The 72,089-nt window shown below is 42.5% G+C and overlaps 2 protein-coding genes across 8 annotated transcripts in view; one reads left to right on the forward strand and one right to left on the reverse strand.

The window, feature by feature from the left end:
- The first annotated feature begins 1,211 nt into the window (after window positions 1–1,211).
- On the forward strand, window positions 1,212–33,947 carry ZNF217 (zinc finger protein 217). Of its 4 annotated transcripts, XM_083446789.1 has the most exons (7): window positions 1,559–2,179; window positions 19,325–19,436; window positions 20,361–22,126; window positions 24,877–25,002; window positions 25,788–27,329; window positions 29,964–30,090; window positions 31,286–33,947. In XM_083446789.1, exons 3-6 carry the CDS (start codon window positions 20,725–20,727, stop codon window positions 30,071–30,073), a joined length of 3,180 nt encoding a protein of 1,059 aa, XP_083302915.1. In that variant the 5' UTR covers window positions 1,559–2,179; window positions 19,325–19,436; window positions 20,361–20,724; the 3' UTR covers window positions 30,074–30,090; window positions 31,286–33,947. The 4 variants fall into 4 exon arrangements, with proteins under 4 accessions (XP_083302917.1, XP_083302915.1, XP_083302914.1 ...); XM_083446791.1 differs by lacking the exon at window positions 19,325–19,436 and having other exon boundaries at window positions 1,212–2,179; XM_083446788.1 differs by lacking the exons at window positions 1,559–2,179; window positions 19,325–19,436 and adding an exon at window positions 3,190–3,287.
- A 27,458-nt stretch (window positions 33,948–61,405) lies between these two features.
- TSHZ2 (teashirt zinc finger homeobox 2) overlaps window positions 61,406–72,089 on the reverse strand; it is a 330,558-nt gene continuing 319,874 nt past the window's right edge. For all 4 annotated transcript variants that reach the window (XR_014512718.1, XM_083446792.1, XM_083446794.1 and 1 more), the window contains one exon: window positions 61,406–63,068. The gene's annotated coding sequence lies outside the window, so the exon portion shown is untranslated. The remainder of the gene's footprint in view (window positions 63,069–72,089) is intronic.

Consider the following 72,089-nt stretch of genomic DNA (forward strand, 5'->3'; position numbering starts at 1 on the left):
TGTGTTGCAGTCTAGAGTTCAAATCTCACCCCAGTCATGGTTGCCATCCATCTGACTTGGGAGACAATGGAAGAGTGCGCCATCCGGGGTAAAGTCAAACCACTGGCAAATTACAGCATTGTAGAGGCTATAGAGACCAACATGGGAGAGATATTATATTGCAGCTCAGGTAAATGAAGCCATGCTATTAGACAAATCTCTATCACTCAACCTGAGGACCTCATCTGCCATTTGGAAATAATAATACTAGCCTGCCTTACCGAGATAATGCAAGGCATTTCAAACGCTTAAATAGAGTTTTATAACTATTAAATAATATATCAGAGAGCCAGAGGGTTGCAGGTAATGCTGGGGAGATCCACCCCCATGACCTGGATAAGTGCCTAATAAGACACTAGTTTTTGGCCTCACAGACGAATAGGGAATATTCCCCCCCCCTCGCCTGCAATATCTGGGGGGCAACAGTTCCCCACAGCAGGCCTAATTTATGTCACAAGGGTGTGAGCCTGTGAGGGTGCGGCCCCATGCACAACTCAATGTGCCAGATTCAGGGGTGAGTGGGTGACTGCATATAGTGGGGAGTGTGACAACACTGACCAGTAAATCAATACTGTATAAAACAAATGTATCTGCCTCCCAAAGCTAAACCGAAAGCATTTTTTCTTGGCCTCATAACTTCCTCACTTCCCTTGTTCTTCATTCCACGTCTGAAATCTTTGGCCCGCCCCCCAAAACAAACCCACACATTTTCTCTCCAAAACCCTCCTCAAATTTATGGAGGGGGGGGGAAGATAAATCGCATTTTTCTTTGTTTCAGGGTTCCTAATAACGCTTTTTTCTTTATCGCCACGACTAGTCTTGCCTGAGAGACTCGCCGCATCCCCACAGCAGAAGCGAAGCGACCTGCAGCCTGCGGAAGCCGACGCCACGTAAATTTTGCTAAATTTTTAAGGTGCCCCCCGCCACCCACCCAAGGCCCCCTCGTTGTCTTTTGCTGTCACAGACTAAGGAGGGGGGTCTCTCTCTCTGGAAACTTTATTAAAATGCCCCCCTCTCCGCCCTAGATGAAAGAGCCCCATCGCCAACAACCCCTTTTTCTCCTTCCCGCCCTCAGGCCCAACCGCCTTCCTTGGCGCGCGCGCGTGTGTGCCTTCATCTCCTCAGGCCGCGGCGGCCTTATCTCTCGTTTCCCTCCTCCGAGCTGTTGGGGCTGAGGCGCCACGAGGGCAAGGGAAGAGCGGAGGAGGCCCCGAGGCGAGGGCTGCGGGGAGGCCGAAGCGCCCTGCCCGCTGCGGGGCAGACGACGAGGCTGGGCCTAGCCGAGTAGGCCGCCATGGCGACACGCCAGCTCCTTAGCTTGGGCGAGTCACTGTGAAGGGAACCTGCAAGGCCACTGAAATAGCCCCTTTCCCTGTGGGATTTTGTGTGCGCGACTATGGGGGGGAAATGGGATTATGGCTCGAGGGTCATTTTTCCTCTCGAAGGTGACTAGGCTGCCCCCCTTCTCCAGAGGATGTGCCCATGGGCAAACCACTAAACGTTAGGCCGCGCTTTTTGTAACCACTGCCCCGGGAGTAAATGCCATTGAACTCAATGGGGTTTGTATCTGAGTAGTCGGGGATAGGACTGCGCTTTAAGGATTCCCGCTTCCATCCAGAGGGATTAAAATAACAGAATTACTGCCTTCAGAGCTGGCACTTTGCGTTGGGGAATTGTTATCATCATCATCATCATCATTTATTAAATTTGTATTCCGCCCCTTCATCCAAAGATCACAGGGCAGGTTACAACTTCAAAATACAAAAGGAGAACACAAAATGTGTAACGAACCAACACCCCCCCTACCTCCCACAAACACCTTTAAAAGTCTTTAGAATATTCCTTTCAGCCAAAGGCCCAGGTTATACAGAAACTTTTTTTGCCTGGTGCATCAATATATGTTATAATTCCACTATTTTGTTGTTGCTCAAGTGTGTTTGATGAGGAACGAGGCATCTCTGGAAGGAGGTGTTGAGTTATGGGATTAGGGGTTTAGGCCGCAACCTTTGGGCGCATGCGCCCACAAATCCCATTGTATTCTGTAGGTTTGTTTTATTAAACGTCTTAGTAGTTGTGCCAAGGACTGTTCGCTACACAGGGCCTCAGTGGATCTCAGCAAAGCCTTGCGACATGGCAGTGGGTATGGCGCTTAACAGCATCCTAGATAAGTTTTGAAACGGCTTAGTATTTGATTGTTATGGTAATGATGCATTGATTCTCATTTTAGTTGTTCTGTCGTAAGCATATTTACATGGAAAAGTGGCTTACTAATTTTAATAATAATATTCCTTGCTTCAAGGAATATTCTTAGTTTTAGATTTTATGATTTATGTGTTTTCCATTTGGTTGTGTACTTTTTGATGTGTTTTATTTATTGCTTAAGACTTTTGTTATGTTGGTAACTATGTAAATCTTGTCAGGTTGTAAGCCGCCTTGAGCATTGCTTTAACCATGGAAAGATGGCATACAAATAAAATGATGATGATGATGATGTTTACAATTTAAAATAATTGGGGAGTGCATGTAGACACTTTTAAAAGCATTTTATATGGGAGGGGTAATAATCCTGAAATTTTGTAGGGAATTATGGAGAAAACTATGGCAACGGGATGATCATGTGTATGTACTCTTTAATCAATATTTTAGTGTGTGATTGTTTATGTTTTCATGTTCCTCTTTCATTCCTTTTGGAACTAAGGCAGTGTATACATGTTTAATGTAAAGTAAGCAAATGAAATGTCCTTTCACAAGCATCCTTGCTAAACCCTAGGACATAAAAGGTGGCACATTAATTCATCTCCGCTGTTGAATTGGGGAGGAATCACCCCCTCCCCAGTAAAAGTGGACAGGTGTGTGCTTGTATACACCTAACTCTTCTCCCACCCATCTCTTTTCAAGACTGGTGGTTTCCAGCAGTGCCCTCATTGCAGCATCTCTCCTCCTCCAATGACTTTTGTTGGGAAATGCCCTCCCTTAACCTTTCTCCCAAATCCTCCTTTTCCCCAAATGGTATCAGGAAGCGAAAAGCCAAAAGGATCAGGTGTGTGTGTGTGTGGCTGTAGCTCACGCAACCAGCCTTAAAAAAAAAAAAAAAGCTAACTCCGAATAGCCCTCCTTCCTCCTCCCACAAGAATCCCTCCTCCCTCTCTTCTTTCTCATTCAAACGCAGCAACTCCTGTTGTGTCAGTTTTTATCTTCTTCCTACCACCACCAACAGCCACCACTAGGCAGAGGAAGATCAGCAGCAGGTAAAAGAAACCTCCCTCCCCCCTCCAAAAAAAGCACCCCATTTTAAAGGTCTCGTCGTTATGCTATATTTCTTCTTCTTTCTTTCCACCCCTCCCACCCACCAAAAGGGAGGAAGATAAATAGATGAGGAAGGGGAAGATTAGCCTCGCTTCCTCTAAACTTCTTGCTGTGTGTGATTTCTGCCTCGTCTCTTCTGGCTTGCAGCCTCTCTCTCTCTCCCTTCCTTCTTTCTCTGCCATCCAAGTAGAGGTTTGAAACTTCCATTAGAGACATAGGTATTTGTTTTCAATACTCGATATGTCGATCTTAAGGAGGAGGAGGTGGGGGGAAGAGGAAGGATCTTCTTTGTGAGTCAGGGATGTTCCTGGAGGAAAGGTTTGCAATGTGTTTTGCTCATGGTTTGGGGAGGGGGTGCGCGGGTGGAGGGGGGGGGCTTCAGATTTGCTAATGAAAAGTTTATTGATCCGTTTTTGTCAGTTTCATTTTGAATGCTGCTTCTGCGGAATCTAATCTGCCCCGGGGCGTTGCAGAGTTATTTCTCCCCCACCTCAAATTGTGTATGTGTATACAGTATATATATATATGTGTGTGTGTGTGTGTGTGTGTACACAATTTTTTTTAAAAAAGGGGGAGTGGAAAAGGAAGAGCTGTGGCTCTTCAACAACAATAGACTTTGCTAGGAGAGGAGGAGAATACAAATTCATTAAAGTGTGTTTGGTGATGTGAACTGACTTCCGTATACTGATACCTTACCTATATATGGGGAGACATTAATTATTGGCTAATCGGCTTCACTTTGGGTGTGTTTGGATTTCTGCAGTTGAAATAAACAAAAACCTATTCGCCAAAAGCAGTCATTCGACACGCAGTCCCGTGTGCCCACCCCTCCCCTCCCCTCCCCCATTCTAATGTATGCTGTGTGTGAATCGCCTTGTGAGTATCAGAATCGAAGTGTTAAAAAGAGTTTCTGAAGTGGTGGCCAGCAAAATTTCTGTCTTGGGTTTCTAGCTTGAAGGGCTTTTGGATGTTCGAATAACTTCGGCATTGTGGGTCAGATGGAGTGTTTGCAAAGGAAAACAAAACGAAAAGGTTCCTTGTGGTTATTTTTTTGTCCTTCCTAAAATGACCTTGAAAGCTAAAATATACACATCGCTTCTGATGGGTGGAAAGGGTGGGGGGGCTGAGGGGCGAGTAGAAGAAAGAATCTAGCATATAGCCAAAAGCAGAAATAGGAACTTAATCATGTAGATGAAGTGAAATCTTTTACAGAAGAATGTGAAAAGGGAAGTTTCTGCATGTGAAGGGAACAGAAGGAAATAACACACTTACAAATATGTCGTGGGGGGGGGGGAGGAGAGAAGAGTCATATCATTCTTCACAATGTATTAGGCCTTGAGAAGCTTGCCTGATATGATCAGGAAGGCAGAGAAATAAAACGCCTAACTACACACTGAATAGCAGGCATTGACTTGCTGACCACTTCTGTTGGCAGCTAGGGGCTGGTTTTTGTGTCTGCAAAGGTATCTGAGCACAGTGCTCTTATAACAATGGCTTGCAAATGTTTTCTCTCGCCATGTTTTGTTACACTTCAGGGGGTCTTCTGTAGATTTGGGACTTGAGATGCCTTTTTTTTAAAAAAAAAATGTTATGACTTCATGATTAGTTGTTTTCTGGATCATCATGAAAGGATTGGCTCACATAAGTAGGTTAAACTGCTTTCTTTGGAAGTGGGGGAGGGAAAGTAGGTGGAGTTTGATCCTCTCTTGTCTCTCTCCCCCCCCCCACTAGTTTTATGTGAATTGATGAGTCAGTATTTAAGATGTGCAATAGGCATGCCAGCTTGTGATGGGACATCAGTTACTTCTTTTTATTAAGAACTCCCACTTGAGAGAATACTAAAATGTATATGTTGCATGGTTAATAAATCTGGGGGTGGGGGAAAGAGAGAGAGGAGAATTCCCTTGGTTTTCTTGAAGTGATGCTACTGTTGAGGCTTTATTCAGATAATCATCATGCATAACAAACAGCTGTAGCTGAGAAAATATTTCAGTGGACTATTGATTGATCTGACATACCAAGTTATATTCCCTTCTGCAAAGTTTGAGTCGTTGATTTCAGTTTCATTGTGGTTGTGTGTGCATGCATTGGATTTCTTTTTGTTTTTTGGAGAGAAAGAAGAGTGTTAGCCTGTTTGGAAAAACTTAGCATGTACATATAGCTATTTGATAATAGTGGGTTTTTTAAAATATAAAATAAAAATGTATAAGGTTGATTCAATTATGTCTTCATCGCTTTGGAGCTGCTTGAATGACTTGACATGAGATTAGGTGCAACAAAAGAGAAGGCAGGGGAACAACAGCTGCCTTCCAGTTCTGAGGCACTATTGCTCTTAGCAGGAAGGCATTTTATCTTTTAGTGCTGTGTTGTCAGGTTTAAATGTTAAATATTTATATTCCTGTGAAAGGTTGTTAGACTACACTTGTGTGTTAAAAAAAAAGCACACACAAACCATGCATTTACTAGAGCCTTTTAAAAAAAAGATGGCTTATATTTCTGCCTTTACCACAGCCTGTTTAAGATCTGATGTTAAAATACCAAATCATCCCAACTTTTAGCTCAGCTTATTTTTTGGCTCTGAAAAGAGCCACCACTAGTTTGTACTTGCTTGGCTGCTGTGTGGTAAGAACTTTTTAAGGTGTGGCTTTAATGGCAGCTGACGATTCTTGCTGAGAAACAAGTCTTATTTTTGGTACGTGTCTCTATGGAAATTCTATGTGAGGCAAAATTGCAACATTGAATGTCCCCTTTAAAGGGGGAAAAAAGATTTTATATTGTCTACTGAATAGCTCTTCCTTAAAGGAAATAAAGACCAGTGCTGAAAACTTCCTCCCAAGTTACATATACAGCATACATATTTTAAAGTATGGGTGTCTTTTCTATAAAGTTTCAACATAAATAACTTTTTCATAACCTATAGATGTTGGGGTTTTCTGGCTGATGTTGTTGTTCCAAACCACAGCATATCTTATAATGGTAACCCATTTTAGAGTAGATGGGAAGCCATTTCCTGGATTTGTTTTAATTAAGCAGTGTTATTTATAAATTTGTGGTTCTTAAAAAGTGCCATAGCGAAGGGAGGCTATATTTATAGGGGTTTTAAGAGGATTGCTACTGACTCCTTCAACAGAAATTGCATTAGATTCCAGATGGAGAGCTATTGGGTAGCTTGGAATATCTCCTTTGTTTTGGTGGAGACTGGCAAGGCGAGGGGGTGGCGATATGACTGGAAAAAAGGTACTCTGCACTATTCTTTCACATTTGTTTCATTTAGGGCTTCTTTGAAAAACTCTCTGCCTCTCAAACACTTAGCTGCATTACTTAAGAGTGTTGCTATACTTTGCATCAATGAAATTGCACGGTTGAAGATTTTATTTGCCTCCTATATGTACAAGATCAAAGTGAAAAGCACGTCCCTGATCCTAATTGTGTTGCTTGAAAGTAAGTCCTACTGCTATTAGTGTGGTATAATTCCAAGCAGTATGTTCAGCATCAAGGTGCAAATTATTGCATGTTTGCTTGGAAAAATAGTTGAAAATGAAATTACAGATCTCATTTGACTTTCAGTATGGTAGCAGCTGTGTAAAACTGAGACTTTGTAATTAGGCTTTTATAGGCCAGGGAAGTACTGTAGTGATAAATATGGCCTAGTTTTAAAAATATCTAAAAGAGAAAATTCTCACTACTTCTATGCCAGGTATGGCGAAATGTTATTCATACCACACACAAAAAAACACACTCTATTGGCGAATGAAGGACTTCTTTCAGCTCTTTACCTATAGTTAAAATGACTAAGCTTTCCTATCTTTAGGCAAATTTGAAAGAGAAGCTTGACCTTTGAGTTTACTTGCTTCCACAGAGATTCAGATGATTAAATAAGTAAGGCTATTGGACTGTCATTTACTTATTTATCTCATGTCATCCTTTCCAGTTCAACCTACTATTTAAATGTAGAAAATCAGCAAAATTTCTGCCACAGCAGGGCTGCCATTACTAAGCTTACAAGCCCTCCTTTATTCTCATTCTCTTGATTAGAACATCAGGAGTCCAATACAATTGCCCCCCTTCACATAATTACATTTGCTACGCCTTTGGCATAAAAGATATTCATTCATTATGAACACTTTTTGAGCATTTTTAATGACACTCAAATCTGTGTAAGGCTCCAGCAAATAAAAATTAGCAGATGAATAATACAGAAAAGTATAAAAAGGTTGGATCCTATCACTGGAGATTTGTAACCACTTACAGTATTTGAATTGGGGAAAACATGTTTGTATAATGTCTTGTGTAATCAAGTTTTTGGACCTTAGAAATTGGGTGAGTAATCTGTGCAGCTTGTGTGTGTAAATGTGGATTAACAATTGTAAATTTAAGTTTACTAGCCCAAAGTTAGTGAGCTGGTAGCATTTATATTCTTGTTCCCAATCTGGGGCAAACATGTGGTGGTTCTTTAAAAGTATGTTTTGTAGTTTATCAGTAGTTAGCTGAATTCTTGGTTTAACCTTTTTAAAATTGGTTCATAATAAAGTTAAATAACGTTTTGCTCTAAGCAAGGAATCCTTGGGTCTGTTCAAGAATTAGAAGAATTCCACAAGTAGGAATTTTCTCCTTTTCTCAACCTCCTGAACTGTTCACATCAACTATATCAGCAGCTTTAATTAGCATCCTTGAATGACATAGAAAAAGAGGTTAGTAAATAGCATTTTGGGTTGCCTGTTTGTGTATGTTAGAAAAGTAGGGGGGTAGCACATAATTTGGCTCATGAGGGCATTCCACTTTTGGGGAAATAATTTCTGGCACTTTGGATAATATGACAAATTCCTTTTTGCCAGATGAGTCTCTTAGTCAGATGGGTTGATCAAAAGGACCTCACATTCTCCACTTTAAATATTGAAAATAACAGTCCAGGTTTAGAAAGCATAGATCAGGGTCAGCAACCTTTTTTCAGCCGTGGGCCGATCCACCGTCCCTCAGACCATGTGGTGGGCCGAACTATATTTTGGAAAAAAGAAAATAAAAAGAACGAATTCCTATGCCCCACAAATAACCCAGAGATGCATATTAAATAAAAGCACACATTCTACTCATGTAAAAACACCAGGCAGGCCCCACAAATAACCCACAGATGCATTTTAAATAAAAGGGCACATTCTACTCATGTAAAAACACGCTGATTCCCGGACTGTCCGCGGGCCGGATTGAGAAGGCGATTGGGCCAGATCCGGCCCCCGGGCCTTAGGTTGCCTACCCCTGGCACAGATCTTGCATCTGATATATATTTAGGTTGCAATGCTATGCACACTTACATAGGAACAACACTTACATACCTGTGAATTCCATTTAATACAGTGGAGTACACATGCATAGGATTGTGCTGTTAGGAGTCTTCTGGTTTTGCTTCAGACGCATTGGCTTGGTGTCCAGTAAACATTAAATGTAGGATTGTCTTCCTAAAAAGAAACCGAGATCTCCAGAGTAGGTAAAGGGACCCCTAACAATTAAGTCCAGTCACGAACAACTCGGGGGTTGTGGCGCTCATCTCGCTTTACAGGCCAAGGGAGACGGCATTTGTCCGCTTCCGCAGACAGTTTTTCCGGGTCATGTGGCCAGCATGACTAAGCTGCTTCTGGTGAAACCAGATCAGTGCACGGAAATGCCGTTTACCTTCCCGCCGGAGTGGTACCTATTTATCTACTTGCACTTTGACGTGCTTTTGAACTGCTAGGTTGGCAGGAGCTGGGACCGGGGGTTTGAACCACCGACCTTTCGATCGGCAAGCCCAAGCGGCACAGTGGTTTAACCCACAGAGCCACTAAATCTAGGGCAGGGACAATGACTTGTTTCCTCCCCACTACTAGATATCAGAGAAGACAACATTTAGTTCTTTGATACAGTTTTATTATGTAAACATCTACTCTGAAAGCAAATTAGCATGTGATTTTTCCTTACTGGTGAATACATTTTGCTTGTAGGTGTCACAATTAAACTGTAGGAAAGGTACTTGGAATAAAACAAAACTTGTTGCAACATATTTTCACATGATCCTCAAATGCATTTGAATGGAGTAAATAATGTTACCCACTGGGAAATCTTTGGCCTATACTTTCAAGGATTATTGGGCTCCTGAGCTGCACAGATGCCGTGAAGTGATCATATTCTTGCTTGTTTAACTAAATATAATTTTTGTTCTTATTAAGGCCGAGTGATTGTAATTATATAACTTGAAATCATGCTGCTTGATAAGTTGATTATAGCATATGCTGGGTAAGTCAGGGTTGGTGACTATTTTAACAAATGTTGGTTGTTTGGTGAAAAAACACAAATACCAACCATTGCCTTCTTAAAGGTAAAGGGACCCCTGACCATTAGGTCCAGTCGTGGACGACTCAAGGGTTGTGGCACTCATCTTGCTTTACTGGCCGAGGGAGCAGGTGTACAGCTTCCGGGGCATGTGGCCAGCATGACTAAGCTGCTTCTGGTGAACTAGAGCAGCGCACAGAAATGCTGTTTACCTTCCCGCCAGAGCGGTACCTATTTATCTATTTGCACTGTGTGCTTTCGAACTGCTAGGTTGGCAGGAGCAGGGACCGAACAACGGGAGCTCACCCCATTGCGGGGATTCAAACTGCCAACCTTCCAATCGGCAAGCTCTAGGCTCTGTGGTTTAAACCACAGCACCAAGCTCAATTATGTCTCGTGTATTGTTAAATTGGTCATAGTGATCTTTACAAAGAAGAAACCAGCTGTATTGCTAAATATTAGTTGTACTGCAATGATGTTTAGGTTGTGAATTATAAACACCTGGGAGTTACTTCCATGTACCTTCCTTTTTTATTTTTATTTTTTCTTTAGTAAAACCTTGGCAATAGGTTTAGTTTTTATTTGAAGAGTTGCAGCTAATCAGAATAGCAATAATCTTTCAGAGCTGTGGTTAATCATAGAAATTGTTCTATATTAGTCCATGATTTCTATAGAACTGGTTAATTTGGGTTATATGTCGGCCATGAACAAGTAAGACTCTGTGCTTGCTAGGGTGAGATAGAAGAAACTTGAGAGTATAAATATTCAGAAGGAAGAGTTCGGTGTGTCTTGATTTTATAGCTACAATATTTCTGTGCCTACTGCATTCTGCAGTCAGCACAAAATGGTAGAAATTCCTAGGTGTCATATAATGTGCGAATGTTTGAAGTGGCACACTCAAAGACACACTCTTATCAGCTAGAGGCCCGCATGATGAATGTTCTGCTGGAGTGTATCTCTTCAGACTGCAGGTGGGGGAATCAAATGGTTGAATCTTTTCTCCATGTATAAAAAGTTTGCTAGCTTTTGTAGCTGTAGGGAGCTACATTCTCTTACATTAAAGTTGCAGGCGAAGTGTTCAAACTACAGGTGGAGTATTCAAACATTTTATTTTCCCACCTGCAGTGTGATGTAGTATAATTTAGCAGCAGATTATTGGGGGGGGGGCCTTCTGATCAGTTGACTCTTAATGAAAACTCATTTATTGGCTACAGTCTATCAGGCCCACTGAAGCATTGACTCTGAGACAGTTCACACATTCAGATGAATAAAGTGGAATGAAACTCTGGGAATTAACCAGTTCTTCCTGCAGGTGTTGCATCATGTGTTTATATGCTGCCCATATTAAACAAAATTAAACACATCCCAGTATATGGAAAGCAGCAAGAAGTTGGTGTTTCATTCCTTTTCAGTTCATTCTGAGGAACATTTGAATGTACAATACCATCCACAGTTTAAAATGGTACAGTCCGAGTAACTTTGTGCCATGCAATTTATTTTGACTATGTTGTAAACTGGTTTGGCAAAACACAGATAAGGCCAAACAGAAATTCTTACAGCTTTTCTACCTTAAGTGATGTAGGGCTGGTAGCAATATCAAAATCTGGTATTTTATACATGGTAGGCCTTAAATAGTAATGGCAGTAGTAGTAGGATTTCTTGCTGCAATATTACACACAGCATCAGAAAGAAATTAGATACTATTTGCCAGTTTGGGGGTTTCTTTAAAATCCTTTTCACTGTTGAGAGCCTTAAATACTGGGCTGAATCATCTAAAAGTTGATACCCTGCAATAAATCAATACAAATAATTTTTAGTACTTAATCCAATACTTACGAGACATAGGATAGCTGCACATTATCACAATGGAGGTATTTGATTATACTGTAGAATTATTCTTGGTAGGCTAAAGCTTGATCTTAATATTATTAAAATAAAATTGCTTTATAAAGTGAGGTGTTGGAATTAGATTAACCTTTTATAAGCAGTATTTTAAGGAAATTCAGAAAGTCTGTGAACTTTTTTGAGGACATAGAAATGTTTAAGTGCTGCCTGCTCCTATATAAGAATGAGAACCCCTAACATAAGGAAACTAAAGAACACTGGGCATTTACCAGGACCCATGCTAGTAAGTCTTCAAATGGGAGCCAGCCTGCATTCCACCCTGCCTCTGCCAACCCTGTAGCATTTACATATAAAGGATTACCAAATACTAAACATTCCCCGTCACTTCAGTAGATATTGTTTTTCCTAGACTAAGGTACTTTTAAGAAGCACCCCTTTCAAAGCTGAAGTATTTTAATGGTAGGTCTTAATGTTTTCACACATAATGTATCTTATCCAAATGCAGAACTCTTTAGCCTAGGCTTCAATTCTCTCAAATATGCTAATCCATACGCCTAACAAAAGGCAGATACAAAAAGACAGAAGGAGTGTTTCAGCTGTTTTGTTTCTGCTCTGGGTCAGGCTGACAGAACTAATTGGTCCCTACTCTGTATGTGCTGGAACTTCCAGTACTAATTAGAATGTGTTTAGTGTCTTGTTGGACACAGGTATCTCCATCCCAAAGATACTCCAGTGCGATAGTGTTCTTCTGTCTCAAACTTCAGATGGGAACATAGAAAGGGATTAATAAAGGATATGGGGGATAAGATAATTTTTTTAGAGATGTCTGGCAATTCTTAGGCACATTACATGCCATGAATATTTTTCCATTGTTAACTGGAAGCTACTGCATGTTTGCTGGTTTTAGTGAGATGTGTTGGTGATTCTTTGGATTGCAACCTCTTTCTTTCAATTGGGCTAGTCCTAGTGGGATTTTGGTTCCCTCTCTCTCAAATAACAGGCCCTTGAGATATATCTCAAATTAATTTCTGTAATTTTGCATCAGCATTAAAAGTAGTTTGCCAAGCGGCCCAGAGGCTGCCCTTCTAGAAACATCAATCCCCAAACCTCTTGGGCATGTGAAGCAAACTGAGTGACTTCTTTGAATCCTGACCACTACGCTAAAAAGCATGAATGTGCCAGACTAAGACAGCTGTGATACTGTGTAGATTGAATTGGCTCAAGTGGTGGTAATACTTGTAGAAATAATTCATTTAAAATGTTTGCATTTAGCCAAATGGTGTGTGTAGTAGAGGGAGCAACAGCAGTGCTCCTTTCTGTGGCTACTGGGAGGGTTGACTGCCTGGGGAGAGATTCTCAAAATCCTACTTTACGACACCTTCCCATGGACCATATGATTGTGCCCTCAATATGTTACAGCAAAAAAAAATAAAAAAGGCCCTTTCCAGTTCTGATACCCTTATGGAACTTGTGTATGGAGATGTACATTGGCAACCTATTAACATGTAAAATGTTCTTGTGGCAAAACCTGAAAATGTCCTTAAGTACCAGCATTTACTCTTTTATGGACATGCTTAGTAAAGAAAAGGAATGTAGCTTTTTCTAATGAAGGCAGTCAACAATTGATACAAAATATGTGATTCTCAACTGGCTGTAGCTGCTCATGGCTGTAAAATCTGTGCCTGCAATGATACATGACTATTCTAGCTTACTTGTAAGATCAGTGCATTTTAAAATAATGTTGATGCTAAAACTATGCAGCTGTTGGAAACATTTACATGGGAGTTAGGGTCAAATGCCCAAACTTCTAGATTATTTTATTTTGATCTCTTCTGCAGCTGAAACAATACGTAGGAAGTTCTTTTTCTCACAAAATAGTTATGCTTTGTGTCCTACTGATTTTAATCTTTTGAATCAAGTATACTTTGTTTCCTATGCATACACAGGAGTTAAATAGTTCCAAAATTGGGCAGCATATATTCCATAAATAAAGCGTGGGCTGTAATACACAAAGTCCAATTTAAATGTTTCTCCCTTTTATGTGTGTGTATTTAAAGATACCTTCTCTGAATCATGGATCCTACCTACAATCTAGGTATGTTATTATATAAAATACTAGGTTGATAAAATGGAAGGAAAACTTTCAGTTGGTTTATAAACTTCTACTTCAAGTGGTTTTTCAAATGTTCTCTGATACCATTACCCAGAAATAGATCTTACAAAATTATATAATGATATGAAGATTCTTAGTTTCTCTTCTATAAGAAGAAACTCAATCTGATTACTAATCAGGTCTTTAAAAATTGTAGCATCTCAAATTTAAACAGGAATTTGAATAGATGATCGTCTGTGCTCATCCAATGCAGAGTGCAAAATAGATTATCAGTTTGCATTTGTTGTCTCATTTTTGTCTGGAACACCAAGAATTTTGAATGAGCTGTGTGAAGTTGTTGTGCTGTGCCTTGCAATTTGGCTACCTTTTTACAAATGCCCCTTAATTGGTCTTGGAGTTTGTTTAATAAGAGCCTTAATACACAGCAGAGTTGAGTGTTGGACTAATGTGATGAGTTTTCCCAACTGACATTCTTTATCTACACAGTTGAACTTTTAATTAAACATCTGAATTCGTACAGATACCTGCTCTGTTCACACATGGCATCTCAGTGAGTCAGCACCTGTACAGAAGCCACCCAGAACTTGGGAGTGTTGGCTGCTGCCTACTCACTCCAAAGTAGCCTCATCTTTTCTTACTGAGAAGCACAAGGGAGTTGTGTTCCAGCTATTTTGCTTTCTGAAGCCAGCTGCTTTGCTTGCTGTTCATTCAGGAGCCAACAGGGAAGGAAAATGGTCAGGAGGCAACTTCCTTGTTTCTTTTTTATGAAAAAGTGAAGCCCTACAAGAATGCCATTGTTCTTCCTCCACTGTTGCAGGTAGTATGCAACTAAACACCTGTTGCTAGGAATCACAAGTGGGAGAATTCAGATTCTGCTTGCAGGTTTCCCATTGTCATCTGGTTGGCCTTTATAAGAACAGGATGTTGCACTAAATGGCCTTGGTCTGGAAGGCTGAAACAGAGTGTTTGGCTTAAAGGCTGTCGTGTGAAGAGAGTATAGAGAGGTAAAGCATATTTCCTCATTAAACTGAAGCAACAGTAAAATGTAAAACTGCTGTTAAAGCTTATTATTCTTATTATTCTTGCAAGATGCATTGTGGTGTAAAGGCCCCTTAAACAGGGAAATTGGAAGTGTTGCAATGCCAGGTCAGAATTAAGCTACACTATAGAAATGCAGTCTGGTCTGTAGAACTCTCTCAAACAGAAGTGGTCTGTAATAACATACATTGGTTATGTTTTATGAACAGATTCACTTCTGTTTTCACAAAATACCCTATATTAAAAGCCTTCTAGCAATTGGACAATTATGTTAATAAAAGGTATATCTTCATATACTGTATGCATAATTTTTAACAACCAGAGAATGAGAAAATAGATTTGAATACTGTCAAGTAGAATTTAAAATTCGTAAGGTATTTTTGATCTTTCTGTCCTTCCCCCTGCCCTACAAATGGTAGACATGAGATTACACAGAGGACCTTCAGGCTTATGTTATTCAACAAAAAGAAGCACACAGAGGCCTGTTCAGCTATCGGAGAAATATGAGCAATGTAGTTTTGCATCTAGCTTAAGATTTAAGGGCCTACTGACATGAATGGTTTCTAAGGTAATGCCTGTAAACACAATTATATTGTTCACAAAGAAAAGTCAGTTGACTGGTGTACAGAGAGAAAATATAGCACACATCTGCCAATGTTTGTTGGACTTAAGTAACAAAAAGCAAAACAAAAAACAGCCATTATCCTTGTTGGATGAAGTAATTAAGAAAATATTGATATTTTTCATTACTAGGATTTGCTGGTAGCTTTTTAAATACATGATGAATTTAATATGCAGTTATCACAGGACAGACATAAATTCAATATATGAAAGTGTTTCTGTTAGTTATGAAGTCAAGGGAAATCTATACAAAACAAGAATTAGCTGTTGGACAGGATTGCTGTAGCTACATGTCTGAAAACCACTAGGAATGATTGGTTCCCTGTGAGGAAAAGAGAGCAGTTCAAACTGCTTTTTTTTAAAGCTGCATGTGATACATACTACATTTTATGTATGAGCACAAATGTGTATTACACAGGAGTTTAATTGACAGGAATAGGCATGATCCTGTGCCTTGTGTGCACACAGGAAAATTGTATGATGAAAATGGGGTAGTGAAACTTATTGCAAAACTATATCCATTCTAGCTAGTTGAATAGCACCTTTAAAAAAACACACACACATTTATGGGCATCATACAGTAAGTTGGGCATGGAAACTTTTCAGTTTGGGCTATGATCCCAAGGCTGACCCTGTAATGTAGAAAAAGCTCACATAGGTAGGTTAAGTGGGTCCAGAAATCCAGATGTCATGTCTGCATGGGCAACTCATCATACCCCCATCATTCCTTTCCATCTGCTCACCCACCCTCTCTTGTGTATTTCCTAGAACGCATTAGTTTCTATTGTTCTCCAAAGCATGGTGTAAAGTGAAAGGAAAGACCCTTCCCCTCCCCTATACGTGCCAAAGGCCTTTGTTGTGGGGGTTGGAGGCTCCTGCAGTACTGGAATTTAGGTTATAGAGAGGAAGATGCAGTGCTGATCTCTCTTGCTGCTTCTGCCACTTCCCATCTTGAAGTGATGTGAACTTCAGTGGGCCTTGATTCCCAGTGATAGGCAAACTCTTTCCTAACTTGAAAGACATACAGTATACTGTAGTTTTAAATACATTAACTCAAATTCTCTAGTTTTTAAAAAGGAACAGTTTAACCTATCTGCATGGTGATGGTGGTTTGGCACTGTTGCCTTTAGAGAAATAAAGTTCTGTAACTTTTCATGGGTGAATTTTCAACAAAATGAGGAAAGAAGATGATCCAAATTTGTCCTAATTGTGGTTTTCTGGACACAGATTTTTTTTTAAAAAAAAAGTTACAGTCTTGTGCCTTATTTTGTATAAAGTCTGCATTGTAGACTGTTCTGTTTCCAAATATAGATTTGACATCTCCCATTGGTTTCTGTCATTCTCCAAAGCCTGTTTACTGTGCTTAAAGTGAACACTGGATCTTGAAGCTACAAGAAATTCTCATGTTGATTTATTTTCTATGGTCAGTTTTCAGTACAGTCCGTGGTATGCTTGGGTGTCATTTCCGCATAAAAAGCTCAGTTCCTGCTCCTAAAAGCTTCCTGTCTGATCATTTCATTTGTCATATCTTTCCTTATGACTTGTCATCTGCTTGGTGTTAAAATGAAGTGGTTTACACCAGAAGCGGTTTAGTCCTTGCTGGCCACATGACCTGGAAAGCTGTCTATGGACAAACACCGGTTCCCTCGGCCTGAAAGCGAGATGATCCGCAAACCCATAGTCACCTTTGACTGGACCTAACCACCCAGGGGTCCTCTACCTTTAACTTTACTAAATGTAGTGTGTGTACATGTGCCAATTTTGGAAGTGGCAATTTGGTGTTAAAGGGCTTTGGCTTGTCATGCTGACTTCTTTGTTTGCAAGAATGGAGCTTCTGAACCCTAGAGTTACATCCAGTACCCCATGTGGAAAATCTGATCAAGGATTTATGAGTTGTGGGTTCAGAAGACACTGAAATGAGTTGTGAAACTCCAGGTGCCTAGGGTGTTGCTTCTGTATTAACTAGAACATTTGGATTTCAAACCACAAGGAATTTGTGGTGTGCCTGCATGTTTGGCAAGGTCATTTTAGATTTGGAAATGGTTGCAGTGTCTACCATTTTTTAATACAGTACTGACAAATAAATTCTAGCTGCAGTGGGATCCATGGAGCTGAAAGCGAAGAGACATTACATCTAGAATAGGCATCAAGCATGTAATGGAAGGATGGAGAACCTAGGTTCTTCAAGGGGTTACAGGACTACAACTTCATTCCTCAATCCATGTCAATCTTGGTAGACATAATGCTATTGACAAGTGACATCTCTTGGTTTAATCAAAAGAACCGATGTGGTGGTGTGCTTAGAAATGTTCGACTAGGACTTGGGAGTCATGGGTTCAGATCCCCTGTCAAGTCATGAAACTCACCCTTGACTTGGGTCAAATCTCCTATCCTAACAGGGTTGTTGTGAGGATGAAGTGAGGGTGGAAGAACTAAGTGCCTTGAGCTCCTTGGAGGAAATGTGTTATATAAATGTAGCATTTCTTATTAATATGTTTTGGATTGTGAGTGAAGGCATAAGCCTGGTACGCTTGAAGGGTATGCATTGTGTAGTGTAGTTGCACATTGTGGTGTCTACGCCAGTCCTGGGTCCGCATTGCACTTCATTTAACAAAGTTTTTATACTGCTTAACTGTAAATAACATCTTTAAGTGGTTTACAAGGAATATGAAACACAGAATTAGAAGGGACCATGGGTGTCATCTAGTCCAACCCCTGTCAATTGGGGAGTGCGGGTGCTTTTTAAAGTAACACAAAACTCTCCTCCCCCCATCTTGGAGAGGAATAGAAAGCTGAACCGTGTATAAATACTAGTAAATAGGATAAAATTGTCCCTGTTAAACGGCATATGCTGGTGTATTGTGGTGACTGACTTGGGGAAAAGCTGGTAGTCTTCTGTTCAATCATTATGAACTCATTAGGTGGACTCCAGGAAGACACTCTTTCCAACCTCTGCCCCCCCACTCTCACCATTTTATTTGCTTTTATAGTTGCAACCTTTGTGTGGTATAAAAAGGTAAAGGTAAAGGTACCCCTGCCCGTACGGGCCAGTCTTGACAGACTCTAGGGTTGTGCGCCCATCTCACTCAAAGAGGCCAAGGGCCAGCGCTGTCCAAAGACACTTCCGGGTCATGTGGCCAGCGTGACATCGCTGCTCTGGCGAGCCAGAGCCGCACATGGAAACGCCGTTTACCTTCCCGCTAGTAAGCGGTCCCTATTTATCTACTTGCACCCAGGGGTGCTTTCGAACTGCTGGGTTGGCAGGCGCTGGGACCGAACAGCGGGAGCGCACCCCGCCGCGGGGATTAGAACCGCCGACCTTTCGATCGGCAAGCCCTAGGCACTGAGGCTTTAACCCACAGCGCCACCCGCGTCCCTTTTGTGTGGTATACACCCCCTTTTTTATACAAAAGTAGTTTATAAATATTTAAAAACATTATTAAATGGCGGTAATAATACTGACCCATCTTATAGGGTTATTTAGACAAGAATTAAGCCGAAGTACTTTGAAATGCCGTTTTATTTCTGCCAAAATGCAGCCCTGTACAACTTGTTGAGCTTTCTTTTCTTTTCTTTTTTTAAATCAGAAATAAGTGTGCCTTGAAAGCTGGATTACCAGGTCTACTGGACCAGTGAAATTAGAATAATTTTTTATTCTACTTGCTTCTCAATTGAGATTTAAACATGTTATTGCTTAGAATGGATCACCAAAATGCAGCTGCTCAGAAGAGTTTTATTTTAGGGCTAACATAGTCTTAATCTCTTATCTGGTAGGTCTGCTGCTGATGGTGCTGTTAAGTAATCCAAAGGGTAGGAACTCCATTTGCTGAGTTGGCTGCCTGGTGAAGTAGCAGCAGACAGTGTAGCTTCAAAATGGCTGCCAGATGGGCACTATCCACAGCAGATGTTGTATATAGTCATGAATAAGAGCTTTACTCACACTTTAAATTAATATTAAAAGTTCAACCATTTTTGCAAGGTGAGGGCTCGTATAAAACAATCCAAATTGTTTGGATGCAATACAGTAGAATGTAATTCTGCTTCACCTGACTTTTTCAGCCAGAATGGAAATGTAGATTTAGGATTTTGGAGGCGAAAGAACTTTAGTAACAATCCTGACCAGATTTCTTTCACTGAAGCAGCTTCCTCCATATGAATATAAAAGCATGATGTGAGTATTAACAGTAACTCCCTAGGGCAGGTTCCTCGCAGAAATTAGTAACTTCCTTTGACAGTTGCATCATTTTAAAGATAACTATGTATTGAAATCTGAATTCAATAGCTGTGTTATACTTACTTAATTGTGGAATACACAGAATTGTTTTTTAGACTTGCCTGGGCAAACTGTTAGCTGTAGTTGCAGTTTTTAAATGAATTCTAGGAAGAATAATGTTGTTTGGACTAAATGTGTGTGTTTTGCAATAATTTTAAAAGGGAGAAGTCACTTTTTATAAGACAGCCTTAAATATTAGCCATAAAAAGCCACTAGCATGCCAAAAAATAAGACAAAAGAAATACCTGCCCACTTTGAACTCCGCAAGAGGAGCTTGGTAGGATAGATAGATGGTCAACCTCTCTTATGAATAAAAATCAGGCTAGTAAAAAGCCGTGAAATGCAACAGTCTGGCTGAGGAGGCATTAAGTGTTTCCTGCTCCTCTGCCTTCCTGCTTGATTTCTGTGCTAGTCGCAGAGAAAGGGCTTTGCCTCCTTTTTTGCCAGCTCATAAATGCAGTAGACTGGACAAGGAGAAATGCTTCACTCTGTCCCTTTTCCGTAAGCCCTGCTGCATTTCTATGCTGCATGGAGAGAAATGACTGTCACTTTCTCCAGCATAGAAGCCTAGTAATACACATATTTTCCTCTAAGCTGTAATTTTTTTTATCGAATTCCATACATTTTCCTCCCTGACATTCCTGGTTATCTATGGTGACTTAAGGGAGTAGTTTATTACTTAATCTGAATATTGGTAGCAGTATAAAACATGAATAAATCATATAAAATATACTAGTTTAATCTCTTGTTTTTAAACAAAAGTATTTTATTATATCCATGTTTCCTTAGTTAATGTTTGTGTGTTAAATCTTCTCTCCATAGGTGGTGAATTTCTTGGTGCTGCTAAACCATTTCCATATTTCTTTGGGCTTAAGAAGACCTGAATTTTTTACATGTGGAGATATATGCAGGCTAGTTTCTTTGAAGTTTAAATGAACTGAAAAGGCTTCACAGAGAGCATAAACAATCCAATACCTTCATTGGAGAACTGATGGGGCACTTTTATAAATAGTTTGTATTGCGTGAGGATCTCTACCCCTACCGATGAGCAAAAACATTCAACAAACTTCTCTCGATGGTCCTCTGGGCTTGGACATTTGTGAGTAAACAGGTGGGAAGCCACTGAAGTGGCCTTAATCTCCAACGCAAAAAAGCCTAGAATCCATGTTAACATCTTCAAAGGAATATGCCTACTCAACCTCTTTTAGCATATATGGATGGACCAGATGGCATAGCAAGTACTGTTGGTTCACGTATGGAGAACAATGATGCCACTATGCCAATAAAAGGGGCCAACACAATCTCGTACAAGAACTTGCAAGACAAGTTCTTAATGCAAGGGGAAGGATGCATGCCTTTGGATTGCATGTTTTGTGATCAGACTTTCAAGCATCCAGAAGATCTTGGTAAGCATGTCTTAATGCAGCACAGGCCAACACTCTGCGAACCAGCAGTTCTGCGTGTAGAAGCGGAATACCTTAGCCATCTTGATAAAGGACAAGTGAAAACAGACTTGCCACCCTCAGATGCCAATGAAAAGGATAGCCAAGATTTCAGTTGCGTGGTTTGTGGACAAACATTTGAGGAGGCATATGATGTTGAGGCCCACATGAGAAAGCACAAGGACTCTTTCACTTACTGGTGCAGTGTTTGTGGGAGGAGATTTAAGGAGCCATGGTTCCTCAAAAATCACATGAGAACACATACCGGTAAGCCTGGTTCTAGAAGCAAGACACCTCAAGGATCAGAGAGTCCTATAACCATAAATGAGGTTGTACAGGACCAAGTAACTGAAAGTATTACATCACCTTACAAAATCTGCATGGTTTGTGGCTTCCTATTTCAGAATAAGGAAAGTTTAATTGAGCACAGTAAAGTACATACCAAAGATTCAGTAGCCAGTGATGATGGCTCACAAGCTGATCCAGATGACAAAGGAAATGGATCGCCCAGGGAAGAATTTTTGCAGTTTTTAAACTTAAAACCACGTATGCCTCTTAGCAATAAAAAGCAAGAAAAGCCTGTGAAATGGATAGCAGAGTTGGATCCGTTCAGTACGTATCAGGCATGGCAACTGGCTACCAAAGGGAAAATTGCTACTGGCCATGGGCAAGTGAAAGAGCCAGGGCATGAAGGAAGTACAGACAATGATGACTCCTCTTCTGATAAAGAAGAGCTTGGGGAAATTTGGAATGCAAACAAAGCAAGCCAAATTGAAAGCACGGGGAAGATCAAGGCAAGCAAAAGTGGAAGTTTCACAGCGATTGGTAATATACCACAAGACAAATTCAAATATCCTGGCCGTGAAGTGCCTTCTATGGAGATGGATTCAAAATTGTCCCAGAACAAAGACAAGCCCACACATTGTTCAGAGTGTGGCAAAGCCTTTCGAACTTACCACCAGCTTGTCCTTCACTCAAGAGTACATAAGAGAGACCGAAAGAATGATTTAGAAGCCAGCTCTGTTGAAGGAAAGCAGCCAAGAGCATGCCTTACAGATGTCGGGACTGGGGATGAGAATGGAGTAGGAGAACGAGGGGAAGGAGGCTCTGAAGATGGATCAGAGGATGGACTAATAGAGACCTTAGGTAAGAGCTACTAAGAAGTTGTGATTCCCTTTTAGCTCACTTGTTCACGTATCCATTATCTAAACCACATTGGTTTATTTTTTTAAAGTTACTGACAGAGATTTTTGCTAGTAATGCTATATTAACACCCTTCTTCCTAGGTGCAGGTATTCAGCATTTTGCTGCTTAAAAGTCATGGCATAATTCCTTTCTTGTAAGTGCACTTAAGGGAAGGATGCTTGCGTAATCCTTTGTACAGCATGTTCCATGTACACATGACTGCATCTTGCCCTTTCTAGCAATGTGCAGACCTGTAGTTCAGGTTAGTATAATGGAGCACTAGCCATTCTGTTGATGGCTGAATAACTTTTGTTTCTTTGCCATAAAACCTGGAGAAACTTCGTTGTTTCTCAATTCTTTGCCAACTGGTACTGAGCTCCAAATGATTCATGATCATTTAGGTTGTGGTGTCATTAGTGCATAGTTGCTAGTGCATTAATTGTTAAAATATGAAAATTTTGAGAAGATAAAAATTACTCTTATTTTATGAGATGACTAGGTGCATTTCCTGTCCATGTTTTCTGTGTGCACCACCATTCTGCAGCCGTAAATGAAATTGCACCTCCAAGCAATGGCATTAGAAAGAACCTGAAACGCCCTTTGTTGATTATAATACTGTGCTTGCTGCCCTCTAGTGTTATTTCTTGGGAGTTGCATGTAGGAGCTAGAAGGACGGAGAGAAAAAACTGTTTATATGACTATCAAATGAAGAACTGGAACCTGCTGTGATGAACAGATAACAAAAGATTTCCCCCCTTTAAATGTATTACAGAAAACCAGGCACTTGTTAGGGTGAACATTTTTTTTTTTTACTCAAAACAATTAATTTTTATAAAAGAGAAATTCTTCTGTTCCAGTACTATGAAAGACTTATACAAGCAAATGAACTATGAAGGTGTCCCGCACTAGCGTTACAATATTTGAACAAAATTCTGTTTACTGTTGAACTAAAATACTTCCCGTAGGGTTGGGTTTAATACTGTACATTCAGTAATAATAATAAATAATAATATTTGTACCCCACAGATTCGGTAGATTTGTTTCAACTTGTGCAGTGCACTTTGGGTTTGTTCCTCTTGGAAGTCTAACTTTACATTTTGTTTTTCCAGTACATCTATTGTTGAACTAGCAATGCAAGTCTAATAAACTCATTATGCCCACATACACCATGCCAGTTAACATTATTTCTAGTTTGGGGTGGGGCTGGGATACAGCAACCATACGTGTTGCTGTTGCATGCTCAATAGCCCAGCCGAAGTGTGTGTGTGTGTTAAATGGCCAACAAAACTCCCAAACAAACATATTTAATCTCCATTCTGGTGACTCCTGCTGTTTCCCCCCCCCCCCTTTAAAATGGCCCCAACACAACATAGCATCAGGTCATTTGGGGATTAAGAAGAATAGTTGGGCCACCTATAGATTTGAGTTAAAGCTGTGTCAAAAGTTAAAACTAAAAACCACTCAAAACATCAGCCCCCACCCCCTTGTTGGTATCGTTCTCCATTCTCAGGTGCCCACTCGGAAGCCCCGTCTGGTGGAAATTGCTTGAAACTTAGGAGACCTCAAGGGAAATAATCTGTGTTCTCATGGGGTTTACAAACTCAGAATTAACTCAGAGTTAATTTTGTTAGAATACGGTGCATAGGCCAATTGATAGTGATGTTGATGCTGATAGTGTGTTAATACACTGCATGGTAGTAAAGGAAAAGGAGCAGTAGGGGTAGGAGATGCATGGCTCATACTGCATATGTGTCTAGTAGTGGTAGCCACAATAACACATGCTGTTGTCATTATAGATGCCGAACATGCTTGGATCCAGTACAGTGGTACCTTGGTTCCCAAACTTAATCTGTTCCAGAAGTCCGTTCCAAAACCAAAGCATTCCAAAACCAAGGCACGTTTTCCCATAGAAAGTAATGCAACACGGACTTTTAAAAACAACCCCTAAAACAGCATTTTTACTATCTAACAAGACCATTGATCCATAAAATGGATCCATAAGATGAAAGCAATAATCAGTGCACTGTACTATAAAATAAATAAGACAGTATTGTAGATGATAAAAATTAAAATTATTTTTTTTCCTTGCCTGCACTGATGATAGTCATTGTTTGGAGGGGGGACTTTTATCCATTTCCACAGTCACACAATCAATCAATCAGTTGCTGAACTGGGTTCCAGTCAGAAAAACAAGTCACAAAAATGAAGTCACAAGTCAAAGTCCCATAAAAGTAAGAACAAGCCACACAAACAAAAATGCAAAAAAAAGCAAAAACAAAAGCACCAAATATCACCTCAGAACACTGCAATTCGGAATGGAAGGCTTCAGTTACAATGGGGGGGGGGTGGGACAACGAAAATAAGCAGCGCAACAGTACAAACAGAAGGCAGGAAGATTTAATTACGATGGGGGGGACACACAAATAAGCAGCACAACAGTACAAATGGAAGGCAGGGAAGCTTTAATTATGATGGGAGGGGCGCAAATTAGCAGCACAACAGTGCAAATGGAAGCTCAGGAGCACATTCGGCTTCCAAAGCAAAGTTCGCAAACTGGAACACTGACTTCCAGGTTTGTAGTGTTCAATTTCCAAGTTGTTCCATTTTAGAAATTTGTTCGGGAACTAAGCTGTTCGAAAACCGAGGTACCACTGTATTCACTTTTATAACATGGTTTGTTTGTGTTTTTTCTTTTTTTCCTTTTCCCAAAGATAAGAACGAAGATGGCATAGAAAGGGCAAAAGTTAAAAATCTTGGCGCCTCTAGAGAATGCAGCTATTGTGGGAAGTATTTCCGCTCAAACTATTACCTCAATATTCATCTCAGAACTCACACAGGTAAAATGAATTAAACTCGCTTCACAATGGTTGGTGCCTGAACTGAAGGAAATTTCATGATTAGGATAATTCCAGCTTTGGTGTTTGATACACTTCCCAGAATCAGCTTACTGCATGCTGAGGAAATACAGTAACCCAGTATGTGGTGTTCAGTGAACTCCAGAGAACTGTGATGTTCAGTGCTAGAAGCTATATGTGTGTTGGGAGGAGAGGCTGTTACACTTCCCTATTGACTCCAAGAATGTAAGCATCTTCATCAACATTGATGGCTCAGAGCCCACCTCAGAGATTTAGCTTGTAGAAGGACGTGGAAATTCTCAAGTTGCTTTGCCAATTGCTTGAGGGTGGGGGAGGGTGGTAAAGGTCCTTGACATGCGTTATACTATTCCAGAAGGATGTGATGGCACTCCTTAGTGTTCAGCTTCAGTTGCTTACGGCTACATGGCTCAATCCTGGCTAACCAAGAGACTCACACAGTGATGCTGACCTCTTGAAAATGTATGCAACTATAGGGAGGATTATCACTTTGGCTATATGCTTTGTTGTTCATCCTTACTTTTGTCATGTGTTTAGCAAAATGGTCATCTAAACTAAAGCAGCTAAAACTTCCTCTAAATCAAAGAGATATTAGTACTTAGTGAAGCTCCAGTGTTAGATTTTGGCAAAATATTGATTTCCCAGCATATTTAGTGGAGATGGGAAAGGATAGCACAGATTCCCTTCTTGTGTTGTTTTAGCAGAGGGAAATGGTAATAGCTCTGACTTCTCGTTTGCAACTCTTTCAGGTGAAAAACCATACAAATGTGAATTTTGTGAGTATGCAGCAGCCCAGAAAACATCTTTGCGATATCACTTGGAGAGACACCACAAGGACAAGCAAACAGAAGCTGCAGCAGATGTGAAAATTGACAGTAAAGGTTTGCTATCTTCTCAGGAGATGGGCTTTTTGCCAGTCGGCGATTGTGTTCCGGAAACCAAAAATCTGAAAAGGCTCCTGGAAGATGCCAAAGATGCTAAAGGAGGCCCACCTGTAAAACAGCAGAAAGAAATGCTTTCCTCTTTTCAGACTGCACTGAACAATATCACTCAGGACACAAATAAAGGTACAAACTATGGTGGCTCAAATGATGGTGCATCAGTTCCATGCCTTGAAAACTTAAAGTTGGAAAAAATTGAAATAGAGCTTCAGGAAAACAAGCACGTTGATAGGTCTGAGAAAAGGAATTACGTTTTGCCAGAAAGTGTGCTTTATTCTGGTGCTGTGAAAGGTGAAACAAATACGGCTCTTCTAAGCGACATTTCAGAAAACTCGAAATGCAGACTAATAGCTCAAGAAAAGCCCTTAAATTTGTCTACTGGCTGTTCTCTGGATGCTTCAGTAACTGCTGCCTCTCAGTGCTCCTTAGCAACCAGCACCTGCTCCTTTTGTACTTACCGAACACTATATCCAGAGGTTCTAATAATGCACCGGCGATTGATGCATAAGCCCCCCAATAATTCCAACGCTGCTAATAAAAATAGCATCAGAAATAGGGCAGCTCTTAAAGCCAGACGTACTGGATGCCCACCTTATCTTCTGGGAAAGGATGTGCACCCTCTGCCTCTTAACCCTGGGAAAATCAAGTCTTCCTTGCCTACCCAGTCAAAATCCCCGCATGTGGAGAAGGCTAAACATTGTCCCACTCCACGGAGCAAAGCACCCATTTTTTCAGCATTGAACTCTAGCAGCTCGGCACCAAGTAACTTGAAATCATGCAAACTGCAAGTGATTGGAGGTCAGATTAGTAGCTCTAGACCACAACATGAAACCCACAACAGCCCTAGTAGCACTCCTGTGCAGGATAGAGGGAAAAAGCTGGATCCTAAAGCAAGAGTTTTGGCTTCTCAATTAGGCATAGCAAGTAGCAACATAAATGGCTCTCTTGAGACTCCGTTGAACGAATCTGCCTGGTCAAGCAATCGAGGAATAGAGTTTCTCAGTAACAGACCTGCAGGGAATATAAACTTGGAATTTGATGGACTGCCTTCTAAAAGAGCAAGGTCTAATCTTTTGGCTCCAGAACAGATTGACCCTATGCTGTATCGGAGAGGGAACGATGCTGGCAGATTACATATTGCAGGCAGATATGCAGGTCTGCTACCTCAGGAATATTCACACACCAAACCTGCTGCCTCTTTCCTCCCAGCCAAACAAGGGCTCATGAGCTCTGAAGTAGATGCTATAAATCCAGTGACTATTCTGAAGCCATACGAAACATATGGTCCTGGGCCATATTACAGTTCCTGTGGATCAAGTAGCAGCCAAGTCCCCAGCTCTTCAAAAGAAGGTATTCACACTGTGTTTCAGCACTTTAAAAACAAACTAATGCTTTCTGCTTGCTGAATCAAATTATCATGTTTTAAGTGACTGCACTGCTCACAAAAACTAGAATTTACCAGCCATTTATTTAATCCTCAGTGTGTATTTAAGAACTTGGATGTGATTGCTGTTGTCTCATTAATCCTGGGCTTATTAAATGTATCTGGGGGAAAATAGGATAGCAGACATATATTTACTTGCTGCTACAAAGTGGTGCCCAATCACAACTATGGTAAAAACTTGGATATCTCTGTGGGATATTTTGACTTATTCCCCAAAGGAGATCAACGCATGGCTTCTACTGTGAACCCAAAAATTTCCCATCCAGACATTGTAAGATAGGTCACTCTGTTTTTCTTTTTCTGACCAATCGCCAGTAATAATTTCTTTTTTTAAGAAATGAGAGTGATCACTTACCTCCTCCTTTACTTCCCCAAGGGCTTACATTACCAGAAGACAGGGATTTGGCACCACACTATGTTTTCACACAGCATGTTGCTAAGAGCAGCTGCCTTCAAGCTGCATAGTTTCTGTTTTGCAGAAACTGTTGTGCATGTAGTTTTTATGTCAGCCACCCTGGGTGCTCTTTTGGGAGGAAGGGCAGGGCAGGAAAAAAGAACACTTAATAAAAAAATAAGGGAGGGAGAACAGAGCCCTAGTTCCTGCTCTTTGTTATACAGCACTGGGTGGGTTGGGGGAGGCTAGGTGTGGGACTCCCTGCCTCCTTTTCTAAACTTTGTCAGTAACTTCTTAAAGCTAGAAAGAAGAGTTATGCCCTATGCCATGTTGGAGAAGGCTGCAGACATGCCAAATTCATGGGTATAGCTGGTGACCACACTTGCTGGCCTGAGTCTTTAGGTTCAGGTGGTGACCATTTTATGCATGTCCAGTTGACATGTGACTAGTGACGTATGGGTTGTTTCAATCCAGAACGAGGGCAGAACAGGATGGGCTTATGCACACTTGGGGCCCAGGAATGGAACCCCCACATAAAATGGTCACTGCCTGTATATGTATGCCTGCTCAGAGAAAAAAGCATCAGCACAAGATGTGCAACCTGGACTTAGATCCAGGGCCAGCACAACGCTTGAGAGTACCTGGGACAAAGTACTCTCACTAAAATGCTGCCTTGTTGCCCCTCCTGAAATAATAGTTTTCCAGGTGCAAGGGGAGCAGCAACAGGCACAAGTGGGAACAGACAGCAGTTGGGGGCCATGCAGTACTGAAAGTAGCGGAGCTCCAGGTTTCTCAGCACAGGGAAGCACTAGGTTCGGTCAGGTGGCTGCAGCCGCAGATTTCATTTCCCCAGAATGCTTCAGAGCTGCAAACTGAAATTGCAGAGGGATTACACATTTGGGTAGGGCATTGGGTTTAGTGAAGATGGCGGCACTGGAGCTGCTGGGTCCTTCACAGGTCCCCCCCCCCAAAAAAAAAACAGGACCCTTCACAGGTCCCCCCACCTAAATTAAAAAAGGGAAGGGGGTGCCATCAACAGCTACAGGACCCCTGGGATTTTTCCAGCCATGCTGTGTGCTGATTCAGCACTTGCCTGAATCATGTGACTAATACATCACATGAAGCAGTAGTATGGTAGTGGCTCATGTAGCTTTATCTCTGGGATGGTATGGACTTACTGTGGTTGTTTGTCACAGGAGCAGTTCCTGAATTACATTAGTGATATAGTTGCTATTCGCCCTTGGCTGCAGTGAAGTAAGAATAAAGAAAGCATGAGGAAGCATGTGGGAAGTGCCTGCACCTACATTTTCATGGCTGTAATGGTGACAAGGCTTTCTCCATGTGTTCAGATCCCTCTTGTGCAGCTTCTTTATTCCTATTTTCCAGAGTGGTCTCAATCGGATTATTTGTTTTGAATAATTCAGGAAATTATGTATGCTAAGAGTTGGGATGAGCAGCGGCTAAAGTGCTTTGCTGCCTCAGGCCAGGGTTTTGGCTAGATGATTTGAACCCACGGTTCTACAAACTCGCTGCCTTGTTTTGCAATAAAGCTGCATTCACGTGGTTATTATTCCAGCACAAGTCCCGTCCCCCCCCCCCCCAAATTTGGGTATAAAACTAGCAAGTCAGTTGTCTTGCGGAAACAAATTGGTAACAGTGCATAATATGGGAGCTAGATTCGGCTTGTGCAAGGAACTCGTGCTAGTCTTGTAACATTTTTTTGCACCTCTCACCCAGCTTTAAAACAATTGGATTCATGTCATGCTACAAACTGCTTTTGGTTTCAAAAGCAGTTGGTGCTGTTTTGAGGGGAAAGCTACTATATAGCACCCCCCCTTGAGCTTGTGCAAAAAGTTTCATGGTTCATTGGGTCCTGACCATTGTGTTTCGTTGAGGTATGCAGATCATTATCATTGTCTGAAGTAATTCTTCCAGCATTTTGCATTCAAGATAGATTCAGCTGAGTTCATGAAAACGATCAAAATGTAATTGCAAAAAGTGTGTTTATAGACAAGTTAGTCATTTGAGCAAGGGCAGAGGAAGAATGCCATGGTTATTTCACTAAGTTCTTGAAATTAGTTTTGTGGCTATTTCTGGCCTTACTGGTAATGTCTTCTAATGTGCTGGGTGTTGTTTTTTTAATTAGGAAAAAGGCCAGTGTCGTATCAACACTTGTCTAGCACCATGCTGCAGAAAAGAGGTTACGAGAGGCTTATTGGCAATACACATAATCGACTGAATGACAAGAGAACATGATTTTGCTACAATGAATGGTAAACAACTTTTTTTATTAAAAAAAATTAACCTCGGGAATAAGGATCTTCCCCCCTCCCCACAATTCACATATTGGCAGTAATGAGAAAAAGTAATGAGAATTGGTTGTTGCAGACCCTTATCAAAAAGTGGGCATTATGTGCTTGTCAGTGGTCAAAATGTAAAAATATCATGAGATACAACTAAAAAGGAGTTACTGTCCATCATGCCTGTGAGGTTCAGCTTGTTATATGTTGTGCCATCCTGTTGTAGTTTAGTTTCGGTGAGTTTTAAGAGCTTTGCTTCTTTATGCGAAGGACAGAATCTTTATTGAATGGCACTGGTTTATTCGTGTTCTCATGGTATCTAAAATAATGCTTTGATTTGCTTATGCTTATCTTTCGTAATTGAGATGGCTACCCAGGACTATTCAGTTTAAATATTGTCTGTTCTGTGGTCCTGCTGCCTGTCTGTCTGAGAAACTAGGGTGCAGCCCTAAGCTGTGTGGTTTCTCCATTTTAAGGAGAAAAGGGTGCTGTGTGAAAGGATTTGCTCTGTTATGTAAATATGAGTCTGAGTTGCCAAGCACTCTTACTGGGCTTATTGAATGAATGGCTTTGGCCCAGTAGCTTTGATATTCCAGTGGTCAGGGTTGTCCTATATTGCTGCCCCTAACAGTTTAAGTATCAACACTTTTTAAAGAAACAATGTTAGTGTGTTGACATATCTCAAATAGTGTATGATTCACCTGAAGATTCCCCTCTTCACCTTCCTGGAAATGTTTTCTTACTTGGTTTTCTAAGTGTCTGTCCTTCATTTACCTTGCTTGACCCCTCCCCCCCCCCGTTGTTTACAAGAGGATATGTGGTTAAGGCCATTTAACGGGAACATTCAGGTCCTTGGTAGTGCACTAAAACTAAAATATAACTCTTGTAAGGAAAGATTGAGGGGAAATGGGTAACACAATGGCAATGTGTCGCTGATCAAGCATTCCTTTATGTAATTGGGGAGAATTTGCCAAGGGGTGTGTGTGCTATTTTCCATGTTCTGGCACCAGAGTTTATAATCTGTAGCCTAAAGTTCAACACAGTTTTTCCTACATTTGTAATCACTTCTAAGTAGTATTATTTCTGAAGTTTACAGCCCCACTATGCTGCTTTTTTTGTATCTGTTGTGAGTCATTGCCATAGAACCCTTTTTGTTTGTGTGTTCCAGGTATGAAGATGCAAATTTTGATTTCCCTTGCAGTTCATCTCTTGAGAATAATGAATGATGAAAGCTACCAAACTAAGCTGTGATTGTACTGTTGTATAGAGAGAAACACTACAGTTCTGTAATGGAAGGTCTGACCCCATTTGTACATTGTGGACCTAAACACTGTCTTCTCAAGACTAGCTTGCAAAGAACTGGCAAATGCATCTGTTCCTGATCTTGAATAATATTTTTTCTCAGAATTATCATTGACCAAATATTCAATATAAAGTATATTTTTGCATACTTGAGTGCTGCTGAAAAGAGATCCAATTTAGAAGCTGTGTGTAACCCTTGCACCTCAGGTAAATCTGTGCATTGAGTGTGTCTGGTTTAAATACTGGGATTATTTTTGTATAAGGGTAGTAGTTTGTCAAATTTTGTTTTGTGCTTTAACCTATGTACATTTTTGAAAACGTTTCCAAATGAACAACATACTTTTGTTTTCATCTTATGCAGTTTAAATACCAGCTGGAATAAGGCAAAAACATTAACACAAGTACCACAATCTTTTCAAAGAAACCGTGTACTTTATTTTCTATCAATAGGGAATAACACGTCTCATAATCCTTGGCATGCAGTCACAATTCAGATAAAATGCTTCTTGGCCTCCAAGCTATTACTGAAGAGGGACTTGTGCTTGCATGAGAGAGATTCAGTTTACCCCTCTTCCTCCTAAATACTCAGTTTTGTCTCCACAAATGGATCATATTGCAAAAATGCATAGCTTTAAAAATATTTTGTACATATGCCTGAAGCAGAAAACAGCATTCCTGTTGAACCCTGATGCAACTTCTTGTACCAGTTACAAAACTTTATATTTGCAAATATAGTACTCCTTGTTTGTCCAGCAGCCAAAGCAAGGACATGACCCACCCATTCATGTAGCTGTATGCATGGGGAAAGATTTCCACATGGTACTATGAAGTCCTATTCCACTCCCCACCCCACCCCCCACCCCAACATTCCTGTCCATTTTGGGCCAGAATATAATGTCATGTGCACTGCCATTACTTTCAACTGAAGGCCTGTCTCGCCTCCCCCTCCCACCTCACCCCACTCCTCCACAGATCTGTGTATATGGGGCAACTGTGGGCCTTCCCATGTTGAAGGCAATGGCCTGCACATTTCATTGTGCCCAGGGCTATATTCACCAAAGCAAAGAGGAATGGCGGTGGCTTTACTTAGGGACCCACTCCTTTACATTTGGAACTGTGTGCTGTGCATGCAGTGCAGCCCCAAGTTGGTTTGATAGCCTTGTCAAGGAACTGTTGGGGTTTTTGTGTGTGTGTGAACCCAATATTTTTTCCATTGCACATGACAATAATGAATGGAAGAGCCGTCTTGTTACCAGCCATGGTGCTGTGCATATTGATGATACAGCATGTGAAGCCTTTAATGACTCATTCTTTTCTTTGGGTTTGGATGTCAAACATTTCCAGGAAACAAATGGTTTCAAAAATAATTTTTGCACTGTTGATTTGTGTGTTTCTTATCAGATGTAAAACAGCAGAACACAGACTTTCTTGGCGATTACCCCACAACCCCATATGCAACTTTGAGACATTTTAAATTAATTTCTTACTTCCTGTGTATTAAGGGATATGTAATTTTGATGTCTCTGTAAAACTGGCAATGTAATGAAGTGCTGTGTATCAGGAAATTGTACACAATTTACCATTTTCCTGTTCATAAGCTGAGCCATATGTACATAAAATCTAGATTTGTTTTCCTAGTTTTGCACTTTTATAGCCTATTTTTTGAAGATAAATTTGCGTGGAAGATGGTTATTCTATTTTTGCCTTACCCTTCAACGAGTCTTATAGGATGTGTAAAATAACTTGTCTGTATCCTTTTTTTCAAGTAATAAATCTTAAAATATAAAAGACCAGGGCTATGTTTAACTATAGTTTGTATGTTTTTAAAAGAATCTTCCTCTTCGTTTTGGTGCAGTTTTTCCTAAAACTCTCAGTCTCTTTTCAGTATGGAAGAGAACGAAGAACGCTTTCAAATTTGATTCGGGACATCTCTCTCGTGTTACCTTTATTATGTCACTGGAGCTGCTCCAGCTCAAGCTTCTTCCTTCCCTGCAGAAATAATATCATAAGTCCTGCACTTGCTGGGTTGGTTTCCGGAAGGGGAGACACTGGTGGACCCTTTCCCCATGGCCTGGGGTTTCCAGTGCTCCTTTTGCAGCACAAAACAACGCAGCTCATAGATTGTGATGTTAACACAAGAGATGCCCTCAATTGCAGCTGTACACCCAAGCATTTCCACACGGGAGTGCCATGACAGCCCTGTCAAAACAGAGGATCTGCAGCAGCAGAACTTTGTAGATTGCAGCCCTGGTCTCCAAAGTAGGTTTTGCCCATCAGTATTAACTATGGGATACTACTGGGTTTTTTTGGTTTTTTGTTTTGCAATAGCAATGAGTATACTGGTACAAATTATCAATTTGTTGTATTTATTTCCTACCATCTTGATTTGTTTTAATTGTGGAACCTCCCTTAAGTTTGTCAGGCTGTAGACACCAATTCAAGTCATTTAATTTATGATGTGTTTTCAGTTTAGTGGAATGTGGATGTAACATGTGGATGTAAATACAACTTGGTGTTTTTTTTGCAAATACTCTCGTCCTTGTTTCACTTTCTGAACACTAGACAGTCAAAATTTTACAGGGTGGTTGCGTGGTTTTTGTTTGAACGCAAGTTGCATGCAAAATTCCAAGTACTGAACGGTCATTCTGCAAGAGGACTAAAGCAAGAAAATTTCTGAGGAGTGTCTTAGGGGGATTTATGGAGCAAAGTGAAGTAGTAAAACTGATGTCAAGCGGGGGGGGGGGGAGTCTCGGTTGTTTTCAAAAGTTTACTAGGGTTTCTTTTTAAAATATACCGTATATAGTGGTACCTTGGGTTACAGACGCTTCAGGTTACAGATACTTAAGGTTACAGACTCCGCTAACCCAGAAATAGTACCTTGGGTTAAAAACTTTGCTTCAGGATGAGAACAGAAATTGCACAGCGGTGGCGTGATGGCAGCGGAAGGCCCTATTACCTAAAGTGGTACTTCAGGTTAAGAACAGTTTCAGGTTAAGAATGGACCTCCAGAACGAATTATATTCTTAACCTGTACTTGAAACAGTCGTTCTTTGGGGTCTGCTTGCGGTACTGTTGGTCAATATTACTTTTAAAATACTTTATTGGGGGGGGGGATCCTTTGATTCAACAAATAGGTGTTCCTCCTTCATTATCAGTTCTTTGGAATCTGAATGAGGGAAAGGGCAAGGTCTGCTATATGCAGCCCCAGTAGTTAAGTGAAAATAAATGGAAAGGGCTCACTTTAGAACTAATACAAGCAAATACCAAGTTTCACTTCATTGCTCGAGAGAGGGAAAGAGCCCTTTCTCTCATGGTTTACATCACTGTGGTGTTTGAACTTCAATTTTAGAAATGCATCTTGACTGCACACACAAAATATCCACGATGTAGTATTAATCTTCAAGGCAGGTATAGCATTGTCACGCAAGTTGCATTTTTATTCTTCCCCCTAGAAAATGGGTGCAGAGGTCAAGCAGGTGTATGCATTAGTAATAAGAAAATGTCTCGTCGTACTTCTACTATTTATTAGTATTTACTAAATTTCTGTACCAACCTTCATCCGAAGATCAATATAAAAACACAAAAAATACCATAATAACAAACAAAAACAATACCTTCCATACGGAGTTGAAAAGGCGACAGATTGATATAATGTTTTTGTCTGGCTCCTAAAGATATGTAATGAAGGTGCCAGGCGAGTACTAAGAACAGGCTCCAAAAAGAGCAGTCTCAAAAGAATTATCACATGGAGCTGAGTTTGATTTCCTCCCACTTTTGCTATGTTGTTAATCTTATAATCAGCGATTCCAATGCAGATTTGGTTCTTGTGTCTCCTTCTGTGTGCCATGCAGGCAATCTGCCTTAAAAATAAAAATTAAGCACACACTTATTTTTTAAAAAAATCATTTGGCACATTTTAAAAAAAGTACAATCAGCTGGAAAAAGATTGAAAAACTTATCGGGGGTTGCAATGAGCCAATCCGTATCGTACAAAGCCAGGTTGAAGCTTCCTCTGCAGTTTCTTCCGAGTGTGATTCACAAATGGAACCTGCACGTCTGATCAGCAAAAGGGCACAAACTTGTACATTAAAGTAGCTTTAAAGAAACAGGATACATCTCTTCCATATAGAAACATGAAAGTATCACTTTTTGTATCTGACAGGCACCCTCTCAAAATTAGGTAGCAATTCGGGAAGCCTAGAAGCTTTTGCTTCTGCTGGAGTTGGTTATGCATATTTCTCAGGTGAAGAAGGTCTCCTCGCAGCTGTTTGGATCGCTGCCAAAAAGAAACCCGGAGGACTAATGTGACTACTGTATCCAAGAGATGTTTCATACAAGCAGTTTTACACACATTACAAGTGTACACATCGGCTTCTTCTAAAGCAAGTATTGGCACTGTGAGCATTGACTACTGCCTGATTAATGCTCACAACGAACAGATGAAAGTAGCTCATGCCAAATCAGACTACAGGTCAGTGCTCCCATTCGCTGCCTGACTCTCTCTCACCACAGCAGCTTTACAATAAATCAGGAATGGGGGGCCTGTGCTCCTTTACCAGATGTTGGCCTTTCTGACTGCAGCTGATGGGAATCGAGAGACCAAAAACGGTTGGTGAGCCATTGGCTCCCCATCCCTGGAGGACAGCATTAAAACAAAAAGCTGAGGATAGCAGGGAGTGGCTGCCCCCAAAGCAGAGAGCCAGTCCTCTTGTCACCCCTGCTCAGTTGCAACTCCCAGGTGTGGGGTTGTCAGTTCTGTTGAGCCTTGACTACAGATTCAGGTACCGTGCATATATTTACGATGTGAATGCTTTACTTACAAGGTTCTATGGGAGACGGAAGAGTTAAAGATGCCTGAAAAGGAAGAGAGAAGCACCTGGGGACATGTTGTTGTTGTTTAGTTGTTTAGTCGTGTCTGACTCTTCGTGACCCCATAGACCAGAGCACGCCAGGCGCTCCAGGCCTCTTGCAGTTTGGTCAAACTCATGTTGGTAGCTTCGAGGACACTGTCCAACCATCTTGTCCTCTGTCGTCCCCTTCTCCTTGTGCCCTCCATCTTTCCCAACATCAGGGTCTTTTCCAGGGAGTCTTCTCTTCTCATGAGGTGGCCAAAGTATTGGAGCCTCAGCTTCACGATCTGTCCTTCCAGTGAGCACTCAGGGCTGATTTCCTTAAGAATGGAGAGGTTTGATCTTCTTGCAGTCCAGGGACCATCAAGAGTCTCCTCCAGCACCATAATTCAAAAGCATCAATTCTTCGGCGATCAGCCTTCTTTATGGTCCAGCTCTCACTTCCATACATCACTACTGGGGAAACCATAGCTTTTAACTATATGGACCTTTGTTGGCAAGGTGATGTCTCTGCTCTGCCAGGTGGATCACGTTTGGTCAAAACTCTCCACTATGACCTATCCATCTTGAGTGGCCCTGCGCAGCATAGCTCATAGCTTCTCTGAGTTATTCAAGCCCCTTCACCACGGCAAGGCAGTGATCCATGAAGGGGACCTGGGGACATAGGAAGCTGTTAACCCATTGATTCATGTGCTTCAGTATTTGCACCAGGGTCTGGGTAACCACTTTCAGCCGGTAGGCTGGGTCAATAAGTGACCAGCCATCTATGGTCCAAATGGAACAAGTGGGTGGGGCTGGCCATCTGTACAAACATCTGTTGTCACATAACAGTAGGTGGATTACATCCCTGCTGAAAGTAATGGGGCATGCATTCTGCACCAAAGTTTAAATAGCACTGTATTTGGAGCTCTGCTGCAAAAGAAAAAACGGTGCACTCTAAGCTGTGTGCTTTACATGTGTGCCAAGACTTTACCTGTCCCTTGCCTGATGTCAGGTGAGTGAGAGCTGCTGATCAAAAATAGTTTTGCTGGCTTATTCAGTCTATACCAGTGTTTCCCAATCTTGGGTCTCCAGCTGTTTTGGGACTACAACTCCCATAACCCCTAGCTAGCAGGACCAGTGGTCAAGGATGATGGGATTTGTAGTCCAAAAATAGCTCGAGACTCGAGATTGGGAAACACTGGTCTATACGTTGCAGATTTCCTACAGGTGGTTTACAGGGGCACCTCCCAGCCTTGCCTGGAGATACCAAACCTGGATGCAAAGCACTTGCTCTACCCATGAGCCACAGCTCCCTCCCCCCGCCTCATTTCCTCCCCATCAATTGGTTCTCTCAGTCCCTCTATTAGCATTATGATTCCTCCGCACATGCAAGGAACCAGTCATTCAGTGTGGCAGCACAAGAGCCTGTGCAGAGTAGTGGTTGAAGTATTGGACTAGGAACTGGGAGACCAGGGTTCGAATTCTCCTCTCAGCCATGAGATTCACAGGGTGCCCTGAGGCCAATCGGTGCCTCTCAGCTGAGCCTACCTCACAGTGTTGATGGGATTAAACAAGGCGGAGACCGCCTTGAAGAAAAATGTGAGATATAAATGCAATACATATAAATAAATAAAACACTTAAAAAGTATGTACTTGGGGGAAAGTACATGAAAGTACCATACATAAATTTTGGAACTCCCCATTACAGCCTTTGTGCTGTTTTGTTTTTTCGTGCCTGCTAAAATCTTGTTTGTTTCAGCAAGCCTACTCAGGCAAGCAAGTTTTAAACATGCTGTTTTTCACATCTAATTTTATTATGCATAGTGGTTTTAAGTTTGCTGGCTTTGTTTAAGGTTTTTATGTTGAACCTGTTTTTAAATTCTTATTGGTATTTTTAATGAATATTTAGATTTCTTTGTAAACCACTCAGAGATTTTCATAGCAAGCACCGTATTTTTCGCTCTATAAGATGCACCAGACCACAAGACACACCTAGTTTTTGGAGGAGGAAAACAAGAAAAAAAATATTCTGAATCTCAGAAGCCAGAACACCAAGAGGGATCGCTGCGCAGTGAAAGCAGCAATCCCTCTTGCTGTTCTGGCTTCTGGGATAGCTGCGCAGCCTGCATTCGCTCCATAAGACGCACACACATTTCCCCTTACTTTTTAGGAGGGGGAAAAGTGAGTCTTATAGAGCAAAAGGTATGGTAGTATATAAAGTTTGTTAAGCAAAATGAGACAAACATGGGGATTGTCTCATAATCTGCCAGGTGACTGACAGCCATGCTTATTTTAAGATGGTACTAGAGTCCTGTAAAATGTACCAGGTGAAACAAGAGGCTTAAAATGATATCTATTGATGCCCCCAATTTTCCACTTCCCACATGATCTATGCAAAAGTTAGAAGAGTTCAATTTTCTTCCTCTCTCTTGAAGGGAGGGTTACAAAAATGCTTTCAAACAGGTTAATAAATTCTGTAGCTGTCACCCATTCTGAACCTGATTTAGGCCTGGTTATTCAATTACCTATCCCCGCTAAATGTTCTCCAGTTTAGCTAACTTGTTCCATGGAGATTTAGGTGGATTAAGTATTCCTTTTAAAATCAACAGCAGCATGTTTGGGTTTTCAAATGTGCTGTGAATCATGCGACCACAAGGTGACAGTGTGAGCTCATGTTAGCACCTGAAACGCACACAAAGTAAAGAATGGGAAAATATTACTGAGTGCTTAGATACCAACTGCAAAGTTACCTCCGCCTAGCAGCAAGCAGAGCACAAAAGGGGCTTTCTCCCCACACATCAAGCACTACTCAGTGATCTTTCCCCTTTCCCTATTATTTCATGTGCTCAGCCATTTAAAGCTCATAGGGCTAAACTGGCCGGGGGTTAACCAGCGAAAGGAACGTAGGCAGTTCAGTGGTACAGGGGAGATTGTGATAATCTGTACTGAAGACATTAATTTTTGCTATAATCTGTACCGATTTATTTGAAGGGTGATTTGAAGAATTAATTAATGCGTGCCACTTCTGAACAATTTAAATACATTGCTTGAGCTTATCAATAAAGCTTAAGGAAATGCCAGCACCGCCACCATCATCAATATATCTGCTGTATATATGTCTATATATCTATATATATTTCAAATATCATTTTGAAATGAAGATCTGCAGGAAGAGGATCAGAAACCAGAAGGGCAGGGGGAAAAGTTTAATACCCTATACATTTTGGATCTCTCTGCTGCTTCAGCAGGGGGTTTCAAATACACAAATTCAATCTTTTGTTATGTTGGGTGAAATTAAACTTCACATTAAGCAGGGCATGCATGAGTGGAATGCTGTTCACTTGCACAACGTGACTTCCCTGCTCCACTGCAGCCCTCCCACACACCCCCTAAAGCTGTTCTGGGCTCCCCCCAACCCCCCCCATCCCAAACAGATTTAGGATGTGCAGGGTGAAGGGAAGAGAAGGGGGAGGCAAGTCCCATTGTGCAAATGGACCTCCTCCTTCTACTTGCACAGCAGGTTGTTTGTATCCCATCTCCCCTTTCTCCTTTTTTTCTTCTGCTATATTGGGAACTGGCTGAGGAACTGGCATTTGTCTTTGTAAAGATGGGCAGGGGAGAAAAAGATGTGCAAAAATAAACGGGAACAGAAAGAGTAGTCCGGAGGCAAAATACACTCTTTAATTCCAAGCCCACCTTTCCTCCAAAGATTTATCCTTGTTCTCCTCCTCTCCTTCCTCCATGCAATCCTCCATTGTTCTGGGAGTTACCCCATGCCCTCTGGAGCATATTTGGGGGCAATCAGAAGATGGAGAGAAGGGAAAACCATTGTGTTAGTGCAAATATTTAGTTGAATGCCAGCATATGGCTGTTAGGGTAGACATATGCTGCCCAGAGGGAGTGGGCAGGAAAGCATGCAATGACTGCTGATCCTAGCAGCTGTGACAGATCACTTGTGATCTTGCCCTCTGTTTTGTGCATGAAAAGAAGGAGCCACCACAGGTGGGGATAACAACCCTGGGCAGAGAGGCCCAGCAAATAATATCTCACCAAATGCCTGCAAACCTAAAGAAAGCCTAGGGCTATCCACTCTTCTCAACAATCTGAAAGAACCTAAAGAAAATCCTAGGCAATATTGCAAATTGGGTTAATCGGGTTTTTAAACTCGTGAACTCTCAATCCAGCAGTGCCTGGGCCTCTCTAGGAGAGAAATGTTTTAATGGAAAAGAAGAGGAGAGGGGGGACTTCCCGTATCACTTAAAAACATGGCCTTGGATTCTCTCTTGAAATATTTGTTTGTTCACCTTCTCCACAAGGGGGAGGGAGCTAGTAAAAAGGAGGAAAAACTAGGTTGTATTAAAATATCCTCTGCACTTAGGGCAGTAAATTACCAACAGGATTCAAAATGGACCATAAATTGAGTATTTTAGAGTATGTGAAGTGGGTTTCAGGGCTGCAAAGTGAGCTTAAAGTGTCTTTCCCCTTTTGTTCCTCTTAATCACACAGCTCTTCCGAAAAACATTTCATCTCCTTGATGGCATAAAAGGGTAAAACCTGTATGTGGTGTTGTGTGTGTGCTTATGCTTGTGCTCTGCCAGACCCTCTACTTCAATTTCTTAAAGGGTTTCTTCCCCCTGTGAAAGAGGCTTCTCTTTGTTTGTTCGGCAGGGCACTCTGTAATTCATTTGGAACAACTGAGCTCTTCCTGTCATGACTTCTGGGCTATGCCTTCCCCTAGCTCAGCCTGTTGTTAGCTTGCCCTGTCTTTTGTCCAACCAGCCTCTGCGATTGGTTCCCACCCTCTGTTCCTCTGGAGTAGCAGTAGTAGCAAGGAGGGGCTACTACTGACTTCTTGACAGGAAGTTTGCTGTCACTTACTGGGAGGAAGAGAATGAGGCAGTGGGGATACTGGTGCTGCAGGGGTGAACCAGGAGAGCTGGTCTACCCATGACCGCTCACCTTACTTGGACCAAAGGCTACATTCACCCTTTGCAAAACCTCTAGGGGCTGCATGCCAGTGGAAGGTGTGGCTGCCCCACACTTCGATGTGCACAAGAAACACAAACATGGGCAGGGGATATGCATGTAGGACCAGTAGCAGCTGGCAGGGAGGGCCATAGCTGTGCACCTGACCTCCCAGCAGCAGAGTCACTGCCATCTGTTGGGAGAAGGAGGGAGGAGAGAGATGGTGTGTTATTTAGGTGCACCAGTGGGGGTTCTGGATTGGCAGAATTGGCAGAACTCTGGATTCATATTTTTTTGGAAGCCGCCCAGAGTGGCTGGGGAAGCCCAGCCAGATGGGCGGGGTATAAATAATAAATTATTATTATTATTATTATTATTATTATTATTATTATTATTATCACTGGTGGACTGACATTTCGAGGGCCCTGAAGCTCAAACTGTTATGGGGGCCCCTTCACAACCAGCAATCATGTCTGGGTAACCCCTGCCATCTTCTTCAATGGAGTTTTTCTACAACAGATCCCAATTTTTCTGTGAGTTTGCGTTTTTGGTATCCACTTAAGCACTTTTCGTCAACGCATTGTTCTTCCACTAGGGCAGAGGTTTTCAACCTTTCTGAGTCCACGTCTCTCTTGACTAACTACATTATTTCTGTGGCTCCCCTGTGGGGAAACTCGTTCAGAGTCTCAGAAGCCTGGTTATGTCTCCTTGTGAGTCCTCCGAGCAGCCGCGGCCACTGCCCCTAGTCTCTGAGCCACCAACCACAATAGAGGTGCCTCCTTGATGGAGACTGGCTGAAGGTGAACGTGAGGCTAGCATCTGGCTCATGTTGGGAAGCAGCTGTGGCGGCAGCAGGCACCGGCAGGCCGACATGGTGCAAAGGGCTTCGGCGCCGGGCATTCCCAGGCAGGCATTGCACACAGCAAGCACAAGAAATATCAGCACATTGTCTGCCTGCCTGCCTGCCTGCCTGCCTCACTCCTGGTAACCAACACCCCCTGGCCAGCCCCAGAGGCACTATTCGCCTGGGGAGCTTGTAACCAGGGCCGCTGCAACAAACAGCCACACAAGCCTTTGGGAGGCAGAGATGCAACAGGGCATCGGAGGAGGGAGGGAAGGAAAGAGAGACGGAGGCCAGTGTTGCCTGCGGCACCCCCCGACAATCATTCAAGGCACTCCAGGGTGCCATGGCACACTGGTTGAAAACCATTGCTCTAGGGTCTTGACCTCTGTTAAAAAAAGGGGGGGTGCATTAGCCACAGCAGAACAAGCAATTGACCACAATGCTCTACCTTTACAACATCTGTGGTACTGACTCTCAGACGTTGGGATTTTTGAAATATATACAGTACAACCCAAATTGATCAATTTGAGTTGCGCGACTCAAATTGGGTCTGCTAAACCCTTCTTTTTTAAAAAAGCAATGTGGACTAAAGTCTCTTTTCAGGCTTCCTAGGATTAGGGGCCCTTAAGCTTCATTAGTTTCGTAGTAGATCCGCCCCTGATTGGCATTCTGGGCGAACCTGATGGGAGTTGTAGTCCAAAACACCTGGAGGGCACCGGGTTGGCAAAGACTGCCCTGCAGGCTACAGCAAGCCATTGTGTCTGATGATTAAGCATTTTCATTCTTATTTATTGATGAGAGGGCTTTGGAAGCCTCTGTCCCTGCTCCTGCTCCAGTGAGGAGAAGGGGAGGTGGGCGGGGGATGACGACTCACACCTAAATTATTCCTTTCAGAGTATTGGCTTCTGCTTCAGAACTTCAGGATGTGAAGCATCGCCCAATTCGCAGAGAACATTAAAGGAAACGAGGGAGTGCTTAGGGAAACTAAGTGTTAAACAGGACCATCCGTCTGGGGCAGAGCAGGGGAGAAGAGAGTACTTGATGTCTCAATCATGGCTGGTTTATGGCCTACAATCCTTGAATTTGTGTGACAGCAATCCAGTGCCTTACATAGATTGCATCATAAATAACCCAAGTCCGCAGTGGTCAGAGAATCTAAATGAGAGAAAGGAAAAAGAGATGTAGAAACAAAGAGTGAGTAGCCGAGCAGCGAGTTACCTTGAGTCTTTTTTAGGGTTTTATAAGTAAAGACAGGAAGGGATGGGAAAAGTGTGAGTCAAACACAGGCCACGTTCACAAACGGCACTGCTAAGGCCTCTTAACGCAGCTTTCTTTCGTTTTCTTTCTCTTGTTGGCGAATATTGTTCATGCAGAATGAAATATGGCGAAAATCCATCGGGAATAAAGTTATATCTATTTCATGGGTCCCTTTTTATGTTAGTTAAACCTGTGTTTGACTAACACTTTTGCCCAGTGGTCAGCAACCTTTTTCAGCCATGGGCCGGTCCACCATTCCTCAGACCTTGTGGGGGGCCGGACTATATTTTTTGGGGGGAAATGAACGAATTCCTATGCCCCACAAATAACCCAGAGATGCATTCTAAATAAGGACACATTCTACTCATGTAAAAACATGCTGATTCCCAGACCGTCCACGGGCTGGATTGCCTTAGGTTGCCTTTTGGCAATCACCCTACAAGAGGACACTTTTCATTTGGATGAAATTTGCATGTGCCAGTTTATACATACCTATAGAAATAATTTAAATAGAAATACACTCCATCTCACCACAGTGGGGAAGACAGGGCACAAGGCTGCCTCCTTAGTCTGCTCTCCCAGGGCTCCCTTGATGGAAAAGTTCAGGTTTTCTGCTGCACTCTTGTGCCTGATGCTTCTTCATCTATAAACTGGATCTGGACTGGATAGTCCTTCAAACAGAGGACTGACCTCTGTAACGTATGGCACATGGGCAATCTAGTCCTGATTTTCTGGGAAATGCTCCTGGTGAATTGCAGTTCCTATAGATTGGAAGATGGGAAGACAGGATATGCTAACAGCTAATGCTCCTTAATAGTCATTGGCAAAGCAGCCAGGCACATCTTTTGCTAAGGAGATCCTTGGCAGGATGTCCTGTGGGTGTTTTCTAAAAGGCTAGGAAATACTTGGAAGGTCCCCCAAGGAAGCCTGTTTTTCTCCTCCTACTATTTGCATGAGGGAGTGTCAGAGAGAGGGAAGGGAGGAGTTTGGGGCTCTTGGACCTTAACAGGATTTCTGGGATGCTAGGCCTCTCTGGAGATCTGGTGTTGGGTTGTGGATTCAGCTATTTGTTGGTATCTTTTAGCTGTCCCTCTCCACTTACTCTCGACCCGTATAACCGTAAATAAACTCAAATATTACAAACCTCTCCAAGTCTCCAGTGGTCTTCCTCCAAAGGAAACCAAACCTGGGCAGTGGCGTAGTGTGGGTTGTCAGCACCCGGGGCAAGGCAAGTAATTTGCGCCCCCTAACCCGTGGATTTGCGCCCCCTAACCCTAACCCCCAGATGTTACGCCCGGTGCAGCCGGGCCCCCCTGCACCCCCCACGCTATGCCACTGAACCTGGGTAAGCACTACAACCCCTGGAATATCAGAAGAGCAAAGTGTAGCAGTATTTTTGTTTTTCCCAGGATATTTTTTGCTATTCTGCCCACCTTCCTGTGATACCTTTTTGAGCTGCAGGAGCTGTCATTCTGCAAAGCCCAGCTCCCTCTCCAAAGTCTCTAGTAGTTAAACATGTGTGTGTGTGTGAACATGTGTGTGGTTCATTCACATGAACACCAAGGTGCCATGTAACATATTGCAGATGCTGGAGCTGACAGTAATTTTGTTTATCCCACAAGGATATTGTGAACAAACTAAACCAAAAGACTTGTCCTCCTTTAAATCACCACAGAACAGTCTCCTGTGCAGTGTTGGACAAAACCTTCAACAACATGCAATAGTTTGAGATGCTTCGTGACCTGAGAACTTCTGCACCCAAAACAGCTGCTGTACCCCTGAACGATGACCCTTCCCCAGTGTGCATGAGCTCATTTTGAGAAACAAATTCTGATGTTTCTCCATTTGTGCTCTAGATGGTGAGTGAGCTCAGTCATCTGCCTGTAAACGCTCGCTGGAGTGCGATATTGGCTTTGGAGACAGTTTTTGTGAAGGCTATCCAAAGTGCAAAATAACTCTTGCGCTCTTTTGATGGTGCACCCTCTCCTGCACTTGAAAATAGTGGGCATGACATTTCTCAGAATTTTTTTTTAAAAAAGGTTGATATCTGAGGAGGCCTGTGAAATGTCTGGTGTTACTGTACAAATACGGGAACCGCAGGGAAAAGAATAATGTAAGCCTCTTGTAGAAAGAGCTACTGTCTGTGGGGCTTATTTCCTCTTGAGGTCAGATGAACCTCCTCCCTTCCCCTCCCTGGTCTCTAACGCGGAAGAAAAAAATACACACGCACACATAGGGAGAAATCAATCCATCAAATGTCATTACAGATTTATTAAGCCTGATGTATAAAGACTTTTAACATCTCCAGAAAGCATAAAAAGAGCACTTCTGTTCAGTCTTGTGCTTTGAAAATCTAAATATATTTTTATCATATAAATAATTCTTTTCATGTTTTTAAGTGCATCTGTTGTTTTTTTTTAAATTATTATTCCCTCTTCAAATTTCCATTTTACAATTGGCCAAAACTGAAGCCTGCCTTGACTGAAATGAAGCTATTTGCAAAGCAAATGATGTTGCGAAGCATGTCTATGGCAAACCGTATCAGCTAGATTTCAGAAAGGTAGTTCAATGAGGAAGGCATTAAAATGAGGGACAGCCTCCAGCAAAATCATAATTGAACACACCCAAGCCCTTAATGTCTGCAGTTGGGTTTCCTGATGCAAATTATGATAACATTTCAGATGGGAATGGCTGCTTTCCAATAACTGCGGTGAGAAAGAGATGTGGGTTTTATTTTCTCTACCCCCTGCCACACAGCAAAGAATTGCTATGTTTCTTTTTTTTAAAAAAAATGTAAATAATATATGTATAGAAACCTTTTCTAATGGAAATGAGGCATTCAGGATTATATGCATAGTATGAGAATTACTGCTCCTCTTTCTGAACGCAATTGGTTAAAGATGTGTGATCTGCAGGTTGCTGTGGACTTTAATTGCTGCTATAGAACTTGAACAATTTTATTTTCAGTGTTTGTGGGTGGGGAGGGGAACCCTGGTGTGTTTTCGGTGATCCAGCTACAGAACCTTACCCACCTCCAAGTTAATTGAGGCTGCAAAGTTATTGCATATTATTCCCTTGATATAACAGTCTGCTGAAATCATATGCAGAAATACTTCCGTTAATAGTCAGGCGTTTTCTTTTTTAATTGGGAAAAGTGGTTCTCCTGCAAATAGGCAGCCTAGATAAATTTGGGTCTGATTTATCAGCACTGAGAATAATTTTGTTTTGTAAAAAGCAATTGAAGCAAAAAAGAAAAAAAAGAGGAATCTGTAAGGAATCTTCCAAGCAAGTGATCCCACCCTCTCCAAAAGTTGCTGGCATATTAGAAAATATTGTTGAATCCCATTCAGCTGACTGTAGTGCAGGTGTATAGAGATTTGCCACCTACAATAGCTGAACAGGGCACTACTCTTAAAAAATTTCCTTGGTTTGAAAAGGAAAAAAGGATTTTATGTTGGGAAGATTCAGATCCAAGATCATTTTCTTTGCAAGCACTAGGTGGTGCTGTATTCCTAAATGTGAGAGCCCTGTGGTTTCATTTTCTTCCTTCCTTTCTCCCCCCCCCCCTTTTATTTTAACTGTAAGGACCATTCATAATCATCAAAACCAAGTGAAACATGGTTTTGATTAAAACAGCCTGTTGGCTCAATAATCTTCGTAATTTTAAAAACATCCTTAATGTGGAGGAACAGTACTACAATGTCAGCTCTGGCCTTGGGGCCCATTAGAACAGCAACAAAATAAATAAGAAGGAGGACTGTGAGGTCATGAAAACAAAATTAAGCTAATGTTTCAAATTTTGACAATTACGAATTGTTCTTCGGAGAAGACTCCCTCCCCCCCTTCTTTTTTAAGGAAAATAAAATAAAATAAATTCAGGCACTATTAGATAAAATACAAAGAGGGTAATTGTACATGAGTATGAGTTTTCTCATGGGGGGTTTAGCATGCCTTCAAAGCGAAACTTGGACGCCGTTTTTATTTTTATTATCATCATTTCCCCTCCTGTCCCCAGAACCGGGCAGGTTTCATGCATATACAGACTTGTTTTCTCCTTCCTTCCTCTACAAGCTACATTTCAATTCCTCATAGCGGAATTAAGAGATGATGAGCGAAGAAAACAACACAACTGTGATAAAACGGAAAGAGCAGGCATAATGGCCCAGGGTTTGTTGAAGGGTAGGGTGGGGTGTTCTCCCCCCCACACACACTTTGTGTTTTGTAGGAAATGGAAACAAGCAAATATAAGGCGACCGGGGGGCGGTGGGGGGGAATCTGTGTTCATTAACATGGCAATATAGTTAATTATATACAAATATGTACAGTATAAAAAATGCATCAAAGGCTTGAGTTTCCCGTCCAGCCAAGCTGCAGTGCACACAGGAAAGCAGCTTGCTTTTCCTTGTCCCCGGTCCTTTTGCCCCCTCCCCTCCCCGCAAAACCCTCCACCCCACCCGTTCCACCCAGAACACATTGCCCCAATTATACAAGCAATATAATCTATACAGCATGCGGTTTGTAACAAAAGTAGTGCAGACGCACCAAAACATTCTTACAGATACAGTTGCTGTAATTTCTCAGTGGGGGTGCGGGGTGCGGAAGGAGTCTTGGGTGGGTCAGTTGTACAGCTGTGTGAGTATGTATGTGTGTGTGTGTGTGAGGGGGGGGGATGGAGGGAGTGCGGCCCAGACTTGTCCACCTGATCAAAGAGGAGTGCTCTTTTGAGAACTCGCTCGTCTACCAGCACTGCCCGAAGAAGTCGTCGAAAGCATCCTGAAGGTGCAACAGAGAACATGCTGGCTGACAAGACCGCAGGCGTTTTGTGCCACGCTGGAAAGGACTGAGTGTTTTTACTGGGCTTTCTCCAGCAAGGCTCTGTTGTTTTAAACAAGAAAGGGTTTTTTATTTTATGATTCATACTGTGAGATGTTCGAGACAAGAATGACGAACGAGAGGAGGGCGGAGGGAAATAAAAGACCTTAAAATAATTACGTGCGATATACCCATGTGCTTGACAAAAGGCCATATGGTACGAGAGGTTATGCAAGGGTTAAGAACCCTGAACTCAAGTTGCCGCCATTTGTGTCTATACGGCAGTATAAATCCAAACACTGAACTTTAAACCCTAAAGGGGAGAAAGAAGCTTTGTCTGTTGCTGGGTAAGGATGGCAAATTTCTGTGTTCTCACAGGCCTCCAGATAGCGTGTGCTGGAAGGGAATTTTGCTTCACAATGGGCCCGCTTCACGGCTCCATGATATTAAAGTTGTTGCCCCTTGTGGTAAAGACCATGAAATTAGGCCTGGCTAGGACTAGGATAGTCAATGTAGGGCTGTAGCTCCCAGCACCCCCAACCATTATGGCCAATGGTCAGGGAGGAATGGAGTTGGAGACCCACAACTTTGTTGGCTATTCCTGCCACATAGCATTAGATACAAATGGATAGTGGGAAGAATCTGTTCCTTACAAGTAAAATTTGTGCATTTTTATTTTTTTTTAAATCACACTTCCATTTAAATTTTCTGATTCTCCAGAAGAAGACTACAAAGATCTTTCTGGGAATTTGGATTCAGCGCATGGACCAACAGTTGGGTATCCCTGATGTGACTCAAAGCATTTATTCCCCCTCTACTATTTTATATGTATTTGCAGATAACATAGGAGCATGTCAATTTGTAAGTCACTCCCAGCCTATAATATGGATCATTGAGCTACTGAAAACACTTCCACGTAGGGCTTTCAACAGCAGAGGCATAACTAAGTGGCAGTTTCTCAGCTGAGACTCTGCTCTCGAATTTGAGCCCCACCCCTACTTAATTAAGTCACAGTGTTATAAAATGGGTGGGCAGGACCTTGGTCTAATTTCAGAAGTGCTCTTCAAGAGATCAGTTCAGATCTCTGTCAAGAGGACTCTGTCCCTTCCCTGGCAGCCTGGTAGGTGGGGATATTTTGAAAGGATTCCACATATACCTTCCCATCCCTTAATAGTGAAACATATATTTCCTGTTTGGGATGGATCTGTGTTGGGATTTTCAAGAAGCATTTTTGTTGATGTTGTTGTTACTGGCTCATTTTAACGATATACAATTTGCAGAATTAAGGACTCAATAAAAAGTGCACGTAGGGAGCATCACTAAATCTGTTTTTCCAAGCCTGGTCCATATGCCAACTCAAACAGAGCTTATGACTTAGATTTCTTATTCTCTAGTAAAACCAGCTGAAAAGCTGATTTCACTAAGAGAAAGAACTGGAGAGAAGCCTGGTGCGAAAAGCATAAAGCTTCCATCCAGCCTCATCTGCCCTGGAGATACAGGGTGGATCTACACATGGGGTGGGGTGGGGAAATGCTATCAATAAGTCAGAAATTAAATCATTATAACAAAAGAAAAGAAAAACGCTATGGAAAAATCGCAAAAAAATTTTTTTGCTCTCCAGTGCCATCTGGTGTTGCATGTTTATAATGCATTCAAAACTCTGTTTTTTTTACTAATGTAGCTGAGTCCAGAGTGACTTCTCAGTCATTTTGAATTTATTGGTAAATAACTTTTAAGAGTATCAACGGTTTGATCAACAGACCAGCTTATAAAGGATGAAGCAGTGTTCTGCACCACAGACAACTGTGAAGCTTCATATAGAAGACAACGGCTATGTACACATTAGTGGCTTGAAACACAGCAAGTTCATCTCATGAATGTGAAAAGCCATATTTTTTTTTTTTTTAAATGATGCTGTTCACACCAGAAAGGGGGCAGGGATGTCTTCACATGATGCCCATTACCTGATGCTTTCCCCTGAGCCCAACTCCAATTCACTGAAGCTGTCTTCTGCACATGGAGATCCACACACTCTTGAGTATTTATCAAGAAGCTACAGGATACTGATGGATTGCGGCTGAGCCCATGTGTACTCAGCTTCGCGCACCCGGGGTGGGAGCGTGCTGCAGCCCGAGTAAGTGGTAATGTGTACACAGCCAATATGTCGAGATAAGATACATCATCTGTGATGTATTATGGAGTGATGGTGTTAGGCGCAGCTGTCCCAGTTCAGAGCCCCACACATGGACTTGATCATGCTGGCTTCTGCTGTCAATAAAAGTAGCAATTCCATATAAGCAACAGGCTACAGGAAGATCTCGTGGTGCAAGTGAGGTGGTATGTTGTAGATTATAACTTCTCACTGTGGAGGGATGATCAGTGGAACGAGGGAAATAGTCCTTATCAGCAAATGCTAGGCAGTGGCGAGAGGGGGTGGTAAGTACCACATATGCAAAGAGTTGCTGGTGGGATGGCAGCTGTCAGTATGGGCTGTGTGATGCTGACAGAGGGTGCTTCCTGCTATTTTTCAGGTGGGGTTCAGTGCCATACAAGCAAATTCAGTTTGGGCAATTAAAGTGGATTTAGTGCTCTTGTGCAACCAAGCCGCCCCCCCCCCCAAAGGTAGAAAATGGGCTTTTTGCAGGAAGGAAAGTGATGGAGAAATGCACTGGAAAGGATGGGATATCACAATTGCTTGATGCAACGTTGTATGAACAAATTAGAATGAATGCTCAATGAGCAAGTCATCTGGAAGAGGCCTCAGCCACTGCCATTCAATGGTTGAAGGTAATGGCGCTCACAGGTTACGCTGAGCACAGGCACAAGCTGTTTCTGCACGTGTTTGTGTGAAATAAAAAGGGCACACTTGTTCGCTTGGAGAGCTCAGCTATTGTGTACACAGGTACAAGGACTGTACAGTCATTGAAGCCAATGTGAGAATGCCCCTACACATTCCTCTCCAGCCCACATCAGCCCATCAGCTGCAGAATGTATCAGCAAACATTTGGCTGCTGCAAATGACATTGAATGCTACAGAAGGGGTAGGGGAACTGTGCCTTTCCAGATGTTGTTGACTCCAGCTCCCACCAGACCCAGCCAGCATCACCAATGGCTAGGGATGATAGAAGTTCTAGTCTGGCATCATCTGTCAGCCCATGGGTTCAGCTCCCAAACGCTTTAGTGGGCTTGAATCAGAAGCCATTCAACTTTTGCCTTTGCTAGTCTCTTTTTTCTGGGATGCAAGGAAAAAAGGATTAAAACCAACTGCATTTTAAAAAAGAAAAAAGCCTCACAGCATTTGACTGTGCGTTTTCAAAATTCTGCTGTCATCATCTTCTCGGGAATTTAAATATATATTTTTAATTGCAAAAGGTAAAGCATAACCTCGAGATAATTCAGTTGAATCAAAATTATTTTTATTCTTCTTCTGTCAATGTTGAGTTTTCACTCCTGTTGTTTGGGGGATTGCAGAATGCAACATGAACAGCTTGACTATGAGACTTTGCAGTGCAACAATAAGAATGACTACACTGGATTTAGCAGTCCTGAGTGCTCAGTGAGTTCCAGACACCAAAGGCTTGAGATAGTAACTAGAATTAATGAGTCATATTCAATCGGTACACCATCCTGTTTTACAACCTTCATAATGTTGTCGTTGTTAATATATTATTATTATTATTATTATTATTATTATTATTATTATTATTATTATTATTATTTATACCCCGCCCATCTGGCTTCCCCAGCTACTCTGGGTAGCTTCCAAAAAAATATTAAAATACTATAATACACCAAACATTAAAAGCTTCCCTAAACAGGGCTGCCTTCAGATAGCAGATTATTATTATTACAGATTATTACAGATTCAGATTACTATTATTATTATTACAGTTGTACCTCTGGTTGCGGATGGGATCCGTTCCAGAGGTCCAGAGGTTTCTGCAACCTGAGGACCGCTTCTGCGCATGCGTGCATGGCGGAACCTGGTAAAAAACTTCCGGGTTTGCAGCGCGCACATCCCGAAGTTTACGTAACCAGGGGGTTACGTAACCAGAGGTACGACTGTATTATTATTTATTCCTTTATTGCATTGATATTGCACATTTTCCTCCAAGGAGTTCAAGGTGGCGTACGCTGTTCTCCCCCATCTCATTTCATCCCCACAACAACCCCATGAGGTTAATTAGGCTCTGAGGCATTGACTGGCCCAAGGGCCACCCAGTTGTGGATTTGAACCCAGGTCTCCCAACTCCTAGTCTGACACTCTAACTGCTACAGGCAGCAATTCCCCAGGGGTCTCTCATGCAAGAGTCCTAACTATTGTCTGCCACCTGATTCTTTAACTGGAGATGCTACCACCTGAACTTGACACTTTCTGCCCTCAAAATATGTGCTCTATTCCTGAGTTCTTATCGTCCCCATTCTAGTCCTTAGATTGTTGTTGTTGCTGCACAGATTCACACCATGCATTTAACGCCCATCCAACTCACATTTGAAGCACATTGCCTGCCCCAAAGAATCCTGGGAAATGTGTTTTACCCCTCACAGAGCTCTGATCCCCAGTGCCCTGGAGAAACTACATTTTCCAGGATTCTTTTGGGGAAGTCATGTGCTTTAAATTTGAGTTGGATGTGCTTTAAACAACAAATGATGTTTTGCAATATTGAAACTTACACCTTGAGGCACATATAGTTCCAGAGCCAAACACTCTGGAAAAATAAGCTATGGCTCACTAGATTTCAACCTCCTTTTTGCAAATATTAATTTCTTGTTTGATTGGGTGCTTGGAAGATTTTTTTTTTAAAAAAATCTAAATATAATGTTTGTTGGTAATCATTTTTTAAAATTAACATCCGTTCTCTTGTTGTCAGAAAATTACAGCTTTGAAGATTTCCCCTCCAGTCTTTTCATCTACTGAAACTTTCAGAAGTCTGGGAAACGAAGGGGTCAGACAAAAATTATTTAATGGCAACAGAAGTTGGAATTCAGAAAGGTAAAAGGTTCATTAGTATGCTAAAATGCAAATTGTCAACATCATGTGTCAGACTATGCAAATACCCTTACATCAAGGAATCACATGTATTTTCACTCATCTATTCTAAAGGGAAATAAGTTTTAAAGCAGTTTTTGAAATGACTTTACTTATATATACATTTTTCTTGCTGCTGGATTTTTTTTTATCCATTTGTGTGGGAAGGTGAAATTAACATTTGCTGTAAAAGTCTAATTTTGCTTAGAGTATTTATATCCCAGTACATATGGCACTTTATTTATTGTTAAGTAATATCTTAGTACATATGGCGCTTTATTTATTGTTAAGTAATAAAGAAAAAAGATAGCTCTCCTTCATTTATATTGCTGGAAATATCTTTGACTAACAGTGTTCTCCTGTAAATGCTTTTGGGGAGGCATTAATATGTTAACTTATTGATTTTCAGAACGTCTTTTAATATCCTTTCAGATTTCAAAGGAAACAAGATGTGTTAATCTTGAACACGCTTTTAAAATAATGAATACATTGTCACATAAGCAGGGCTTCGTAAATTCTGCAGTAGTAGTAAGTGCAAAAACTAGCGCCAGATATGGATTTTAACAACCTAAGGGCATGGATGCGTGTGTGTGTGTGTGTGTGTGTGTGTACATGAATTGAGTTTAGGAATATCTTTGGAGCTATTATGAGAGGTTGACAAAGAATACCTACATACCTTTGAATATTTTACAATGAAAACAGGGATAGTATTTTGCACTTAGATAGTGAAGGGGCCAGCTGAAGGCATTTCAGACAGCAGACTGTCTTGCCAGAGTGGTGCATGCTCTAGTTATCTCTCGCTTGGACTACTGCAATGTGCTCTACGTGGGGCTACCTTTGAAGGTGACCCGGAAACTACAACTAATCCACAATGCAGCAGCTAGACTGGTCACTGGGAGCGGCCCCCGAGACCACATAACACCGGTCTTGAAAGACCTACACTGGCTCCCAGTACGTTTCCGAGCACAATTCAAAGTGTTGCTGCTGACCTTTGAAGCCCTAAATGGCCTCGGTCCAGTATACCTGAAGGAGCGTCTCCACCCCCATCATTCTGCCCGGACACTGAGGTCCAGCGCAAAGGGCCTTCTGGTGGTTCCCTCGCTACGAGAAGCCAAGTTACAGGAACCAGGCAGAGGGCCTTCTCAGTAGTGGCACCTGCCCTGTGGAACAGCCTCCCACCAGATGTCAAAGAGAAAAATAACTCTTTTTCTTCTTTTTTGGTGTTTGGTTTGTCTTTTCTGTTGCCTAAATGTTTGGTGTTGTATAATGAATTGAAATCAATAAAAAGAGAGAGAGAGAGAGAGAGAGAGAGAGAGAGAGAGAGAGAGAGAAATAACTACCAAACTTTTAGAAGACATCTGAAGGCAGCCCTGTTTAGGAAGCTTTTAATGTTTAATAGGTTATTGTATTTTTGTGTTCTGTTGCAAGCCGCCCAGAGTGGCTGGGGAAACCCAGCCAGATAGGCGGGGTATAAATATTATTATTATTATTATTATTATTATTATTATTATTATTATTATTTTGCTGCCTGAGGCATCTCCTACTCCACATACCATAGCTGACTAGGTTGGCAGTTGAATGCCACTTCCACACCGACAATGGAACTTGAGGGTGGTCAGGTAGTCTGTGAGGAATGATGAGTCTGCTGCCTGAGGAGGTTTCCTCACTTTGCCTAATGGTAGGGATGGCCAAGACCAATGCAGAAAAGTTGGAGGGGTTGACCATGGGGCAGAAGAGACAATGACAGCCAGTGCTCCCCCCCCCTCAAAAAAATGTTTGGGGGTACTCTCATTTTCGTACACATATTGAAATACTGCCCCTCAATGAGGCCAAACTTAGATTCACAAAATGTTTAGGGGTATGCGTACCCCTGTGCCCCCCCCCAGAAAAACACACACTGAGGACAACCAAATATCTGAAGGCCTGGAGCACGTTTGTTTTCTGTTTCTCCTGTGGTTAAGGTAAAAAAAGGGTAAAGGACCCTCGGACAGTTAAGTCCAGTCAAAGGCGACTATGGGGTTGTGGTGCTCATCTCGTTTTTCAGGCCGAGGGAGCTGGCGTTTGTCCACAGCTTTCCGGGTCATGTGATCAGCATGACTAAACTGCTTCTGGCACAATGGGACACCGTGATGGAAGCCAGAGCACATGGAAATGCCATTTACCTTCCTGACAAAGCAGTACCTATTCATCTACTTGCACTGGTGTGCTTTTGAACTGCTAGGTTGGCAGGAGCTGGGACAAAGCAAAGTGTTGCGGGGATTCAAACTGCCGACCTTCCGATCGGCAAGCCCAAGAGGCTCAGTGGTTTAGACCAGGCATGTCCAACTCCCAAGAGACTGTGATCTACTCCCAGTATATAAAAAAAACTGGCAGTAATCTACCCATTGTCATTGGAGGGAGGAGGAGCATCCTTGGGGTGGGTCGGTTGCCCAGTTGTTGAGCTTTTTTTAGGAGGGAGCTGCCCAGAATTGTTGAGCTTTCTTGGGGGAGGACTCCACAGTTTTTTAGCCTTTCCCCCGTAGATTTTTGTACACAATAAGGATTCCACGATCTACCAGGATCAGCCAGGGATCTACCAGTAGATTGCGATCTACTGGTTGGACATCCCTGGTTTAGACCACATCACCACTTGCTCCCCACTCTGGTGGGTAGGACCTGAACAAATGAGGTTCAAATGACAAGAACCAGGGCAATTTGGGCAAAGGTTCAGAAGAACATCTGATGGTACAATTTGCTTGACAGTGGGACAGACTGTCTTTCATTGGCAGTTTTTAAGCAGTGGCCGAGTGGCCACCTGTCAGGAATGCCATAACAGCAGATTTCTGCTTTGGCATAAGATTGGATTAGATGCCCTTTGGAGAAGGGGCTGTAGTTCTGTGGTAGAACATCTGCCTTGAGTTTAGAAGTCTCCAGGTTCAACCTCTGACACCTGCAGGTAGGGCAAGGAGACACTGGTTGCCTGAAACCCTGGAAAGCCTCTGCCAATCAGTGTAGATCCTCCAAGTGCCCCTATTTTGCAGAGACGTCCTTGATTTAGAGAAGCTGTCCCAGTTTCTGCTTTGATCCCTGAACATCCCACTTTTTCCTTAGGATGTCCCTATTTTCATTGGAGAAATGTTGGAGGGTATGGAGTTATCTGACCCTCAAGCCATCTGAAGGCAATCCTGTAAAGGGAGGTGTTTTTTGTTTTTTTAAAAAAAGTTTAATGTTTTATATTGTTTTTATATATGTTGGAAGCTGCCAAGAATGTCTGGGGCAACCCAGTAAGATGTGTGGGGTGTAAATAGTAAAATTACCATTATGGAATAGGACATCCCTATTTTCATTGCAGAAATGTTGGAGGGTATGTGTATAAGGCAGATTCCTATGTTCCTTTGAGGATAGGTACCCAGGAGTCATTAGTGCCCATCCTTATGACGTCTGAAACTAGGGAAAACTCCAAAAGAATGAGATAACTTACTAAGATCTCATTTTCTTTGACTACTTGTGCAGGAAGAACCAAATACTGGTTAACACAAGTCATCAGTGTGATGCAGCAGAACAACAAAAAATGGCTAATGCTATTCTAGGCTGTATCGACAGAAGTATAGCATCCCGATCAAGGGAAGTAGTAGTACCACTCTATTCTGAATTTGGTCAGGCCACACTTGGAATACTGTGTCCAGTTCTGGGCACCGCAAGCTGGGCCATGCTGTGGGCACCGGCATGGGGGTGCCTGGTTCACACCTGCCATGTACCGCGTTGGCTGACTGGGTTCCCCCAGGTGGTACAGCACTGCTCTGCTTGGCTCTGGTGCGGGGGGGGGGGGCGCTCCAGCTGTGTCAGTGGCGAGGCCTGGGCAGCCATGATGGGCTCCATACCCTGCCTCTCCAGTGCGCATGTACTCCCTTGTGCACCTGCCCACTCCCTGGTGCCTGCATGCGCACCCCTCAGGCATGTGTGCGCCTACCCCAGGCTCTGGGAGCTCACACTATGTGGCTGCAGTGGAAGCGTTTGTAAATACAGTGGTACCTCGGGTTAAGAACTTAATTTGTTCTGGAGGTCCGTTCTTAACCTGAAACTGTTCTTAACCTGAAGCACCACTTTAGCTAATGGGGCCTCCTGCTGCCGCTGGACCGCAGGAGCACGATTTCTGTTCTCATCCTGAAGCAAAGTTCTTAACCCGAGGTACTATTTCTGGGTTAGTGGAGTCTGTAACCTGAAGCGTCTGTAGCCTGAAGTGTCTGTAACCCAAGGTACCACTGTATGATACTGCTCTGCAGATGTTATACCCATCTTCGCCTTGAGTTATCTTGAAGCTTTTCTTTTGCAGCAAGCATATACAGATGTGCACATGAGATTGCACTGACTAGTAAGCACTGGTTAGGACTCAGTGATTCTCAACCTGTGGGTCCTCAGATGTTGTTGGACTACAACTCCCAACATCCCTGAGCTCTGGCCTTGCAAGCTAGGGGTGATGGGAGTTGTAGTTCAACAACATTTGGGGACCCATAGGTTGAGAAAGGCTGGGTTAGGTGGGACACCGTTTGGAGGAGAACTGAGCCACTTGGCCCAGTAGGATCCTGTCCACAGCAAACTGGTCAAGTCCATCTTACCTACAGAAAAGATACGTGGTAAAGGGGGAAAGGCATAACTTAAATCTTCCATTTCCCACCTTTTTCTTTCATGCACTGCCAGTAAAAAAACAGAAACAACGGAGCTCATGTTTCCAAGTAAATCTTTCCAGGCTGTAGGTGATGATGACAATTCCTTGTGCTTTGTTGCAGTGTGGGAGAGTAAACAGCTTGGATATACAGTGTATCAATATGCCACTTGTTAATAAGCAGGGATGCAAATCATAAATATTTGGCTGTTTGATCACTGGTTTTTTAATTAATGTTTTGATGGTATCCAATGAGAATAACAGTCAGGGTGATAATATTGAGGCCAGGCAGCAGACAAAAGAGGCAATGATTTTGTGTGTGTGTGTTACCTGATTTATATGATGGATAAACTATCAGCTCATCCAGATTTATATACCAAGAGGGGGATGGGAAGTGTGTGTGTGTGTGTGTGTGTGTGTGTGTGTGTGTGTGTTCTCACTTAATTCAAATGTTTACCTAAAATGTTCCCAGAGGAGAGCAATGTAAGCAAAATTATCAGAGTTTAATAGTGCAATATTGTAATTTGTAGACAGCTTTTCAATGAGTTCTGAGAGTTCGATCCTACCTGTGTATCTTCTTTTGAGGCGCATATAAGGACTCCCACTGCTCTACCTTTGTGTCCTCGCTGAGGATGCATTCCAAACAACGAAGGCCACCAAACCATGATGGTCTGGCAGTGGGTGGTGGTGTAACTGCCACGGAGGCTGCCTGTGCAAATCCTTTGGCTCCACCCATGTACAAGAGATTTCAAAGGTATTTTCAAACCCTGAGTCCAGACAAGCCTCAAAAACTAAAGCCCTAGTTTTGCTTTTGGGTCATTTGTTTCTAAGTAATGAATAGCTGGTGGAAAGGGGTGGGGGACAAGCTGAGTCACAACCACAACATAAGGAGAGGAGGCTTTAACCCTTTGCTGCTGCCACGGTCCCAATGCAGAATCATTCCTCCTAGTGGCTGCTATTTGCAGTGGCACCCATGAAGGTTTTGATCCCACTGTGAATAGCAGTGTGTGTGGTGATTCGCCACCTGAGCTGCATATTTTAATTTTGGATGTAAATATTTTTAAATGTTTTAATGGGGTTTGCTTTGTGTATTTTACAGATGGGTGTTTACATTTTAAGGGCATTGTTTTATTGCGTACTTTAATTGTGGATTTTATATTTTGATGCTTGCATGTTTGGTTTTTAGTCTTGCAAACTGCTTAAACACCTATTTTGGCATTAAGCAGTAGTAACAACAACAACAACAACAACTGAGATAACGCTGGCACTGGGAGGAATCACATGTTCTCTTCCTATACAGCCTTCTTATATTTTAAGTCTTCTTATAATATTATTATGTATTACTGCATTGCATTTTTGATATCTCATCCTTCCTCCAAGAAGCTCAGGGCAGCGTGAAAGGTTCCTTCTCTTTATATCTTCTCAACAATCCTATGACGTAGGTTGGTTGCAAGAGAACGATCGGCCCAAGGTGTCCCAGTAAGATTTTTTGGTTACCTGGGTTTGACCTTGGGTCTTCCCAGTTCCAAGATCATTAAATCATGGTGTCTTGTCCCTGAAGGAGCAGTATGCAGTTGTTGCCTCACCACCATCAATGCAGTGGAATGAACAAATGGAGTTCTATTAATTTCTTAGACACTGCTTAACATTTTCTGAAGCCACCAGGACTACAAACTTTATAGAGTTAATTAAAAAATAAAAGTAGGCATTATCCAGCTGCCAAATGGGCCGCCACACAAAGAGAATTACACCTAGTAGCTATAAACCCAGAATGTCATATTGGAGTACAATGCGAAAGGTGTACATAATACTGTACCTGAAAGTATCTGCCCATTGTTTACCAGCATAAGCAGAACTGTGATCCCTAATTCCTGAGTCCATGGAATTTTAAAAAGATTCTCCCAAGATTTCAGAGAATTTTGCATCTAGTTTCCACCGGTTCATTTCAGTCTGGACAGCTTCATGCCCACTAAAGCAACATGTGAGCTTTTCACAAGGTCAGTGGTTTTCTGCATTGACGATTGCTCTGCAAATGACAGAAACTGGTGTCCGAGCTGTTAAAAATGGCTGATGATGTTAAGCAGAAGGTAATTTTTCCACTCTTAAAACACATCCACTATTTGCAAATCTAGGGTGCAATCCAGCAGGAAGTTATTTTGGAAGTGAGCAGGGGCTGCACATGAGAGCGCTGCTAATCATTCAATAATAACAATAATACTTGGCATTTATCTAGTGCCTTAGAGTGTTGAAAGCACATAGCTTACATTAACTTGCTGTAATCCTTACAAGAAACCTATAGAGCAGGTCAGTTTCATTATCCCCATTTTGTTGATGCAGGGACTGAGGCCAAGGGAGACCAGCTTGGGGGCCATCTAGTGATCTCATGGCAAAGGCGAGACCTGAGCCAGGGAATCCTGATTTGTAGCTCGTTCTCTCAGCCAGCTGCTGTGCTCCAGGGCTCCATACAAGTGCTCTTGTGCAAATCCCATTAGTTTCGGTGGCGCTTGCTCATAACATCTCCCTGCTGAATTGAACCCTCGTTCTGCACAATAAGCTGCTCATGGAATACTGAGCAACAAACAGAACGGGCTCAGTTTTGGTGTGCCGTTCAAAGCCAGGCTGGCAGTCCTTGTAAAGCGGTTTTTGTGGCTCCAAAATCAGATTTGTGGCTCCAAAATCAGAGGACGAGAGGCCTTTTGCATTGGAAATGGGCACCGCTTCTCCCCCAAACTGAAATGTGTTGCTTCTCATTCCCCCCTCTCCATGCCCGCCTGCACCCCCACCACCCTCCAGGCCTCACAGCATTGCAGAGCTACCCATTACGTAACTTCATTTAATAATCCCAGGCTGGGCTTGGTGCAATTTAACAGCTTCAGAGGAGCCCAGCACTAATGCATCGATTTGGGCTTTAATAGAATTTCGTTGTCAATGGCCGGTGGCCTGCCGCAGCGCCTGCATGCTTCAATCTTAACCCATCCGAAGGCTCTGTGCGTTTCCAGTTGAGCTCCGTTTGTTTCCAGTTGAATAGGTTAAGCAAAGACAGACCTCACTGTTCTCAATTCACTTTATGATCCTCCCATCATAAAAAATAATATCAGCACCTTGCTTTTCATGTCAGAACTACATTTGAGCTGCTATTCCCTATGCCCATGAGTAAATCCCATAAAAGCTGCCCCGTTGTACTGTCGCTATTTTTCCTTGTGGATGATTGATTGATGGATGAGTGCTGACACTTCAATGAAGCTATTTCGACTGCCATCTCAATCCGATGATGTGAGGGGTATATTTTCTGTCCATGCCTCATTACTTCAGAATGACATTCCTGGAACTTCATTTACTTTTCCCCTCCTTCCCTCAAGCGCCATATTTTTTCCCATCTAGGTTATGCATGCCATAAAAAAAGCAATTTGCTATTATATGTGGCATAAGGGCAACACTTTCCCTAGGAGGTAAATAAGAAGGGAATTTTTTTTCCTCTCCCCCCCCTCCCCTCCTTGCTTCCATGTTGAGTTTAGGGATCGTGTCAAAATTTCTCAGACAATTCCGATGTCAGATTTTTCTGTTCTCAGAAACTGGAGGAAACACTAAACAGATTCCAGCCTATGTTTGTTCAGGATTCCATTTTATTTTAGCTTTAGCTTGTACTGCTTTTATTCCTCTAAGAATTCTGTCTTTCTCCCCCAAAACACTTTCAGTTTTATGCCTAGTGTATGCCCCTCTTTATATTTTGAGTAGCAATTTATGACTCAATGCAGTCTTATTTCTCCTTTAAGGATATGAAAACCCATTCTTTAAATGCACAGACAGATTGTCTCTTAAAGGCTGGCTTTGTATAGAAAATGCTTAGCTGGAGAAAAGGAGCTTGTGCCTGTATTTAACCCCTACAAACAATGTACTGGGTGATGGGGAGCGCTCACCATTAAAACGTCTTGGAAGCTATCCGTGAGTTGACATAGAACCCAATTTTAATCTGTGTAATACAGTATTCCTGTTAATAATAACATATAATTAAGACATCCGTTAAAAATCCATAACGTTAATTTAATGGAGAAAATCTAATACAGTTCTATTGGAATTTTTACGTTAAATTAACTTTAACGGGCTTTTAATGGATGTCTTAATTAGATCTCATTATTAACGTGAATATTCCACAAATTAAAATCGGAACCTCAAAAGTTTTAATGGGGGGAAAAAAGTTAAAAGAACCATTTTTAAACAGAATGTTTCCTTCTGCCTCTTTTTCAAGGCAATTTAGCTCCTTTGGAAAATGAGCTGGAATTTTAAAAACAGGTAACAGGAGATAGTGTTTCTTAGGGTCTTTGCATTACTAAGTATCCATAATAGTCTTGACAACAAGTGAGCTGTTTGTTCTTGCATTGATAAAAGCTGGGGAAAGGTTTGAGCCGTCGATACACATGTTAAAAACACACCCTTTCTCATTTTCGTTTGTTTGGAGGGCAAAAGTTTCATTGCATACACCTTGAAATACAGAAATATGACGATGCTTAAATTAAAAAAAAAGAAAGCAAAGACAATGTGAATAAAAGAGCTGGAGGAACAATCAATTTTCAACAAATCTTTGGCAACAACAGGGTTAACCGCAACTATTGGAACAACTTGCTGGGAAGATTAACGCTGTTCCGAGTTTTTTTGGCTCGGGATCTGTTTTAACTTAATAATTCTTCTGCTTACGGTGATGTATTGATCCCTAGTGCCATGACTGGATTGGGCAACCCAGGTGCGCTACTAATAGCTGCTCGGAGTTGAAACATTTCCTTTAGACAAACTATCCCAAAGGGGTTATAAATAGGAAACAGAGATTACCATGAAAAGCAAACCTTCCAGTGTGACTGCATCTTGTGGAGCACGCTTGGACATTAAACGATGAAGAATTATACTTCCCACCCCCCCCTTCCTGTCGAGTGTTACAAATTGACAAAATAAGTACATCAATGTTTTCAGTCATTATCCTACTTCAGTGGTACTTTGTTTTAGTGACAGCAGAAGGGGACAGTGGAGACCAGACAGCCTCGCTGCAGTTTATCAATGAAAATCTAATATCGTCCATAAGCAGGGGAGTGGAAATCAATACTTCATTACCAAATTGTTAGTGAGGATGAAGAAGAATAGCTGGAGGTTTTTATTATTCTTTTGGCAGTCTTCTCAGTCCGGGTTGTTGGAAGTTCAATGTCAGCCGCGGTGCGACGTGCGGAGAAGGTGTGGGCGGTCAGGGCGGGAGAGCCGGGGGTGGGGGTTAAGGCATTGGTCCTGCAATCAGAGATAATTAAAAACAAAACAAAATGACAATGCAAATGACAACGTCAGAATTGCTTCTTTAAAAAATTGCATTTCTTTGAGCTGACGTGTTTCCAGGTACATCTGTTCCAGAGGGATTCAATAAGAAAGCAAAAGTGCAAATAGACATGTATCTATAAGGTTGTTTAGCAGCCTCAGCAAACCTGGTGCCCAATCGATGGTTTGGACTACAATTCCCATCAGCACTATGCTGGCTGGGGCTGATGGGACTTGTAGTCCAAAATATTGGGAGGGCACCACGTTGAAGAAGACTGCCCCATATGGTTTAAAATCAAAGAACCTCAAGGACTGCTTACTCCCATATGAACGTGCCCATGCTTTAGAACAATGGTTCCCCAACTTTTCATTTGCTGCTCGATTGGTTCCATAAACTCATCCCCAGTGCCTCCTGCCCTATAAAAAACCCCCACTATTCAGAGTAGTGGTTTGCTTGACACACTGAGGAAGAAAACAACACAATGAAATTCAAAGCGGTAACAATCAATTGCACCATTTATTCAAAATCCAATTTTAGTTTAATTACATCAACAAAATGAATTAACTGGACCCAGTGGCACCAGCTTTTCAAAGCCTGGTGGTCATTCTGAAGGACCAGGTGGGCAGGCTGGGAGTCATTCTGGACTCACAGCTGTCCATGGAGGCACAGGTCAGTTCTGTGTCCAGGGCAGCTGTTTATCAGCTCCATCTGGTACGCAGGCTGAGACCCTACCTGCCCGCGGACTGTCTCGCCAGAGTGTTGCATGCTCTAGTTATCTCTCGCTTGGACTACTGCAATGCGCTCTATATGGGGCTACCTTTGAAGGTGACCAGGAAACTACAACTAATCCAGAATGCGGCAGCTAGACTGGTGACTGGGAGCAGCCGCTGAGACCACACTGGCTCCCAGTACATTTCTGAGCACTATTCAAAGTGTTGGTGCTGACCTTTAAAGCTCTAAATGGCCTCGGTTCAGTATACCTGAAGGAGCATCTCCACCCCCATCGTTCTGCCCTGACACTGAGGTCCAGCTCTGAGGGCCTTCTGGCAGTTCTCTTGCTGCAAGAAGCCAAGTTACAGGGAACCAGGCAGAGGGCCTTCTCGGTAGTGGTGCCTGCCCTGTGGAACGCCCTCCCATCAGATGTCAAAGAGAAAAACAACTACCAGACTTTTAGAAGACATCTGAAGGCAGCCCTATTTAGGGAAGCTTTTAAAGTTTAATAGACTATTGTATTTTAATATTCTGTTGGAAGCCGCCCAGAGTGGCTGGGGAAACCCAGCCAGATGGGCAGGGTATAACTAATAATAAATGTTGTTGTTGTTGTTGTTGTTGTTGTTGTTGTTGTTGTTATTAACCCCTCCAGTGCCTTCCTGCCTCTCCCTTACCTCTCCACACTGCCTTACCTCTCCCACTGCCCCCCCACCAGAGCAATAACACCCAGATGGGGCACCGCTGCTTTTGCAGGTCTGATGAGGCCCTTCCCTGGGTTCCTGCAGCTGCATTTGGTGTACTGGGAGGCAGGTCTTTTTGACCATGCCGCCATTTTTGTGCTCAACCGTCTTGAAACAACAGGTGAAGATGGATGTGCAGCCACCTGGTAGGCTAGCTCTGCTCCCTACTCCCAGTTTGCGTCTCTCACTAGGTGCAAAAGGTCACACAAATGGTCATTGTAAGGGGCCATATAGTGGGCACCATTAGTGAGCTTTGCTGGCACAAAGGGGCCTGCCAGCAGCTGCCCTGTGCTGGCGTTGAATGTGAACTCCTCTCTCACTCTGAATGCCATTTCCAAGCCACCTGCTGATTGATCCTGAAAATATTTTCTATGGGGCAGTTAGCCCCTCTTTCACCAGTGAGGATGCTAAGCGCTGGTTCACATGGTGCTGTTTAACATGTAATAATTGCAGCCATCACATTGTAGCTTGGTTAGGTGAAACGATGACTGCAGCTCAGCTCTTTTGTTGAACTTCCTTATCAGGCGATCACAGTACCTGTCAGTCGTAACAATTAAGTAATGAGCTGTGCACTTAAGAACCACCATCTCAACATATCATGCAAATTAGCTAGTAAGTAGCGACTGGAATATAGAAAAAGACGAGGGATGCGTTCTGTATCGTTCTGAATGGTGGGCATTGCATTTCAGTTCAGTGTTGTTTGGTTCTCATTCAGAGAATGAGATTCTGAATAAATATGCTTGCATATGAGAGCCACAATGGTTTGCATCCAGCTCTCCTAGGTTGCTCACAACACAAACACAACCCATTTTTCTTTTATTAATGAGTTTAATGACCTCTAATCACACACACGCAGCTGGTTCTTCTTCTTTGGCAATCACTTGTAGCTGAGTAAGATTGTCTTCCAATCATGGTTGATCACGGTGAGGGTTTGCCAAACGTACCTACCTCTTAGCTCAGGGGTCGGCAAAGTTTTTGTGACTTGGGCCAGTTCACGGTCTCGCAGACACCATGGTGGGCCGAAGTGTGTGCACAAACACTGTTTCTGGTGCTCCTTCTGGTGCAGAGGAGGCATGCACAACTTCCTATTGGCTGCAGGACCTTCCTGCAGCCAATGGGAAGCTGACCAGCATCGTGGAAGGCAGTCCCCGCTCTGCTCCGCACCGGTTTAGTGCAGCACATGGGAGCCGACCAAGGGGGTGGTGGGGGTCCATGGGCGAGTTAAACAACCCTCATGGGCCGCTTGTGGCCCATGGGCCTTAGGTTGCCGACCCCTGTCTTAGCTCATTTCTCCCTCTCGTCCTGAGTTTGTGCTTCTTTGAAGTCCATGGCGCCTTGGGTAGAGGCTATTCTCCAAATGGAACCCTTGCAAGTTCTAACCAACATGTGAAAAGATTGGTTTCATTACTGTGACGCAGATTGTCACCTATTGGCTTCCAGAACTCAACGTTTCATCAGTGGGAGCTGGCAGTGTTTTTCTTTCTGTGTAAACTGTGGAGAGGGGGGAAAAGGGGGACAGCTGCCCCCCCATTCAAGTGAATAATAATAATAAAATACTTAACCAACTGAGGTTCTGCCCCTCCCAACATGAATCCTGCCTCCACCACAAACCCTGGCTATGCCCATGGTCAGGAGTATATAAAATCAATAAGTCTCCACCAAGCTTTTTTAAAAAATTATTTCTTCTTTCAGTTCCTTTTCATGATGCTGTGAAAGTTTCTTTGCTCACTGCTGACAAGTGAAACATCATAGCAACTTTTCTTTGGAGAAGGAGAAGCTGGCATTGCCAATGGGAAACTGTGTTTTGCAAGGCTAAAATGGCACACGGAAGTTCATCAGGAAAATGGAAGGAGAAGATGCACTTCTGCCAGCTTCCTGCCACGGGGCTGTCCCCACTTTAGCTTGGGGACAGACAAGATTGCCAGATTCAAAACAAAGCAGGCGTACTTGCCTTTTAAGAGCCGTGTGGGGGCAAAAATTCAGTGGTTGTGATTTCAACCATCATGATGATGAGTCGAGCCTCTCCTGTGAACATCTGCCCTCCTGTGCAACTCTTAAAGGCAGAGGAACCCCATATCAGGACATCAGCAGACAAACAGCAGCAGTATCTCTCTATTTCTGCCTCCCTCTCTCTTTATATATGCCATACAGCCCTTCCATACGGAGACGCACAACACAAGAGCATAAGAAGTGTCTTGCTGGATCAGGCCAAAGACCCATCCAGTCCAGCGCCCAGTTCTCACAGTGGCCAACCAGATGCATGTAGGAAACTCACAAGCCGGACCTGAGCACAAGTGTCTTGAGGTTCTCAGGAATTGCCATTCAGAAGCATACTGCCTCTCACCATGGAGACAAGAGGAAAGCCATCATGGCTATCAGTTTTCAATAGCCTTATCCTCTGTAAAACTGTCTGATCCACCTTTAAAGCCATGCAAGTTGGTGACCATCCCTGGCACACACTCATATGCACTTCAGTGATCATGGCTAATAGTCATCAATAGATATGCCCTCTATGAATTGCTTAGAGGGATCATAACTCAGCGACAGAGCACATCCTTTGCATGCAAATTGCATGCAAATCAGGTCATATGATGCTAAGCAAGGGTGCCATCTAGTGGGGGCAGGGGCCGAGGCCCCCCAAATTTTCAAGGAGGGGGCCAGGTCCCCTCAATATTCCATTGCGACCGTGCGCATGCTGAGGACAAACCGATGTGCTTGATGCTAAGCAAGATTCAGTCTGGTCAGTACGTGAATCGGAGGCCCCCTGGAAATGACCTTTTGAGTTCCATTATGGATGAAAACAAGATACAAAATATACTATGAATTGTATTCAATGTACCACTAAGTTAAAGTCAAGCAGAGATAACGCTGTTCTCCAGGCAACAGGTTTTGTGCTAGCAGTAAGCCCGCTGCTGGCAACTTGGTTGCACAATAGATTGTGCAATTTGTTGTGCAGCAAGTTCCAGCTAATGCAGCTGTTGCATTGGGTTCCTCTGTTGCACAATTTAAAACCCACCCATCTGCTAGCACTTGTGGACCAATGATGTCAGATACAGCTCTAAATGCATACATAAATAACTTTAAAATAAGTTATTCTAAGCTGAGATCTGTAACATCCTGGATCACATATCACATTGTTCATGTAAGTAGCATGGGTTGCCCTTGTGAGGGCTCCCCGTACCTCATAATAATGGCACAGACAACAGACAGCAAGGCTATGTCAGGGTCAGGCATTTCTCTGCAAGCCTTGGTTGTTGATTCCCCTCCCCCTCCTCTTGTAAAGCAAGGGCCTTTAAGAAAATCTCTGGTGAAATTAGGCTAGGAAAAGGGACTCTGCATCTTTGAGTAATGAGACTGGGAAACTGGGAACGCGTTTCCCACTCACTCATTTCTCACTGTACGGCATTCCGATTTCGTGACACTTCCTAATAAATCATTGCTTATCACTCACATGGGAACGTAACACGGCTCAAGTTAAGATTCGTTAGCGATTGTAAAGAAGAAACATGAATTGCTCTATATCAGAGCTTTTTGATCATCATCCGGCCTGCTGCAGGCACTCTTTTTTTATTGTTATATTTACTGTAACTGTTGTTTAAGGCATAAATAAAAGAGCAGGAAAGCACAGAAAATATGAATAATGTAAATAAATTTATTTGTCTTATTTATGCATTGATGTAAGCATTTGGCAATTACTCTGCACAGCAGTTTGTATCCGGCATCAGAGAGAGAGAGAGAGAGAGAGAGAGAGAGAGAGAGAGAGAGAGACTGTTGCAGCGGCAAGCAGATCTGATACATTAAACTGCACACACCTGGCCCCACCAAAAGGCCTTCTGCTGCTACTTTCAAGAGGGGGCACTGAGAAGTCCACTAACCACTGTGACCTTTCCTGGTCAAGCAAATCAAGGATGGTTTCTGTAGGCAATGGGGCTCCTCTCTCCCTCACCACGGCATTGTGGCTCCCTCTCCTGGAGTGGATGTTGGTAATATGGCACCCTGTGGAAAACCAAAATTTGACACACCCACCCACTGCTCAACCCTTGAACAAAACCAGCTAAACGAGGCACTGGGCTTTAGGAAGGAGGTATAAGGCTCTGGCAGGGTCCCAGAGCCCTCCCGTCTCCTTCCCAAAGCCCAGCATGTCTTTTTTGAGAAGGAGGTGGGAAAGCACCCCCTCAGCTCAGCGCTCTGTGTGGGACAACTGGACATGCCCCCTCCATCACATCTATACATTTAAAGCACTCTTATACCACTTTAGCAGTTAAAACTTCCCTCAGGGAATCCTGGGAACTGTAGTTTCTTAAGCATGAGGATAGTTGCCAGGAGGCCCCTCACAGAGCTGTAATTCCCAAGAGACTATAGCTTCCAGGATCCATTGGGGAAGCCATGACTATTATAGTCATGACTCTTACAGTCAGGTTAAAAAAGAGAATGCTTTAAATGTGTAGTATAGATGATGTGACCCAGATCTCATGTTTGTTTGTATGCTTTAAAAAAATCAGCTCTCATTCCTTTTGTTGTTGTTTTAATTCATCTGTCAGTACCCTTAACAAACTACATTTCGCACAATTCTTTAAGGGAAGTAATGACTATTTTATTTTGTTTATTTTTTTAATATTTAGGTTGGTGCAAATGAATACATTATACCTAATTTGGATTAAAATTAGATCCTAGTTCCTAAAAGGGAGATTTTAGTGCAACTCCCTGCCACAGAAACATTCAGATTTCAGTTATTTGGAAGGTATCTATTAGGAAGCAATGACTATTGAAGTGGTATAATAGTTAGAGTGCTTTAAATGCATAGCATTGTTGTGAACCTGATTTTGTGCCTTATACATTACATTGGAGGGGGGGCGCTTTTGGCCTTTTGAGAAGGGCCTTAGCTCAGTGGCAAAGCACCTGCTTCAGTTCCTGGCATCTCCAGGTAGGGTGGGGGAGAGATCTTCTCCCTGAAATCATGGAGAAGCTGTACAAAGGCGGGGGAGCAATACATTTTTGCTCCACCCGCTTTTGTCTCTGCCCCGCCCACCACTGACATGTGACTACAGGAAGGTGAGCCAGAAAGTGGCTCTCAGTCTGAAAACAGTCCCCCCCTTTGGTGTGGACAAGTCTAGAGAGCTCTCATCTGTGGAGGGATGTGCATGGCATCACTGGCGGAGGAAGAGGAGTGTGGCGGGAGTGCACCACCCCTGGCAGCGCGATCCCAGTAGAGTGCCAGCCCTACCCCCGCCTGCTCTCCACCCCCCTGGTACCAGAGCATGAAGCTCCACCACTGCATGGCATTCCCCACGTCACTAACGTGTTTCCCAGCTGGGATAGATGTGAAAGATCTCCCTGTGATGGAGAAGCGTGGTCCAGGAAGTTCTAGTCAACTGCACTCCTTACACCATGCCTTCTCTGCTTATCAACACGTCTGCAGCAACTCTGAGATAAAAGCGTGGCTGAGTCAGGAGGAGTCCCTAATTATTCCCGAGTTCCTTTTCCTTCTTTTCAATTTGCTTCAGGCCTTTGATTAACCCCTTGATCAGGCAATCACATCTGGGATTGAAGCAAGTTAAGTGGCTGTCTTCAGTTATAGGCTTCCATTTGCCTGCTGAACCACAGGAGAAACAAGGAGATCTCCTTTCATTAAGCAAAAAGAAAGCCCTGAGACAAAATTGGTAACTGTAACGCAGACACACCAACTTTGTGTAATCATGAAGTTGGTGAGGAGACTACATTTGGTGTGTGTTCTGTGTCAGTGTTATATGGTTGACAATTATTTATTTATTTATTTATTTAAGTCTGCCTATCGCTCACCTTGAATGGGAGAGTGCCTGCCAAGTACCTCTCCCACAGCAGAACAATATTTTATGCATTTACCCATAATTTCCTCCCTGTTATCTACTGTATTCTCTGTTCAAACTCACGTACACACTGCTGCTATTGCAGCTACAGTTTGAAGCGAAGACCAGCACAGGCAGAAAGAGGCTTTTTCTTGTTCTGTTTTCCTACTGAAAATCGCTCACACTTCCCTAACCTGTTTTTGCCTTCACTGTAAATGAATGTATCTTCTCAGGCATGATGGCGATGGAAAACAGGCCAGGAATATTTTTTTTGGGGGGGGGAGTTCACATTGCTGCTTACTCTGCGTTGGGTGCACTCCCACTGTTAGTTTTTGAAGCCATGTTCACATGACATTAGTCAGCCATAGCGGCATTATGTTAAAAATAAATCAAAAGCCCCCCCACACATCAAAGTGAAGAATTACAAACCTGCACATACTATGTTGTTTCTATAGCATGTAGTTCTCTGTGTTGCGCGGGAAACACACATTCTTCCAAGTATAACTCTCGTTTGGGGGAAGCCATGACTATTTAATGTGGTAAACACTGCTTTAAATGTATGGTGCAGATATGACATTAGTTTATTCTGTGCCTCAGGAGGACAGGGATTCTATTTTAGAATCCTACAACAAACCAATTTTTGGAAAATATTTGATATTGTTTAAACACAGACATTCTGTACAATATTAATTTTAAAAATAAAATTATGGCACATTTCGATTTCCATTTCTTCCCCAGCAGAAGATTATCCGTGTGTGTGTGTGTGTGTGTGTGTGTGTGTGAAGCTACTAAGGTAGAAGAAGAGTTTGGATTTAGAGTTTGGTAGCAGATTAAGTATTATTATTTATGTTGAGTGTACTTATATCCTGTTTCATAGCCCCAAGAGACTCTCAAAGCAACTTACAAAAGTTTGTTGTTGGCCTCTGTCTGCTTTGGGAGACAATAGGTGGGTGTGCATTAGGGCTTAAGGGAAACCATTAGAAGGTTGCATCACCCGCTGTGGCGGTAGAGGCCGATATGGGAGAGACATGTTTTGTTGAGGCTGGGGCAGATGAAGACATCTGGTTGCGCTGCTGTAGATGCACTATGACATCTCTTCTCCCTGTGCTCCTCCCAGTGGTCATTCCTCCTCTGGTCACTGCTATGGATGCACAACCTGATTGTCTTTCTTCAGGCACTGCAGATGCCTGCAAAGGATTCCCACGTTGGTGGGGTTGATGTTGGCAGCCTTCATGTCACTGTTTCAGATATCTTTGTATTACAGACTTGGTATGCCAAAGGACCTGGTGCCTGAAGCCAGCACATTATGAAAGATAGTCACAATAAAATCTCATTCAAATCTGGTATCAGGAACATAATCACATGGTGTCACTATGACACCATGATTCTTTTTAGGTGGTGTTTCCTGCCCACATCATCGATCTCACTTGGTGTTGCCCTTTGGCCTTCACCTACTAGGCATCAGAGTCCACTGAGGTCCACCACTGAGGTCAGGCAGTGTGGGTGGCCAGGTGGACCTCCATCAGCCCATAAGAGAAGCAAATGTTCAGTTCTGAAGTGGAAGCCTACCTTCAAATCTCATTTCAACAGTCCTGTTCAAGTTATTTCTGTGTAAGATTGATGGTAAAATAGGATTCGGATAATACATGTGTACACGTGTCCCTGTGTGCAGTGAATTGATGGCACGGTCAGCTCCAGATCAGGCAATCTATTGCTGATT

This window comes from Podarcis tiliguerta (assembly GCF_965153285.1).
Source record: "Podarcis tiliguerta genome assembly, chromosome: 6".
Taxonomy (NCBI): Eukaryota; Metazoa; Chordata; class Lepidosauria; order Squamata; family Lacertidae; genus Podarcis; species Podarcis tiliguerta.

What these genes read in the sequence shown, in the direction of transcription:
- ZNF217 (XM_083446791.1), top strand. Translation starts at nt 20,725, where the DNA reads ATGCCTACTCAACCTCTTTTAGCATATATGGATGGACCAGATGGCATA. An exon ending in TGGACTAATAGAGACCTTAG is followed by an intron (nt 22,127 to 24,876) that starts GTAAGAGCTACT and finishes CTTTTCCCAAAG; the next exon opens with ATAAGAACGAAGATGGCATA. An exon ending in TCATCTCAGAACTCACACAG is followed by an intron (nt 25,003 to 25,787) that starts GTAAAATGAATT and finishes CAACTCTTTCAG; the next exon opens with GTGAAAAACCATACAAATGT.